Here is a 72,089-nt window from a genome sequence, read left to right on the forward strand (position 1 = left end):
AGTGTGCAAGACAAATGCACTTAAAATGAAATTCCCGGATTACAAAATTTTGAGAAATGATTTCCCAACGTGTCGGACAAAAAACACAAGCGTTGCAGTTCATTTAGGGCTTCAATTCATTAAAGATCATTTTGTAAGTTGAACAACATTGTATTTTTCTGACGTTGATGGCGCATATCTCCTAACTGGTTGGTATCTTACTGGAAATTCATTCCAAGTGGCGTAATGCAAACTGACCGGCTACACTTTGTAAATTGAAATACGCGCTTGAATTATTTTTCTTGGAAGTTATGTATGAGATATTTTATTAGTAGAATATGTCTTTTGGTTTCTTGTGCACGTAAAGGGCAGCTCTTTGAATAATTACGCGAATATGTTGTCTACCACCGGCAATTATTTAACAATTCTGGAAAACCTCGTATTACTGAAAATTTCGAACTTAATATTTCTCATAACGTTCAGAACATGCTAACAATTTGAGAAGTGAGAAATTATTTCGCAAGTTTTAATATTCACCATGAATAATAGAATAATACGAACAAGACAACCTCTTTGACGGCAGCTGAGCTCCACTGCGAGCAACATCTATGTTGTTTTAGTTCCGCAAAATTATGCATATTTGATCAGAACTTCGTGTACAATATTTGGGACACGATGTGTAATGAACAGATGTACGTCACAGTAAGAGAGGGATGGAGGGTTACACTAAATGCTCGTCGTTGCAGACCAAGGATCTGACAGCTTGGATGACTTCGCTAGGCCTGGATCTGAATAATCTGACATATTCGGACCTGTTTGACCCGGTGGACATGGGGGTGCGCTTCTCCCTCGAATTCGGCATCCCAGTCCTGCTTGCCTTGTCTTTTAAGGACGTCGCCCTCGTAACCAACAAGCGTTTGATGATGGTGAGTATCTATTTCCCACCGTTATTTCGTACAGTCATGTGCCAGGCTTAGGTGTGTTTATATATATGTATTAGTCAAATATAAGAAGCCTTCAAAGCATAAGGCTTCTTGTGAGACGACCTATAAAAAATCGGATCCCTCAATTTCCTTTCTTCGCGTTCACACCCACAGACACACACACACACACACCATATATATATATATATATATATATATATATATATATATATATATATATATATATATATATATATAAATTATCCATCATCGTATCCTCGGCGAGTCTCCCCCCGAGAAGCGCCGAAACCAGCACGGCTCGCGGTTTCCTGCTGTTTGGTGTCACGGAGTCACATACTTATTGAGGACAAACTAAACGGCACATTTGCTAACGCGTGCTCGGTTGCATGATCAGAAGTTCGAATCCTCTGGTTTTTTTTTATGTGATGGTGGCAAGCTCAAATCAACCGCCTCCAGTACGCTATATCTCCAGGCTTGGAGTGGCGCCTGACACCGGCAAATAATGCCGAGAGCCAGTGTTACTATACTAATCCAGTTACAACCAATTTAGGAAGACCCACTAAGCCTCAACAAAAGACACTCCCTCACCAGAACAGGAATTGGCCTCTCTGATGCAGTATTTGGCCACTTCTTCCAAAATTACTAATTCCATCAACCAGTGGAACTCAGTCCCCATCAGCTGCCGAACACTTCACCAATGCGGCGGTCAGACCTGTAACGCAGAACAGGTTGCTAAGAATCTCTTGACAAGGACAGGCAGCCAATGGAAACTGACCCTGGCACCATTTAACACCTGAACTCTCTCGAATGAAGCTAGCTTAGCAGGACCCTTTGAGGAACTATCAGGCATTGTTTGGGATATCCCTGGCCTTTGTGAAGTTAGAAGAACTGGAGAGGCCTGTACAGTGCTCACTAATGGCCGTGTGCTCTAGTATAGAGTACTTCAAGATAAGAAGCAGTATGGAGTAGGATTCCTAATATGTAAGGACATAGGTTGCAAGAGTGACAAATTCTACAGCAATAATGAGAGGGTAGCAGTGGTCGTAATAAAGCTTAATAGGAGGTATAGATTAAACGTAGTACGAGCCTACGCTCCAATCTTTAGTCATGATGACCATGAAATAGATCAGTTTTATGAAGATGTTGAATTAGCAATGAGAAAAGTGCAAACTCAGTATATTGTAGTGATGTGCGACTTCAATGAGAAAGTGGGGAAAATGCAGGCTGGTGAACAAGCAATTGGCAACTATGGCGTAGATTATAGAAACACGAGAGACGTTGGTAGAATTCACTGAAAGGAGTAAGCTGCGAATAATGAACACCTTGTTCAGGACGCGTAGCATCAGAAAGTGGATCTGAAAAGCCCTAATGGTGAGACAAGAAATGAAATTGACTTCACACTTTCTGCCGACCCCAGCATAGCGCAGGATGTAGAAGTGTCAGGTAGCGTAAAATGCAGTGATAATTGTTAGGGAGGTCTAGGATTTACCTCAACTTGAAGAGAGAAAGAGTTAAATTGGCGAAGAAGGAACATGGTAGCCTAGACGCAGTAAGGGTAAAAGCAGACAAATTGAGGCTGGTACTTCCAAACAAATGTGCAGGTTTAGAACAGGGAAGTGAATACATAGAGGTAATGAATGAAACCGTAACGAGGCTGGTTTTAGAAGCAGCAACTGAAGTGGGAAGTAGCGCACCAAGGCAGCCAATAAGTAACGACGGACCTTATAAAGAAATGACCAAGAATGAAGTTGTCCAACTCAAGAGATCAGATAGAATTCGAGTAACTGTCGAAACTGATCAAGAGGAAGAAAATAAGGGTTATTTGAAATTATAACGTAAAAAAGACTGAGGAAGCAGTAAAATATAGACGAAGCATGAAATCAGTGAGAAGAAAACTTGGCCTAGGACAAGCCAAGATGTATGCACTGGAAGAAAATTAAGCAGGGTAATATCAGGAATTTCGAAGATATAGTAAAAGCAGTGGTATCATCCTATACAGACCTGTACAGTACCCAGAGCAGCCACGATACCTCCATTCGAAGTAGTTATGAACAGTTTGCACAAGCTCCTTTTATAGCTAGCGATGAAGTTAGAAGGGCCTTGCATAACATGAAACGGGGAAAACCAGCAGGAGAAGATGGAGTAACAGTCGATTTAATCAAAGATGGAGGAGACATCATGCTTGAAAAGCTGGCGGCCCATTACACGAACTGTCCGATGACCTCAAAAGTCCCAGAGAACAGGAAGAATGCCATAATTATACTAATTCATAAGAGGGAAACGTTAAAGTATCGGACAATGATAGGCTATTAGCTTACTTCCAGTATTGCATGAAATGTTCACCAAGATATCTTCCAATAGAATAAGGCGAACCCTGATATGCAGTGAACCAAGGGAACAGACTGCCTTCTGGAAGAGATACTCTACAATGGATCACTTTCCATGTCATCATTAAGGTAATCGAGAAATCCTCAGAGTACAATCGTCTTCTCCATTTAGCTTTCATAGAACACGAAAAGGCATTTAAAACTCACACATAAATATTCACTTGCGTTGTTGTCGGTTGATCGATCTTCCAAGCACCCTTATGCTAAAGCGGGTGCAGCGGAACTTGAAATTTGCAAACTCAAACCTTAGAAACACGGCGTATCTTACATGTAAAAAGCCAATTTTTTTAAATGATTGTTCTCTTTAAGATCATTCTCAAATATTTTATATCGATGAACATGAAAAACATTCAAGACAGAGCAGCCCGCTTCAGCTTTTGTAGTTGTTGAAGGAACTATTGTTGTAGTGTGATCGAAAAGTACATTCATTAGGAACCACTTAAGGTTACTCGAAAAAAAATGCGGTTAAAAGAGATTATACGAAATATTTTATAAAGTGGGAGTTCAAGCGACAGTTACATGAACATGTCCAATAATATGTCGGCACTTACTAATGAAGTGTGCAATATGGTGAAATACCATCACCGGGCAAGCCTGTACGCAGACGTTTTTTATTTTACTTAACGCTGAGTGAAATCAATCTCCAATAGGTCAAGTGTACAGTGTAAATAAGCATGCATCTTTTTTTCAAGTTTGTACCACCTTATTACAATGTGTTCGGGCAACGTAAGCAGACGTTTAATTAAAGAATAAATAATTTCATTTGTTCATTGTTGCGCATGGATATATATCAAAACAGTGCTGGTCTAGGAATTTCTGCTAAATGAATCGACTAAGTATTCTTAATTAAAAATTAAATTTTGGGGTTTTACGTGCCAAAACCACTTTCTGATTATGAGGCACGCCGTAGTGGGGGACTCCGGAAATTTCGACCACCAGGGGTTCTTTAACGTGCACCTAAATCTAAGTACACGGGTGTTTTCGCATTTCGCCCCCATCGAAATGCGGCCGCCGTGGCCGGGATTCGATCCCGCGACCTCGTGCTCAGCAGCCTAACACCATAGCCACTGAGCAACCACGGCGGGTACTAAGTATTCTGTGGATTCACTTCCGAATTTGCAATGTGCGTTAACGTGACAAAAGAACTAGTCAGTTACGGCGCCTTTGTGAATTGTTCACCTCCATATTTTGATTTCCTTGCTGTTTTGGTAATTTTAAGCACTTCAGAAAAATTATGTTAGCGTGCTTGAACTTCTCTCCGATGTAATTGAAATATCTCATCATCTTCATCATCATCAAAGTATTTTTAAGTCCACTGCAGGACGAAGGCATCTGCCTCCGTCTCCGGTTACCACTGTGCTCCGCCAACCGATTCCAACTTGCACCTGTGAATTTCTTAATTTAATCACCCGACCTTGTGTCCTTCCGTCCACGACTGCATTTCTCTTCTCTTTGCACCCACCCTGTAACTTTCATGGTTCACCGGTTATCGAAACTACGCATTACAATAGTTAAAAAAAATAGCTCAGGTTTAAATCGTGTAAACCTAGTTATCACAATCGAAACGTTTGTTTCGCTTCGTTTTGCAAACACTATGCACACATTGTTTCATTAAAGTTAGGCCACAGTTTTTCGCACTCGTTACACACGCTGCCGAACGGTTTTACCGTGAAGTCGCGGGGAAACTTGGCCGTCGTAGTTGAGGTTGGTGCCAGCCGAAGGGCGTGGTTCGTTAAACGTTCGTTGTAGGGGCCGTTGCTTGTAACCACGGCTTCGTCTGCTTTTCCTTGTTGTTCGTGTTTCTGGACGACGACGGTGGTTGCAGCAGCTTCGATCTTGGCCCAGTTCCGAACTTGGTAAGCTTCTGCATAATATTGCTAATCTGGCCTCACTTTCCTCAGGTTTTTCAGCAGGAAACTTTGCCTTTGCTTGAGATTTCGCAGCCTGCCGCCTAGCTATGTCTACTGGATGATTAGATTATGCCTGTCGTTGGCGCTGAAGCGCACGCACAGACGCCATAGCCGTCGCGTCATCCAGGGCGAGACTGAGTGACCAAGCGCCAGTGAAGCAGACGTGGAAGGCGCGCTTATAGTCCGACGTTATCGGCGCACGGGTGAGCGTCACTCGACACAGGGCGCGGTAGAGAGCGTTGGGCGCGAACCGTTACGTTGGCTGCGCCAGAGGGTCGAAGCATGGGTCGAACTTTAGACGCTGTTGTTATTGCCAACGTGAGGTAACGTGTGCGTGCACTCACGCTACATCGGACTGTATTTAGCCCTTTAACTTTGGCCTAGTCACGCGGTACCACAGCGGCAAGGCTGCGACCGAGCTCACCTGCGACGCCTCTCCACAGCCGATCCCGTGGTGTGATGTCACACTTACCACCATTGCGCTTCGACGGCTCAAGGTCATCGCGACGCGAATGACATTGCGACACCTGGCGTAGTAGAGCTGTCGCTCTAAAAAAGAAGTGAGTGTCATGCACAGAACGGAGTGTTAAAAAGTTGCATTGCTTTTCTATGCACTTGGTGGGAAAAGAGATGTCCCTGCGGATCACGTTACCCAGACAGGCAGTGTGTAGCAGCCTCATTCAACTCGAGCTGTGAATGGTGATGTCGATAAAGCTCAGAATACAAGTTGATACTTGAATAAAACCTTTATTTGGCAAGAACGCTGAATAAAGAATCATGTGATGAAATAAGAATAGTAAAGACGATTAAAGGAATGGCTGGAATGCGGAAATAGTTATTTTTGCGAACCAGCGAAGCTAGAAAATTAAATCACGGCGATCCAACAAACATGTTCGAACTATGTGTCGTGAAGCTCTTTTAGTGATACGGGTAAATAAATGCTTCACAACTAATGGGAATGCGTACAAGTTTGTTTATTTGGATGCATAGTACCGTATGATCACACGAAATGTTTATGTTTATCCACCGCAAATATCCTGACCCGTTTATCATGAAACATTTGTGCATATGCACTACATCGATGCAGAAATGCAATCTTCAAGTTACGCAGATGCAAAGTGTGAGAAGCATACGCAGCGATATTCCCAGGACGAATGTTATGCAAGATGCTTGTTGAGGGAAGAATGGCGATGACAGGTGTACAGTAGCTAGCTGGGCGAGTCGGTACATCTTCATAACTATTACTAGTTTGTCTATTCTTTACTGTTACTTTACTGTTGCTGTTTCTCTATTCTTCGTCCGTGTTTTTTAGTGCGCGTTGTGTGTAATAGTTATGAAGATGACAGGTGTATGCATTGAAACGTAGGACACGTATCAAGCAACATTAAATAATTCTGTACCTCTTTCGTCATAATGGGACATGATAATTTTGGAGGATTGGGCAAGTAAGGCCACAAACCTGGTTACGCACCATGAGTGACTACATAAAGAAACAGGTTATTAGAGTATCCATTCATATTAGTTCACCATTTCATTAACAGTCCGGTCTGCTTTAGAGATACATGTAAGCCAACAAAATAGGATGAGGGCTAACCTAGGCAATTTTTTTTCTTACGAGTAGCAGAGATGGGCATAGTTGGTTAGCTTACAGGAGTTATTCAAGCTACTAAGCGGGTAATTTCGTGTAAGCTTTTTATATATCAAAAGTATATCCGCTGACAGACGCAGCAGCCAGATAGGCACGCCAAACCCAATAATATCGGCAAAGAACGCTTCACTTGCAAAATTGCTTGATTATTCTTTCGGGGGAATCGGTCATAACACGCAAGGGAAATGTTTATTATAAAAAGCAATGGGCGCCTTTGTTGCACATTTAAAATGTAAGCTCATAAATGCGCAGTTTTTTTAATGAATTGCAGTTTCGCTGCAGTGCTAAATAATAACAGCAATGGCAAGCACGCGAGGCCTGTGCTGCAGCTCAGCGTAGATAGGCAACTGGGGGCTACCACGCATATCAGACGCTGACGTTGACAGTGATCGCGTATATATCGAAGCTGCATCGTTAGAGCTCTGGCCGCATCACTCGCGCGCGCATATACACATGTTTGAATGCGGGCAGACGTACTACGTTCGATGAGCGCGCTTACCGAGTGGATGCCTGTGCCGAAGGCAAGCATGCAGTGAAAAGCAAGCGGCCTTGGCGGGGCGGGCGCCCGGTTTTTTTCAGCCCTCTTCATTCAACGGCTCCTTCTGACTTCCCGCACCCTTCCGCGCGCGACCCATCCCACCTCCCCTCCTTTCCGTCCTACCCTTCTCCGTCCATCCGCCTTTCCGCTCCAACTGGCAAACAATGATGATGATGACGATGATGATGATGATGGTTAATTGGCATCCCCTTTCAATCGGGGCGGTGACGAATAGTCACCTAGCCTGATTGATTTAATCAGGTATGCTATAGGCGGACATGTTTTTAGGTAGCATTTTTGTATATATCTTCTTAATCTCTTTTCTTTCCCTTCGAAATATAGCTTGTACCGCTATCCATGGCTGTAAGAAATCTGGTCGTATCAACCGCTTCCCTGCTTTTTTTCCTCCAATACTCATACGTCTCACCTGCATATCTCGATTGCTGACCGGTCGACGCTTCCGTTCACTTTAAACTCAAGCGCTTATGGTAGGTGTACGTTACCTACTGTTCTCACTGGGTGAAACTCTTCGCATTCCATGAGGATGTGCTTTTTGGTCTCCGGATTTTCGTTGCCGCATACGCATGCGTAATCTATTTCGGAATGTTTTCTCCGGTATGTTCTTGTCGTTAGGCAACCAGCTCGGGCCTCATATAGCCCGAGCCGGTTGTGTTATCGTGCAGATTTTCCCTTCTAATTTTTTTCTCATTCTTATAGATCTCCATGGCCGGTTTGTTTCCATTCTTAGCATTCAATAAACTATCTCGGTTTTTCTCACTTTATTTCTGATTACTCCTGCTTATCTGTTTACATTTCAATTACATAGTACTTGGTTGCCAACTGTCTTGACCTCTTCCTCCATTTGTGTGTCCACACAAGGCGGCAAATTATCGGCCTCTCGCTATGGTGGAAATAAATTTGCGCGATGATTATTGCGTAACATATATACACAGGATAGATTTTCGCTGGGGATCGGCACACGAAGCTTTCATGGATACAAAAAACATAAAAAGGAGCGATATTCGTGCAAATACGATACGTAATACTAAATGCGCAAATACATTGTACAATAAGTGACACGCCAACTGCAAGTCTCATAAGTAGTGATAGTGTTGGATTCGGTGTAGCAATCGGACAGCTTCAGTTGGAGCCGATGTTATATAGACTTCGATGTATAACTCATTAGCTCCAGCCGCAACACTGGCGCGAGGTTCTTTAACAAGTTTCATTTATGAGAAATGTCTACTCCACAAATATTATCATTTTCTTAAAGAATGCACGGTACATTTCGAAAAGAGCAGCGACCTATAATTCAATGAATTGAAGGAGACGAGTAAAGTCTGGTTTACACCCTAATGATCAAACATATATAAGTAAGCTTCTTCTCGAGTGCAAGCAAATTTGTGTGATGAGGAAGGTGGGACGACTCTCCCTGCCATTGGAGATCCCAAGAAGAGGCCTTCATCCTGCAGTGGACATAAAAATAGGCTGTTCCTGCTGCTGTTGCTGCTGCTGATGATGATGGCGCTACGTACATACACAGCACAGATTTTCGCTGGATATCAGCAGAGAACACTCCCATATTAAGAAAAGCAATTGCAGGACACTTAAGCTTCGCCTTTAAGAGCGGAACGTGATAGCGTTCAACGAAACCTTACCGCTTTTCATGCTTCCCCGCCACAACTGAAGCCACAGTCGAAAGAACTGCCGGGGCCACAGCCAATGGCACAGCTGAAGCCACAGTTGAAGCCAATGCCAGAGCCACAGCCACAGCTGGAGCTACAACTGGAACCACCACCGATGCCACAGCCGGAGCCGCAACCGATGCCGCAGCCGATGTTACAGCCGGTGCCACAGCCCGAGCCACTGTCAAATCAAAGGATGCAGCGCACTGCGGTAGAGTCCACAGCGCCGACTCCCGATAAGTTGTCTAAAGAAGACCAGCAAATAGCCTTCGTGTATTAAAGTGAAAGCTTTACTGGCCACGAACTGGCGATTTCGCAGTGGCGGTGCTCCGAGTAGGCACATGACGTCACAACGTGCGCCTAGGCGCGGATGTTTCTCTCTCTATCGCTCCCTAGTCACTACTGCGCATGCGCCACTAGTAGCACCGAGCCAAAGGTGTTCTGCCGCTGCGCAGCGCTGCGCCTTTCCGCCGCCGCCGTTTGGTACGACGTCACACCGCGTTCCTTGTCATTGCGCTCGCCTCCGCTCGCTTCGCCAGCTGCCTCGCATGCCTGATAACATGTTGGAGGATTGAAAAAAAGAGCTCGCGTGCGCCGCATGCACAGTTGAGGCGGCAGTATGGACGGCAGCAATTCTGATAAGCAGGAGGAGGCCTGGAATCGACATCGGAACGAGATGAAGAGGAAACGAATCGCCCAGGAAACAGGCGAAAAGCGCGCCGAACGACTGGCTAAACGCCGCAGCATAGCTAGACAACCAGACTAACCTGGATTTACAATCAAGATTAACCAAGGCTAAGCATGCTATGCCTTAGTTTTCGCTACGTATATTCTGGCATAGTCGATCGAGCTAAGCCACTGCCAATTTTTTTCTCTTTCTCTCGGTCCCTAGTCACTACTGCGCATGCGCCACTAGTAGGACCGAACCACAGGTGTTCCGCCGCTGCGCAGCGCCGTGCCTTACCGCCGTCGCCGTTTCGCATGACGCACACCGCGTTCCTCTTCGTTGCGCTCGCCTCCGCTCGATTGGCCAGCTGCGTCGCTTGCCTGATAACATGTCGGAGGATTAAAAAGGAGAGCTCGCGTGCGCCGCAACCACAGTTGAGTCGGTAATATGGACGGCGACAATTTTTATAAGCAGGAGGAAGCCTGGAATCGACATCGGAACGAGATGATGAGGAAACGAATTGCCCAGGAAGCAAAAGAACAGCGAGCCGAACGACTGGCTAAACGCCGCAACATACCTAGACAACCAGACTAACCTGGACTTGCAATCAAGATTAACCAAGGCTAACCATGCTATGCCTTAGCTTTCGCTTTGATATCCTGGCAAAGCCAAGCTAAGCCACTGCCATTTTTTTTCAAGTTGCATACTCCGTCAGCGTGAAGTGCAGTGCAAGTAAGGACTGGTGCTCTTAATCCAGTGCTTGCAACTATCGAGTAAGCCTCATAGCGCTTCCGCATAGCTCTTACGCAGTGGTGCAACGACCACTGGCCCTTTGGTTGCCCAGATATGATCAACGCGGAACACCACCTATGAAAATCCACTTTGGTGTCACATTGCTTCACTGCACACAGTCATCACTTCCTTGCTTTTTTCTATTACCCTTTCCCACACCCCCAGTGTAGGGTAATAAGGCGGACGCTTCTCTGGTTGACCTCCCTGCCTTTTCTCTCTTTGGTATGTCTGTCTCTCCCTCCGGCATCTGCAGCTTATGTAACCGTAACGTTTACCAGGAAATGCTCGCTGCGAGCGCTACGCACGAAGGCGAGATTTCTGGTAGAAACGCGGCCTCTTCCGTTGGTCAATCTCCTGTTATTGTTTCGCACTTTTAATATTTCAATCTGAGAGAAGCTAGCAGAAAGAATATGCGCTGTTGGTGTTTTTTCCCATTACATTTGTTTGTGGGCTGCGTTCTCAGAATTCTGAAGAATAACTTCTAAAGAATAAAATACAAGGTATGAGCAACTTTGGTAGTAGAGAAGTGGTTGGGTTTGCGTGGTTCCAAATTGGGTTTGGACGCCGATGCGGTGTGCCGATGCGGTACGCCGACGCTAACGCCGGAATTTCTGCGACACGGGGTCCTTAACGCTGTCGGAATAAAACTCAGTGCCCTTCCACTCTCTGAACGAGGATGACAGCGAAGCTGGGCATGTGGGCCCCTGGATGGCGCTTGAGGTTTGTACAGCACTGCACAATCTTCAGGATTTCTTTTTCTGCACGCGGACACGATATTCGCGAAAGTAGCCCTTAACAGCTGCGCTGTAAAAAAGCTTTATAAACTTGCCGAAAGAAGCACTAACTCTACAGCATTACAAAAATTGGAGGACGCTGAAGCTTTGCCTTTAAGAGTGGAACATGATATCATTCGAAGATCCCTGACTGCCTCTCACGTATCCCGGCAGCTGCAGCTTATGTAACCGTAATGTTTACCGGGAAACGCTGGCGGCGAACGCTATAAACGCTGCCGCTTGCGTGGGCCGCGATATATGGATGGTTGCTATGAGCGTCCCCCAAGAGGAATCTCATAGCATCCGCCTTCAGTGCCTCCCAGTACGCGGGAGACGCCGCCCTTGCAGCATTTCTGTCTCCCTATGCCAAAGTTGTTGCATTAAAGCATCGCAGTTCAAAGGAAGACCCCAAATCGGTACCGGCGTTAGGGTCATATGCATGGAAATGGGGAAGCCCGAGCCTAAGTTTATGTCAATACAACGCCATCGCATCATGTTCGACTAGCGAGGAATCCGGAAGGTGTGCTCACGGTGTGGGACGGAAGGACACCTAGGAAAGGCATGCGAGAGACCACTTTCCGAGAGGCGTGAAGTCTTCGGCCACGAGACCTAAGTGCACGTCCCTTTGTCGCCATTGCGCTGGGAACTACGCCACAGCGCACTGCTTCTTGCCCAGATCCTATGCCGTGGCAGCCCCGAACACTAACACCCCTGTCAGCAACGAAGATGACGGCGACCAACAAGCGCATGATGAGCTCCCCAGTGAATAACCCAAAGACGACCGGGACCCCGATGTACAGGCTTCGTCTGAAGAACCCCTCCGCAAAGAACTTTCCAAACCCCCGTCTTCCTAGGAGGCTTCAGACAGCTCGGAAGATGAGCAGTTCCTACCACTCCCTTCTTCTGAGAAGAGCACTGCTGAAATCAGCGCAACCGAGGCAAGGTCAAGCGACACGGGCCTCTCCTCCAGTGCTCATAATCGACGAGCCAGCGGACTTCGCGCTCACGAAGACTACTTGCCAGGCGGCGTGTTCACCGACAGGCCGCGTCATCCGGTAGGCCGTAGCCACCGAACCCAGTCGCGGCTGACGCCGACACCTGGCATCACGCCAGAGACGGCACTTGCCCATGACAGCAGATTCTGTATGCCCCGAAAACCGGACTCAAGTCCTGTTTTCGTCAAGTCAAGCTGCCGACCTTCTCTTTATTCCAGAAGGAATGAATACTGATGCGCAGGAGATAAAGAGAGCAGGTGAAGCATAAATGGACTCGAGCATTTCAAATAAAGTGAGCGAATATGAAGTCCCCAAAAAGTTGCTCGCATTGGTTTATGCCTTGGGCGGAACCCTTGATCTAGGCCTGCGAACATGTGCATGTTTTTGGCTTGCATCATGGCGATGGTGCATTTCCTCTTTGAATGTTATTGAGTTCCGGTTCGTTCACAGAGAGAGGTGCTGCACTTTGCGCGAGCGTGGGTGGTCGACGTGCTTTTCTTGCAAGAATGTAATTTCCTGGCATGGGGGGGCCTTAATGTGTCAAAATCTAAGACCCATTTTGCTGTTGATGCTATTTTTTTTTCTCTGACAAGCGCTGCGTCTTGTGGCATGGAAGCAGTTTTTAAACCCTCGTTTTAGAAAGGGAGCGCTCTGTACGTGCGGCATAGACGACGGCGTGTTAGCAGTCGATTTTCTGATGAACACGAGACGGGTTAGGGCACTATACTCGCTGACAACTCTCTGTGGCAATCATGGAGGAAGAAAAAAGACAGAAAAGAGCGTTACATCACGCAGCCAGCCTTCGCAAGCGAACACTACGTGAAGCCGCAGTGGTGGCCCAACGCGTTGTCTCTTGCGCTATCACAGAGAAAATTCGAGATTTTCCGAGAAGTTTGGTTACCGGCGGTAGTTTTTATACGGTGCGCGCTCGGCCGGCAGCTTAGCTCCACAGATGGATGCCTCCATGGCTGCTGAGATGGTCTGCCTGTATCTCTCGTCACATTTTTCTCTGGATGTTTGCTCCGCTTCGGTCGTTTTCGACAAGGCATGTGTTCCACAACTTGGGCGAGTTGTGAAAGGTTCACAATTCAACGTACGTCAGCGCATTTAGGCTACAGGTATACTTCGGCCGAAGTAAACAGACCGCTGTGAGCGATAAGGAGTGATCTGTATTCGTCACATGTTTGACCGGGGCCTTGGCCGTGTGTACTTTACACTGTTATGCCAGCCTCATTGATTTGCATTGTCACTGGATCAGTGGTATCTTAGGCATCATGGTTTCCGTGCATGCGATTCATCCTATTGCGGGAACGAAGCCATCTTTGCAGGCCAAATGCGGTGGAGTTTATTGCCTCAAATGACGCTGACTCCTGCAAGAAATTGTCAGTTGCATTTGCTAAGAAGTACGTGATATCCTGTTTTCTGGTGAAGCATGATGCGTTGTCAATTTATCTGCTCCCGAGAAAAGCAGCAGCAATTGCTTGTTCCAGCTTTTGGAATTTGAAAGCCATATACGGTCCGGTCATGCGGTCTCCGCTATGTTCTTAAGCACTCACCCTGCTTCGAACGCTGCGTACTGTGAGCACGAACAAGTGGTAGGTCATCGAACGCGTACGATCTTATTACAAAATTTATTGGGTTTCACGTGCCAAAACCACAATCTCATTATGAGGCGCTCCGTAGTGGCGGAATCCGAAATAATTTGGGTCAGCCGCAGTTCTTGAAAGTGCACCTAAATCTATGTACACGGGTGCTTTCGCATTCCGTCCCCATCGAAATACTGCCGCCGTGATTCAGTCTCGAGATCTCGTGCTTAGCAGATCAACACCATAGCCACTAAGCAACCATGGCGGGTAAAACATAACGTGTATTGGCGAACGAAAGAGAAAGGTGCACTCCAACTCGTAAACTAAACTTTGCTTTATCCCTCACACAAGAACTGCCACTTTACAAAAGCTTTAGCCTCCCTTTATAAGTGAAGGATAGGCCTGCTTAGATTCTGAAACGACAACAGTTATTTTTAAGCAATTTACTTCAACAAGCACTGCAACGCACACCTACCGCAAGAGCACTCAGCAGTGTAGCAAAGCCGGGCACCTTTCGGAGAGGCCTGCAACATTTGCCTTCAAATTCCAATACGCTTGAGAGGCTTTTGCTCTGATGCGGCTCGCCGAACGGACACGGATAGTGCAACACAGCGATTAGACGCCACAATTCAGAAACTTGAGCGTGGCATTAAGCGAAAGTGCCGCGTTGGTAGCCATGTTTTATTGCGAAAGCAATACTGCTCGCACTTTCGGCCCATCGGTGGTCGTGGCGCCTCTTTACACAGCTGCGCGTCACGTGAACATGTGACGTCACGCCAGACCGAAAGACGGGGCCCCAGCTCGCGTCATCGATGGTGGAGGCGAAGCCTTGCGCGCCGCTGCTGCGGCGCTACCGAGAGAGGGCTCCTTGCAGTGGTCGGCGCGCTGCCTTGCGCTATGTCGGATGATGTATAGCCATAAGTTTAACAAAGGGCAACCATGTCCACACCATCAGCCGAACCAAGGCGCAGCGAAGGGTATTGCTTTCGCAATCTTCCAGGCTTAACCAAGCTAAGCCTTCAGCCAATTTTTTGTTTCTTCGAAGACTTTGAAATGGTTGCGAATGTGTATCGAAAAAAAAAACATCTACCTTGAGTACTAAAACATACCGCGCGCTCTGACGTTTTTACCACGTGTTAAACGCAACATCGGCTTCAGTCGCGTTGCGGCATGCTCCCTCCTATATTTCCTTCATCCGTGGTGGCAATGAAGGCAAAGGCAAGGCAAAGCGCGCACAAGTGAGAGCGCTTCTGAAGATAGTCCCGTGTTTTCATCCACGTTAGTTTGTGCTGGGGAAGGGAAAACAAACTGCTTATTAGCAACAGTTAAATAAAACAAAACACACCACTGAATGTAAAACTTTGCTTATTTTGTGGCTTTTCCCTTCCGCGTCTGGGCAAGCGCAAAACCGTCGCACGTGAATGTGCGTCAATTCAGCGTTTGTTCAAAGCAACCAAAGGCACGGTCAAACGCTGGTGGAATACATAGCGCAGTAACGCTTTTGCAACAGCCCCGGGCCCGTAGCTTTCTTTTCATTGCCACAGAATGTGGTCCTATGCGCCCGCACACCAGTCCAATTCAACCGAGATTTTCGGATCGCTTGACTGATACATCTTCAAGCCCTACCCGACATTCATATTCGGGGATTTCAACTGTTGGCTAAGCGAGGGTCGTGACTTTCGCAGAACCGGACGGTCCCGTTACTATCGAGGAATACGAGCTTTCAGGCGGCTTGCCAAACAGTTTCGTCTCCGATGCGTGGGTGCAGTCGCACAATGGCGTATTCGGGCCAACTTGGGAAAGAGGCCGGTCAGCAAGCAGGCTAGATAATTATTTTCCCCCTTGAACTTACCTGCTATTTCAACAGCTGCGAAATTCTTGTCTTTTCAACGGATACACCCCGCATTTCGTATCATCGCGCTTTGCTCGTGCGTCTGGATCTCGACGAGGCAGCCATGAAAAGCAATTTAAGGTGAATGGACGTCAGCCTACTTAAAGTTCCCGAGAGCATCGCTGCGACACTCGTTGTATTAGTAGCTTTGTGCGAGTGCGGCGCGAAGTGCTGTTCATCGGACGACTTGAAGGCGGTGTGGCGCGCACTACTCACTCGAATAGGATGCGATTGAAAAATGCGAATAACTCGCGAAATAGGTGAAGTACTTAGGCGGATGTGAATCGTCCGCAATGCTGACACACTTACGTTTGCAATGCAAGATTATCTCGACTTGCTGAAAGCAAAGCACGAAACTTTACTCATCGTCTAGAGCTGCCGGTCAGGCTGGCAGCCAGGTTAATCCTCTGCCCGACCCAGCCGTGCTCTCGTGCGTACAAGCGGGCTCTACAGAGGAAAATGGCTCTACCCGAATCCCTCAATTTACGCTTCCGGATGGCGCTCGTAGTCACCGCTCGTCAGACATTTGCACACTCTTTGAACAACATGTCAGCGAGGTGTTTACTGCCGAAGAAAGCAGATGGTGCAGGAATGGTTACAGGGACAGATTGAGGGAATTCTGTTGGGCCCTGCCCCAAGTATGAGATAAGGTCGTACAGCACCTGTTCGAGCCAGCGACACTCCTAGAGCTTCCAGCAGTAGTAAATGACATGTATGCCGCCTCTGCGCCCGGCCCAAACGGCATCTCAATCCAGTTTTACGTGCGATTTTTCGATGCTGTCAAAGACGCGCTTTTGTCCATGGTTAAGTTTATATGAGACGGCATTCGGCCATATTCTTTCCGCGATAGCCGGATCGTCGTCCTCACCATGTCAGGTGCCCACGCCCCCGACCCACGATCTTGGCAGCCGATTACGCTGTTAAGAGGACGCTTTAGCTCGGGCCCAACTCCGACCCGGCCTATTCAAGTACATGTAAAACGCAGAAACGTTTTTCTGAGATAACCCCTGCAGAAATTTTAATGAAATTTGTTGCATTTGAAAGAGAAAGTGAAATCCTAGTGATTGTTGCAAGCGGAACTTCCATTTAGAGCCTGACTTTTGTTAAAAATGTTTTCAGAATTTCGGAAGTTTAAAAAAAAAATAGAGGCACGAAGTTTACAAAACAAAAACTCTGCATTAAGAACAGATATCGCGTTTCTGCAAATGGCATCCACTAGATCATTGAAAGCGGACGTATTAGATTTGTCATTTTATATCTTACGTGAATTTGTTACGTTGCGTACAAGGGTTACTATTACTGAATTATATATTACTAATTATATTTCTAATTATATATTACTTATTACTATTTCTTTATATTCATTTGTAACATATCAAATTTATCCGCTTTAGATTTACAATTTGATGCAATGATGCACGACTTCAGGCAACATCTCAGCACCCAAGACGTGATGATCCTACTCCACGAACAGGTCGTCAAGCCGGCAACAAGGCACGCGCCGCGCGGGATACTCGACCTCGACCTGAAGGGAGCGTTTGACAACGTGTCCCACGCGAGCGTGTTGCAGAATCTGAACAAGACCAGGTGTGGCCGAAAGACATTCGGCTACATAAAAGATTTTCTGTCAAACCAAACGGCGACCATCAGGATAGGGGAGGAGAAGTCGGACCCTGTCGAGCTCGGCGATAGGGGCACACCTCAGGGATCGGTCTTGTTGCCGCTGCTCTTCGATCTGGCCCTCCTGTCCCTGCCCGATCTGCTCAAGCAAATCGAAGGCATGGACCACGCCGACGATATTACGGTGTGGACGGCCCGAGCCGGATCCGATTCCTGGATCGAGGAAGTCCTGCTACGGGCGGCAACGACCATGCACGGGTACGCGAAGTCGTGCGGACTGAGCTGCGCTCCCCAGAAATCAGAGCTGCTCATGATCCAATCGGGAAAATCCAAGAAGGAGCTGCCACCGAAAGTGATTATCACCATCGCCGGAACGACCATCAAGCCAACACAGCAGATTAGGATTCTCGGCCTACTACATCAGAGCGACGGGAAGGCACACGCCGCCATCACGAAGATAAAGACTACAACCGAACAGATACTTGGTATGATTCGGAGGGTATCTAACAGAAACCGAGGCCTTAAAGAGGACGATGCCATGTGCCTGGTACGCGGGTTCGTCGTGTCGGGGGTTACCTGCTCCGCCCCGTATCTCCAGCTGACTAAGGCAAATAGGGACACCCTAAACACGATGCTTCGTAAGGCAATGAAGCAAGCACTGGGCGTGCCTATATACTCATCCACGCAAAGACTGCTAGAAATGGAGCTCATCGAAGTCCACCTCTCTAATCAGAGAATCCGACTCAGTCACACGGAACACGGACGAGCCATCCTACACAAAATAGGATGGCAGATCGAGCCATTACCCATGAAGACGGCCCTTCCGGAAGACTGGAAGACGAGCATTCAGACCAAACCCCTTCCCCAGAACATGACGCCGGGGTGGACGACGAGAGGCGTACCGCACGAGCCAAAGTCATAGCCCGGAAGCTGGAAGAGAACCCCAGGGCCATCTACGCGGATGCCTCGCATTGAAAACACACTTACCGTGCAGCGGTGGTGGTTACGTCAAAACACACGCTGATCGTCAGCGCATCCCTGAAGGCAACAGACCCCGCAGTGGCCGAAGAAGCGGCCGTGGCCCTCGCACTCGCACAGCCGAGCGTGGACACCGTAGTCACCGACTCAAAGACAGCCTACAGAAGCTTCGACAGGGGGGGTAATCTCCTCCGCGGCCCGAGCCATTCTATCCAAGCGCAAGCCTCCGGGAAGAGCCATAGAGCTCGTGTGGGTTCCGGCTCACTCGCAGGTAGCAGGCAACGCCATCACCGACTGCCATGCCCGAGAAATGTGAATCCGGGCCGAGTACGAGCCGCAAGAGCTACCGCACCCTGTTACCAGCTTTCGAGACATTACCCGGATGCACCGAGAGGAAAGGTGCAGACTGCCAGAACCGCACCCCCAACTCACCAGGCAACAACAGACGATCCTGCGTCGAGCGCAGGCGGGATCGCTTGCGCATCCCGTACTGATGAACCGTATGTACCCTGCGGAATACCATATGCCCTGTCCTTTTTGCAGAAGAGAAAAGGGCACCCTGGCGCACGTCCTGGCAGAGTGCACAGAACTTAAGACCCCCCTTTTCCCCTTCCCACCAACACCCCCAATCCCCAACCCCTTGAGCGATGGGACACCTTGTTATCCAGCCCCGCCCTACCGATTCAGCTTGCACTGATGGACAGGGGCCAGGAGCTGCAGGACACATATGGTTCCCGTAACTAGGGAACCACCACATCTGGTGCCTGCATGCACCGTCAATTTATTTCGGCCCCAGTAAATGTTGCTTCATCATCATCACATAACTGTGACATAAGTTTTCTTTGCTGAGTCACAGAGTTGTGAACTTCATAGTTTCGTTACCTGTAAATTTGCGATATTGCCAATCATTAATTAAATAATTGACGACCTAAATCGAAAATTCTAAACCAGCAGTCAGTAGATTTTTTTTTGCTTTTCAATGCAACAAGCCTTGTGAAATTTGGTGCAGTGGTTGACGAGAAAAACGAAATCTCCTTTTACATGTATTTAGATAGGGCACCAGAGCGTAAGCTTCTTGTTGAACTGTCCACAAGATAGCCTCATAAATGCTAGCGAAGAGTATAAGTGGTGCTTTTCCAGACATAATCTGTCAGACTCAGATGTTTAGCGTACCACCAGACGGATCAGTATTTTCATCCCTAGCATTAACAAGGGATTTTTATGCCTCCGTTTCTAGGACACAAATGCCAGGCTGTTTCATTTCGCTGGACCAAGCGAGAACTTTCGATCGTGTTGAGTATCGGTACCTCTTCGGCGTACGGGAAGCATCTGATTTTCCTGCCGAATTCGCAGACAAGAGCGGCGTCTTGTACTCAGGTTTATCGGCCAAGTTGTTCGTCAACGGTTGCCCAAGCGATCTTTTCCCGGTCACACGCGGCCTCGGGCAAGGGTGTTCATTGAGCACTCCCCTATTGTTCTTTGTGTAGACCGCTTGCTGTACCGCATTTCACTTTGTCCAGCGGTACGTGGCTTTCCCTTGCCAGGCGAAGGAGAGAATAAAGTGTCTGCATATGCAGACGACATCTCCCTCTTTTTAAGAAACGAAGACAGCTACTATGCCTTCTTAGGTTTGGTTAACAATTACTCTATATTATCCGGAGCCCTTCTGAATAAAGACAAAAGTTAGGCAATGACCTCTGGGAAATTTACATCCGCCCTTGACGGAGAAGTTGAGTGGGTAGCAGGAATCAAATTCGTGGGAGTAGTTCTCAAGTCTGGCAAAGTGGCACTGGAGGTGTGGTCAGGCCTGCTTAAGAAGGTAGAAAAGAAGCTGTCACTGGAATCAAAGTTCTCGTGGACGCTATTCTAGCTGAGCTACATAATAAAATCAAGCGTTTGCATGGCTTTTTATTGTGTACAACGCATAGCACGCGCACCATGCAAGGCTTCACAAGGGCTAGTTTCCCTCTGTGGTCCTTTCCTCTGAGAAAACAAAATATTAATGGCACGTACGCTCCTTCGGTTTCCAACGAGCCTAGGCGGACTTAGCATCCCGTGCTAAGTTCTCTCCAATGAGTTCTGTCCTCGCATTGCGAGTATTGTATCATCTCACGAGCAATCCTAAATATCCAGGCACAATAATGTCCTCTTTATTAGAAATAAGATGAGTACCTACGACGGAACTGCCAACGCCATTTTATGAATATGCATTCAGCAGCCTTCAGTCAATTAGATCAACTTTAGCAGATGTACATGTTGTTGACACACCGGCAACGGAGGGATTTGAATTAATAGCAATAGAACGCTCGACAAAGGAAGAGCTGCAGCGTTGCAGGAGCATCCGCTGAAGCAGGCTAACCACATCAGCCGTTCCTGTGGAGATCCGCGACTTCGGGTGGAGACGAGTTTGGAGCGTTTTGCCTACGTGGAACCACACAGCAGCGTGGGGAATACTATCAAATAACTGCTGGCCTCAATGCAGACAGAAAGAAACGCTACGGCATGGCCTCTTTGATTGCACTGTTGCAAGAACATTAAGGTTCTTACTCTGGCGCATGCTCGATGTATGCATCGGTCCGACAACAGAACCTCGAATTCTTTTTGAATTTGTCTTCTGGTGCGTGGGAGCATTCGTTTTTTGTCGACGAAGAGGTACTGCGGCTTACAGGGAGGCCAAAGAGAGCGACGTACCCGTTACTACGCAGCTTACGCAAACACATGTATGGACAGGCTTGGCTGAACCTGCTCAACCTAAATGAAGACCAGTTCCTGCGCAAATGGTCGACACGCTTCTTAAAGCTTCGCAATGGGCGAATCACTGCGCAGGTGTAGCCCTACTGACACCTTAATTCTCGCAAGTAACAGCACCTGCCAGACTTGTATGTAACCTCAATGTTTCTTGTTTCATCATAATGTGTCCGAGCTTTTGATGTAATGTGACATTGTTGGCGATGTCGTTTTCTGTACAAGTCAAATATACACGTATTTTTCTAATTAGATTTGTTGAAATAAATTTCTCTTCAACGCTGACACCGGATTTTCTGCGACACGGGGTCCTTAACGCTATGACGTTAAAACCTAGCTCTGTCCGCTGCGCGGACTCCAAGAATAGTTAATGTGTATGTGATCGAACGCTTACGGAATTTGTTGGGGTTGCCATCGAGGTTTCATCGTTTCTGCGCAGAGCCTCGCCTAAACACCTTGGTCATGAAAGAACTATTTATTGGCGTGTTTCATTCTACTTATACCTTCCTTTTGTTTTCAAAGCGAAGCTTCCTTTCCTTCTTCTCCCGACTTTCCGGGCGCTACTGCGATGGTCTCGCCGTGCGTGCCGCTAGGTTTCTTGCTACACTATCAGATGGCGCTCGGCTCCGCGCATCGGCCTCGAATCGGAGCGGGCCGGGATGCGTAGTTCGTGCGTACGGCGCGTGCTGTGCTTGCTTTCCTATGTGACAAAAGTACAGGTGCTGGGCAGTGAAGGTCGCGTGCTGTGAGAGTGGAAACATAACAATCGCCCATAGCCTGAAGGGAGCGCTTAGAACTGGCTTCTGAACAGCTTGCTGGCCACGCTTGCACAAGGAGCACATAAGTACACGCAAGCAAAACGGCTCCAAAGCGTGCACCCAGCGCCTAAGACACCCAGGCCCGAAAGAAGCGTCGCGCAAACAGGAGCGTCTTCGCTGTGCAGCGAAGCGTAGTGCAGACCACGAATGTATCTATGCAATGTATACATACAATTTTACAATAATGAACTGACTTACGTAGAGCCTCATAATTCAATTAGAGTTTAACACTTCTGCCACGATTCGCTGTGCCGTCTGAGGCGATGAAAATTATCAACTCAGAGCTATTATGAACTGTGACGCACAACACCTCATGCAAACATGTCTCCCTGTGTACTCTGCGGACTACGCAGACAAACAGCAGAGGTGCACGCAAGGTATAACCTTGCTTGCAACATCAACTCGCCATTCTTGTATTGGACTAAATGCTCAAGAAATTACGCATTCGCTGCCAGCATCACCGCTAATTATCCTCTGTCAAAGCAAACAGCATAAGACGCTTCAGTTATATCGATTCCGACAGTGCGTGGGTTCCACATAGTAACGCGACAGCATTAGGGACCTTGTGTCGCAGAAAAGCTGGTGTCGGCGGCGGCGGCGTTCGCCGTGAGCGAAAAAACGGCGGATGGCAATTCATAAATAAAAACAACTTGCAAGATGGGCTGGGTGGGAATCGAACCAAGGTCTCCCGAGTGTAAGACAAAGACGCTACCGCTCAGTCAAGAGTTGGATGCTTCAAAGCGGGAGAAAAGCGCCTTTAGTGAAGGCGGTGTTGCCTTAGAAACGAGCCGTAGAAAGTTATACTGCGGTGTATGTCGGAAATTATGAGCATGTAAATTACAGAAGTCGCAGTTAAACGCGTAGCGAAGTACATTTCCGCTACATTTCTTTTGCGCTTGGCGCGCACGCGGAGCCATCTTGCGGCAAACACAGAAGACCCCCTCCTCACAATGTACGGCGCTGCCCCGACAGGTGGCGCGCCACTCGCCAGCTTCTCCCCTTCGTCTTCGTGTTTAGGCGACGCCGGTCCTCTTTCCGCTCACGGCGCTATTCCTAGATGCAGCGTCCGATGCAGGACGCCTCTGACGTGGTCGCTGCGCCGTAGCACGTCGGGTGGGAAAGCGTCCCCTGCGATGTGTGCCGTGCTGCTGGTGATGAGTCATGCGTCTGCGTGGTGCTCCAAAGCGAGACAGAGGACGATCCCATCGAGGCGTCAGCCCTATGATCGCGTCCGCCTTCATGGCGCGTCGCGGCCCGGCTGTCCGTGCCGATCACGACGTTTGGCTCAAGGTAGATCGTTTCTCCTTCCGAGACACCGAGTTCTTTGGTTCGTTCCGCTTGCTCAGGCGCACGTTTCGTCTTTGTGTGACTCAAGAGCATGCCGATTGAATGCGTGGGTGGTGCGAAAGTGGTGCAATAACGCTATCGCGTTCCACTCTTGAAGGCGAAGCTCAAGCGTCCTCCAATTTTTTTTTCCTCAGTTGGGTCTAGAAGCCATAACTATTACGGCATCTCCTAGCTAACTGTAGCAACGGTTTAAAAATATGACGAAGCTAGAAGTTCGCAACCAAATACGTGTTGTTGATTATTGCGCAGAACTAAATCTTTCGATTGCGATAGCGACTATAGGGACACTCCAGATGTATTTCTGTTGTTGCAGTCGCTGTGATGTTCCTTATGAAGTACAAACACGATAACATCGTCGGCGGGCCCCGTATGCTGTATGTGCGAGTGAAACTTGCGAGTGGCATACGATAATCGCGGCTGAATCTCGCTCGCGTGAACGAGGAAAGAGAGGAGGAAGCTCTCCGTCTTTTGACGCGCGCGAGGGATCGGGGCGAGCGGAGTCACGGGAGTGACGTTACATTCCCGCGGCTGCTGAGTACGACGAGGCCACGCGGACGCAGTACCTTGAAAGCGATCTGCAATGGGAAGAAAGTGCGCAGTCGCGCGGGCTTCATCTTGAAAGCGATCTGCGAAGCGGACAAAGTTCGCCGAGTGCTGGTAGCTTTGTATGCGCGGTGCTTTCGATGCCTAGGTCGCGTTTAAGCAAGAGGCAGCACGCTGGCCAATTCGCTCCCTGCTGCCGCCACGCTTCTTCACTCGGGCGTTGTTGCAGCGGGGTTGCGGGGCCACCGAATAAGATGTGTTCATGTTTACCTGGGCGCACGTGACACCGTACGTGTTAATTTAGTTAGTAGACGAATGCTTAAAAGTGAATACAGCCGACGAAACTACTGTGCTGACTCCTTGTAGCTGTCTAGCAAATTGCTATCGCAATCGTTGCTTCGCCTTTCCGGCAAAACTGCGACTTTTTTGTCAAACGGTACGAAACTCACGGGTAGATGTCTGAAAAGAACCTGTGTAAAAGTAGTCTAAATTTGACTGTAGGTTGTAAATTTTCGTTACTGTTCCTTGATATTCCTTTCTGCATGTGTGCCATCGCTCCGTGGTGTGTCGTGATGACATCAGTGCCAGATGCCCGCTTTCTTTACTCTAATAAAGTCACATTGCTTTTTTTCCTTTGTCACAGCTAGAGTTAAATCAGGCGGATTATGTTTGGTTTAGGCGCCGAAAAAAAAGGCTTGAAGGCAACACAGGAGATTGAAGCCTCATGCATGAGAACACTACAAAAGTACGGCGTTCACAGCAGCAGGCTCCAAGAGCTCTCCTCCAAAATCAACAAGTACGAGACCCACCGTAAGAAGAAAATGCTTTTATTCTTCCGATATCTTTAAAGGTTGATGTTCAGAGCTCATGTGCGGTTCTCAGCGTGTGTCGTCCACCTGGTCTGCTTTGCCTCGCCGCAGCGTAGATAGCTTGCCACGAAAAGGACTACCACATTTCCGCTGTATGAGTCGCATCTTTGTATAAAACGCACACCCTGCTTTTCATGACTTTAGAAGAAAGGATTGGTATATATGACGCAGTTGTGTATGATCCAGTTATTTTAGATGGGTTTGCATAATCAAACATGATTACGCGCGCTTGTACGCTCACCGAAAGCATTTTGTCCATTTCAGGGCACATTGCATAAACAAAGTATTTAGGAGCTGTACATTCTAGCAGAATAAAGCTTTAACCAACGCTCCGCTTAGGCACACAGAACCAACGTTTATTTCATTTCATTCGAAGTCATCGAAGGCGGCAGTGTCACTGAATTATAGTCGTGGCCTCTGAATAACTTGTACGCGACGCTGTGAGCTTCTTCAACGACGTCCGTGGCACTGCCTCTGCTGCTTGGCGCGTTCGAGCCGAACACAGGAACAAGGATCGCGTGCCTGAAAGTCTGTAGGCACGCCTGAAACGCATACAAAAGCGAAATGGCAACCGGAAGCCGGAAGCACTGCAACTACTGCTAGGCTTCATACCTTGCTGGTGAAGCAGCGCACTGACACGGGTACAGTGAAGACACATAAGAAACGACGACACTCGCTGCACTTGGAACTATTTTATTTCAGAACACGCACTTAATATTTTTCATATTTATATACCTACGGACCCTCAGGCGTCAAAGATAATCAAGAAAAGATTGAAGGCATTTTTTAAAAAAATCATTTGCAAGCGCATACTCGGGCGTCAAAGATATGGCACCTATCTATCATAGTGTGCAATTCAATAGTATTTGTTCGACGCCTAACAAACATTTTTATTACACAATTTTTTCTTCCTTTTGTGTACTTCCAAAAAAGACAACCGCACCATGGTTTAGATGTACCGATACTGATACAACCCTCTCCCGTCTTGTGAATGTGAAAGGCTACGATCATTTCCCTGGTCAGCTGATCCCTATGGTGCGATAAAACTGTAGTACCATTCTACAGCGGCCAGCACCCATGTTATGAGCAGTGCCCTTTAATGTGGGAATGAATGTTTCCCCCAAGTGGACCTTTTGTGCCCCAGAAGTCTTGTGTTTACACACCGACCCGTTTCGACGATGTATACTTTTCCACACGATATGGGCAAACAGTAGACAACAGACGACCTGCAATTGACAAGTTTTTTCCTTATGCTTAAACGTGCACTCTACGATCCATTCCGGCACATATTTTTCCGAGTAGGGTAAGTTATGCGCAATTTTGTGTGCATATGGTATTGACACAATTTTTTTGCTATCATTCTCTATTCTGTTACGCTCCTTCAGATAACGAATCAACTTATGGGCTGATGTACACAGTACATGTTTTTCATATCCTGCATTCTTTAGTCTGATAACTTGTTGGCTGAAAGTTTCTTCTATTTTTTCTGGGCAAGACTTAGTTAAGGCCGCTTGCATGCACGGGAGAGCTATGCCGCTTTTTAGGACTTTTGAGTTTCCCGAATTGTTGCTAAGGAAGGGCTTTTCTGATCTTGGATTGTATAACCAGCAAACGTGGTCCGGTGTGGTAGTTAATGCCACATGAAAAACTGTAGCTTGGCATTCTTTGGCAATTCATCAGTGAAATCCACTCTTTGGCTATTGTCCTATGTCTCCCTCACCAGCAAGGTATGATGATTAATCACCAGCTAGCCCAAAATCCACTCCTTGGCTATTGTCCTATGTCTCCTTCACCAGCAAGGTATGATGATTAATAACGAACTAGCCCAACTTTCTACATTACTGTACTGCTAGGCTGCTGGACAGGATTTCCACATGGGCTACTGACAATTATGGTAACGAAATGTATTCTTTAACGTTTGATATCGGGCGTCAGAACATAACAATGAAAATTTGTGGCGCTTATTTCTATTTATTGCCTTATTCCCGTGGGTCTAATGCCATCTTCGGAAAAAAGTACACTATAACAGCACAGTAGTAATCGCGACCTCCAATCACAGAGGTAACCATATCTCTGAGTCATTGCTGGCTGCACTACGCTAGCCGCGCTGCCTACACGGCGAGCACTCGCCGCTGGACTAAGTGACAACGGTCGCTCCATAAAAAAAAAAAAAAAAGATTATCTTTTTTTCTCAATTAAGCTACTGACCAGTCCTCGTATGTGTTAAAAAATATGTGTACACGTCGCACCAGCCACCAACTTCGACATCACGGTAGAAGAAAAAATTCACCAAGGATTACGATACTCCCTAATGCGAAATTTGAGCGCAGCTCTATACGTGCCCTGATTTCGCGATATATTGAGACAAAGAATTTGATAGGGACATGTAGCAGAGTCGGCAACCGTCGAAAATCTCAGCCACGGGTCAAGCACGTCAGCTTCTATACATGAGTTGACGATGGTTGCAGCGTAATCGCTCGGGCCTCTTGGCTTCGAGAAACTACACTCTAAAAAACTAAGGGAGTGCCGGGCACTCTCTTTGAGGGAGTAGCTGCTTGTCCCATATTTCACTCTCTTTTCGAGAGTAGATCGACCCTCTTTGAGAGAGAGTAGGTCAACTCCTCCTGACAGAGTTTTGTTACTCTACCGCAAGGGATTGCTAGTACTCTTCCGCAGAGTGATAATACTCTTCCCACAGGGAGTGCTAGTACTCTTCCGCAGAGTGCTAATACTCTCCCCACAGGGTTAATAGTACACCGCCAGACCGAATACTTCTACTCCCCCAAACAGAGTGCTTGTACTCCTTTAGAACAGAGTGCTAATACTCTTCCCAATACCCTCTTAGCCAAGTCCTGGTCACGCATGCAGGCAGGAAATCAGATCGAATTAGGGCCGCTGATATACTGTTCCCTAGGCGGCTCCTCAGAGACACTGGCCCGATTCCAAGCGGCCTTCAGAATAGGCGTGAGCAAAGTTATGCAGGATTTTAAAGTCATTTTTTCCTGGCTATTTGCTGCCTACCGTGAGGCGTGACTGCTCTGAGGCGGCCTATGCGTATGCGTCACGAACGCCACTGAGGAGAAAAAAAAAGCGAATAAACATTTAATCTGCAAATATCTTCGCAAATTTCACAATCACGAATCGCAGAATCTAATTAGAATACAATTGTCAAGGGAATCACGTGCTTATCAAGAATCACAATGCTCTATACATCATGTGAATTCGAACCCGCGTACACTCGCATTTGTACAATTCAAAACACACATCATAACCATTACACCACAGCGCCGCCACGCCCAGTCGCGTTCTTTTAGAGGTTATATATATACCAAACGTATTTGATGAATCGGCTGTGGTGGGTGGGGTTTCTCTGCAGTGTGCTGTGCTGTTGTGTACTGGAATACGTGTGCGTTTGCATCATTTCCATTCCTTGCTACGACTAACGAAGGAAGACAACGTAGGCGACAACGTGAGAACTATTCACGGCTTGTCGTCACCGCAGGAATATAACAAATGTGCCGTTCAGCTCATGATCGAGTGCTTCTCCAGTCCATGTTCTCCAAAATACGCGGATACAAAGTATTGCGCCAACCATCCACGTATGTGAATTTAATTCGCGCGTATACTGGTGAGCAACTGCGACGCCAGTACCAGGCATTTCGACGTGCCTCACGCTGCCGTGTAGGCGTTCTTTTCAAGTGCATTAGTTTAGAGTTTGGTTCAGTCCGCATTAGCAGCGGATCGTTAGCGTTTTGAAGCGCATGCATTCCAGCATTTGGAGACTGCTTATGCCGATAGCCGCGTCAAATGCATTGGCACGCATGTTTAAATGACTAATGTGTCCACTTGTTACGCGTGCACTGCTCGTATCCTGTGGCAGTGCTCGTTCTAAAAGCTTCGAAGACCATCTACACTCATGCGTGTGTTCAATTTATATATGCACAGGATGGACCTGCCGGCTAGTTGGTTGAGCATTCTAGAAGAAACAGCGCAACACAAGGACGACGCAAAAACATGCCACACCACGAAGCGCTGGTGTGGTTGATGCTTTTTTTCGTCCTTGCGTTTGCGCTGTTTCTTCTTCCACGATACACGCACACCACAGGTACGCGAAAGTTTAGGAGCATAAGTGGCTAACTCTGTTTTCCCCGTTTTCTCTCAGTGTCAATGGCACAGTGCGTTGCCCGGAATTGTGCACACTTACCCCCATAATCAGAAATGAATCATAACTTGAAGCCCATGCTTGACTTGATCTAAACGACGCAAGTCGTGAACGCACCAAAAGAAAGGCAGTGAGCGTCTTGGGGGACGTTCGCACCAGGCGTCGTTTATATCAAGTCAAGCATGAGCTTTGTATTAAGATACATTTCTGAATACGGGGGCTAGACATCTGCTTCTTCCAGAAAATGTCGAAGAAACGCCCGCCAAAACCAGGCACATTCGTAAACTTAACTAGGCAATACGAAGCTCCATAGAAAAAAAGAAGAGTGGTATTAAAAGCTTTCAGTATTTTTCTTTACTCCAAAATAGTTGCGCTCTCGTGGCTTCACTGTACAGAGATAGTGCAGCGTTAGCTAGAAAGCATGAATTTCCTAACTCCATGCCAAAATAAGCTTGTAAAATTATTTAGGTGCTAGAATCCAGGGTTTGTAGCGATCCTTGAAAATCCTTTATTTCTAAAATGCCATTTTCAAGGCATTGTAAACCCTCGAATTTTTGGAAGTACTGGAAAGTCCTTAAACTTGTACACTTGGCTAGACTTAGCAGACATTGCCAAGCGCTTTTTTTCCCTTCTGTGACACTCTTTCGCATGTCACAGAAAATTGTCTCTGGAGGTAATAGAAGGAAAGTGACATCCTTAAAGTTGAAATTACAAAGGAGCTGCAGATACCAGTTTTATGCACATGGAACCGGCGACAAATGTGCTTGGAGGAGCAGAAGCAGGAAGCTCAACAGTTGAGGCATTCGAAGAGAAGCCGTGAAGAGTAAATTGAGAGCGACAGACACAATAAAAAGAAATTAGAAATGACTATTGCTTATTTGATGGTGAAAAAAGCTGAGGCAACAGATGACATCACATACACTGTCAAACCAAACAGTATTCAAAAACTGCAAATGTTGCAGGTCCAAGTAGTTAATTGTGCTATTGCAGAAAAACTTTGAGCGCTTTCTTGAAATGCTTCCTTGTGTGCGCTTAGTGGTGGGCGGTGAAAGGCAAATTAGCAGTCTTTCAAATGTTTGAAATCACTGAAATGCGATTTGTTTTGTTTTCTTTTGTTTGCATTAAAGTTAACGGTGTTCTTGAACAAGTTATTGCCTGTCCAAACTACTACACACATTGCACGAGGTCCTTGAAGTTACTGTGTCGGGGCCTCGAAAGTTCTTGAAAACCATTGAATTTTTTTCTTCAATATTGCTACGAACCCAGTAGAACAACTGTCATGGAGTAAAAACCTTGGCTGAACAGGGGCTTATACGCAGAGCACAGGAAGACTAGAAATGCAGTAGTAGGCATGGAGGGCCCTGAAAAAAATGTGCCACATCCGCTCGTCTGCCTTATGTTTCTGCACCGACTGTCGCATTTTTAATAGAAGTGCACTTTCTGTTCTACTCCAATAAACGCAACATTACGAACTCCAGTGTGGGGCAGTCCTTCAGCCAGTGCAGAACTTTTTCTGTACATCCGAGTCGGCTCTGTCATTTTTCCAGCATTGTAGTACAAGATTTGTTAAACTGGTTTAGCAGAATATGAGCAGTATACTCTTAAATTAGCTGTTTATTTGTATGCGCAAGTTCAGGTCCTCAGTTTGGTTGCATGACAAATTGCCATACCTCAATAGATACAAGAAACAATTTTATTACAGTTTAATAAAATCCAAACAGTAATAATCACAACAATATAATGACATACATTTCTTTTGGTACGTATACAGCCCATGTCTTGGCAGTGTATAAATTCAACTATACACCGCAAGTACTGTGTCCTGACCACTATTATTCACATGTGTAAAACCATCACAGCAATTCAACAAATATCACAGTAATTAGTGACATACACTTTGTAACTGCTTTACATGAGCATAATGTATACAAATGGTCCCTGTGTACCTACACATGACTAGTGCCACCCGAGTACTATTACTCACAGGTGTAAAACCAACAAAGCAGTTCTTTAAAAAATATCACAGCGCTTAGTGACGTACATGCTGTAACTCCCTTGTAGAAACTTAATACAAACACGTGAGGACACAGAAAGCTAGCAGTGGGCATACATGGGAATACCACCGCCTCAATACTAATTCACAAGTGTAAAACCAACCAAGCAGTTCTTTAAAGAATATCACAATGCTTAGTGACATACATTTTCTAACTAGCTTATATAAGCTTTATACAAACATGAGAACATACACAAAGCTAGCGGTGCACCCGCATAGAAGTGCGGCCATCTGAACACGATTATTTGCAAGTGTAAGCTCAACAGAACAGTTCGTTATAGTGACGCACATTTTGTAACTGCCTTATACAAGCTTAGTGCAAGCACAAGAATGCAGAAAAATATAAATTAAAAACTTGCTCTATGCATACACAAACAGATCAACACAAATGGTAAACACCGCTTTGAAGACAAATGTGACTGTGGCAAAGCGCAGTGCTGTGCCGGTTGAAATTGCCACCCATAAAAGTATTGAGCAATGCTTAAACCACAGGCAATAAAGTGCTGAAAGACTGCGTCTCTAACGTAACTATTTTAATTCAAATTTCTTGAATATAGAGGGCTCGCTTGCAGATAAGGCATCTGATCCAACTGACCTGATTTTACACCTGCTACATGCATACAATGCACTCAGATATAACTGGTAATAATAATTATAAAAGGCATTTAAAAACTTGATAGTATGATGAAGATGCATGACTAGAAAAGTTCTGTCCCCCTCGTACTTGTTAAAAAGGTGTAAGTACGACACATGTTCTTTTTTTCCTCAATTTTTGCATTAATGGACAGCCGGGAACCTCGAACCGACACAAAAAAAAGATACTGCTATGTTAATAGTGTTATGAATAATTTTTTGTGAAAGCTTTTTTACAGTCAAGTTGCAGTCTCGTTTCTGGAGGTTGAGCTGTATCTTGCAAAATAACTTGAAAAGTGGTCACATGGGAGCATGACACTATATCATAATGTTAGTTTCAGTTGACTCTCTTGCCCTACAAGTCGCTGCTCACTCTGGCCAGTGATGCAACAGCAGTGTCTGTGTGATTTTCATCACACTTCTGTCCTATGGCATTCTTACCAGAGTTGGCGGCACATAGATACCCAAATTTCCATAGTGTTGCTTTCTCAGGTGGTTGCTTTTGATTTGCTCAATATCAATTGGCACTTCAGGTGCATCAAACTTCTTTTTTACCTCTTCAACAACAACATCAACAACAATCTTATGACACCTGTGTTGTCCTTCTAGTTGCCTACAAAGAACAGTCAATCTAGCAACAACACTGACAGTCTCTACTATCTTGTAATGGGGGAGAGGTGTGTCCCACCATGTGTTCCACATTGTTGTCACTATGTGGGCTGGCTGGGGAGGCAACAACTGTAATATGTTTGCATTTGCATATATTAAAGTGATGCTTGTACTGTGTTATAACACCTAACTTAGTCTTGCACTTGCTGCACAATAACACTGGCTCACAGTCGTGGTGAAAAGCTTTTGTATGTTGAGCAAATGAGTTGTATCCACTACAAAAAAAAGTCAGTGATAGCACACATGTTGCTCTACCAGGCCTGGTGTGGTTCCTTCTGACACTGCTGCTGATGCTGACGCGCTGCTGCTTGCCTCGTACACTGTTGCAGCTGCAGTAGACATGGCAGTCTCTGTATCTATTGCTGCCGTGTCATCTGTCATGGTAACTTCCAAGTGGTATCGGGCTCACTTCTGCAACAGAGATGTTGTTTGCCCCTTGAGGGCTCTCATGATCAGGGCCAATAATTTCGTAGGCATTGTCTCCTGCATCGAAGAACCAATAAGAACAGCATGAATTAATAAACATAGCTCTAAAAAGTACGGACATCAAGACTTAACCACAAGCTTTGCACATAAGTGACCGGGCTTAATGAATAATACTTGCAGGAGGAGTTACACAATTGTTTGTGTATATTACAGTAAAGCCTCATCAGAAGATATTCAAGAGGCACGGGAAACATGTCTCTCGAAACAAAAAATTTTGAGACACTGAGGAGCCAGACTAGATCACTTTATTATGCATCATCATTAAAGTATGTTTTGATATATCTGAAGGAATAAATGCTCAGGGTGGCTTAAAGGGCCCCTGAATCACTTCTCGACATTTTTTGAACATTTCAAGTAAACAGGCGTATCGAAATCAGAATGCCGTCACGATCGACGAAGCCAAATGCCAGAGTGCGTAGCACTGCCGGAGCACCACAATATGAAGAAAATGACCCCGTGCGCCTCTCTGGACCTATCCTGCACCCCCCAGTTTGTCCTGACGTCACCAGGCTGTCTCTGATGATGTCACCAGTTTCCGGTGCTGTCGATTGGTTGAACGAAAGTGTACGACTGCCGGCAAGGCCTGCAAGCAAATACACACACTCCTTCTTCCTCGTCGCGTTGCGCGCGATGCCATTGTGGGCAGCCAATGGGGGCAAAGAACAGAAACGCCAACAGAAGGGTCTCCCTATGAGGCTCTTCAACACGAGTCACCATACAGTTCCGTTGTATTAGCGCCACCCCTCGCAGGACGACGGGCCAGCGCGGCAGCAACAGAGCTCGTTGGTGTTGGCCTGTCCCGTAACATTTGGAGGTGTACTAGGCAAGGAAAAGACGATACTGTCCATATGGCGTGTACCAGATGAATGAGTAAAATGAGTGGGGACTACTTTTCGATAATCAAACACACGTAGCTCCACTATTACTGCACCGTTTCGAAAAATTCTCGTGGCTACCTGTTCACTGCCTTATTGTGTAGAACTGCAACACCGCAACTAAATTTCAACCTCGGTGGTTTAGGGGCCCTTTCAAGAAGACATTCACAGCTTTTTAGTGACTGTAGATTGTGTTAGCTTCCTTCCCAACTTCTGGAATTTAAACACTTCACTTTACAAGCCTTGTTGCTCGCAGTACCTTTGAGGTGCTCTTAGACGCTCGTCAGCTTCAACTGCCGACACTTTCTGCCCTGCACTGTCCTCGTTGCCCTCCTTTTCTGATTCATGCTAAAAGAGACATGCGCGATTGACTTGTGTAAGGATTGCGTGATCTTTACGCCCTTCGGAGCACACAAGGTGCACAAAGTGAATGTGTGTGGGTTGTGTCCCTTCGAAGTAGTGAATACTTAAAAAGTCATCCTTAGTAACAAAGGTGTCTCTTGTATACAGTATTGTTAACGTGGCAAACATCGGAAAACCAACCAAACCATTTTCAGATGTCTCTTACAACCAAGTGCATCTTGTAATGAGATTCTACTGTACTGAATATTTTTCAACTATGGATCATCTGCATGTACATATAGTCACAAAGACATGTTGTGTGGAATGGCGAATCGGGAAACAGTTCGTACTCTTACTTTTTGTCCCTAACATAAGCAGCTGATAACAATATGATAAAAAAGCAGGCAATGAGGCTAGAATGGAACATAATCCTTCAGCTCTAAACAGTTTTTTGGGCCCACATCATTCCCTCATATGACATAAGGAAACAACTTGATTGCAGTAATGGCTGCATGTGATCTGAGTTGATTGAAACAAACTATATGTAAGGTTGTCCTGTATGTAATTTTATCAGAGTGCTTTTTAGATGTACTGCTGGTGATCCTGGCTGCGCGATGCTTCTCATGCTTTTTGTCACGATTCCTTTTTTTCCACTCCACTTTTTTTTCAGATTTTCTCCCCTTTCCCTTCCCCCTTGTGTAAAATAGCACACTTGAAGTATCAAATCTGTTGAACTAACGTGTGTATCAAACCTGTTAACATGTGTGCTTCTCTGTGGTCTGTGTTGTATTTTTGCGCTGCACAATTCAATTCAAGATGAAAGATGGAACGTCCCTGCCTTTAGTTTAATTGTGTGTGTGTGTGTGTGTGTGTATATGTCTCTCTCATTGAAATATATGTACATTCAGGAGTGCCTGCATGCCCTTCTCTCCTGCTCCAGTAACGAAAAGGAGAGCCTGTTTATGTACCATAGTAAAAAATTCAAAGGTTTTCGCTGTGCCCATTACATCCCTTATCATATGGATCTGTCACAATACAGAGTAGCAGTGGTCCATAATACTAGCCCATCCCAACATAATTATAAATTAACACATACCGACATGCTGCGAAACAGCTGTTGCAAAGCCGCTGGTGAAGGCAATTTGCGCAGCACTGCAGTGGTACAGCCGAGTTCCACCTGTATAGTGACAAACCCATATGCGTGTTAGCAACTCAGTAGTTGCTGATGGTTTCATAAGCTTTACACTACACAATAAAGTAATCTAGACAACTTTGTTGGAACAAATGCACATAATTAGGACACCACTTAAACACTAACACGATTAATTGCCCCCAATCTCTCACTCACTAAGGGATAATACTACTGAAACATCGGTGGAGAGCTCAGATTAACACAGCCCATAAAGGACAAGCGTTCTTTGAGGAAAACAGCTATAGCAGCGGTTAGTTTTCTTGATCATTTTATGTGGTAGCTTTGATTTAAATGTTATGCAGTACTATAAAATACGAAGTGCCACATTTCTAGCAGCAGAAGGCGTTGTCAGGCTCATGGTACAACAGATTTTTGCACTGTTTGTCAGTGAGCCGACACATACAAAGAAAACCGAATTCACACATACATATACAGTGTCAAGTGCACTTCTCCTTCTGAAAACACAGCCACCAGTTCCAATGTTGCTGAAAGGAAAGGTTATATAAAGTGCGAGACTGCATGGAACTGCCACTTATGACTGTAAATGTATGGTCTGCTGATTGCAGAGGTAGTCACATGCTATTTCTAGTCTCCTTTAGAAGCATTACTAAAGAATAAATTAAAATCTATTCATAAGTCACGAATTTCATGCATCCACAGTTTGGCTAAATAACCTGTGAGAAAAAGACATGTTTACCTGGAATAGCAACCTTTTTTCCTGCTGCAAAACTTTCCTTCGAATTAATGAAATAACTTTACAGCGTCATAATGCGTTTCTCGCAACTACTTGCCGGCAGTGGCGAGTTAGTGTTTATATCCGACTCATTGGGCGACAATACTGCCAAACACAAATGCTTCACGAACACGAGAACACGTGCCTCGCAGAGAATAGCAACCATATATGCCTCTGTGAGACATGATCGCACCTTTGTGGTCAAAATGTACATTAGAACGACATCACCATCTCATTAAAAAAAAAAAGCCTCCGTACAAGGCAGCCGCCAACTGCATAATGTGAAATTGCAACTGATGTCCACTTACTGGTGGCCTGTGTTTGAGTCACTTTTGGCAGTTGACTGGGTGCTGAGAAATGCACGTCTTGGGTTGTCCCTGCAAAACATACAGGGTTATGTCAAATGTTGAAAATATATATATGCCGGCATTTCATCAGTCGCAAAACAAATGAGTAAACTAATAAACAACTGTAATGTAAACAGAGTACACATCATAAGATAGGCTGTCAACTGTTAATGCATTACACAAAAAACCTAATGCATAGGAAAGACTATATGTATACACACGAAGCTGACACACAATTTAATTCGCTCTAGGTTTTTCCGTGCAGTATATTCAAATTATTATGTCTCGTGGTTAGAGCAAAATTAGTGTAAATTGCGAACTAAATTATCTACCCTGGAAACTTTTCTTCAATATGCACCTGTGCGCGCTTCGAACGCGTAGCGTTGTAAAATTTACGTACATGGCATTTAACATAGTTGCTGAACACGGATTTCCTTTGCCCTGTGTCGTGTACAGTGAGCTACATATATCTGCCCCCCCCCCCCCTTTTTGTACTAGCCATACTGCGTGCCACTGCACGTATACGCACGTCAATAAACCTCACGACACAGAAATAAAAAAAGCGCCAATCACCCATGCCTGCATGTTGTAGTGGGCCTAACCTAACCAAGCATGGGCTGTTGCTTTTTGTAGTAAACACAGGCACCGTGCTCATTGCAAGTATGTATCATGTCGCTAAGCAAATATGCAATTTCATTGTACCACTATTTTTTTATCACATGGATATATCTGTTGAGAGGCAAGACAAAAAGCAGTCACTTCTCAGAACTAATCAGCTTTCTTAAAACACATTTTTAACTTTTCAATGACACTTGCTGCTATGTGTTTGTCTCCAGAGAGCATACTTGATTTGATTTTCCAATCGGAGACATTACATAAATATACCATGTTAAGATGACTGCCTGGAGCACGTGAGAATTTTCATCTTGGTGTAACATACTGTATCTTGATTTTGTTTACATTTGGTCAAATGGTACACCCAATATACCCACATACTAGTTTTCTTGTCCAAATTGCATGCCAATGTATTTTGATTTTTTGACATTGGCTCCTCTGCACTACGTGAAGTCGCGCTGCACTGGCTCTTTCACATCCTCGTGTCCTTGCAGCTGCCTTCTTGCGTTATATAAAGCAGGTGCCTGAAAAATATCGTATGCAAAAGTCAACACAAGGCCATGGTGCAAAACAACATCAAGACAGTCAAGGCCATGGCAATAAAAGAAAGTCTTAGCTCTTAGTCTTCTTAGTGAAATGCATGCAAAACATCCAAATGACTGCAACAGTCAACTGCTAAATTAACTTCAATTTTAGATTTACACAAAAAAGAAATAACGGACAGTTCATCCTCGTTCGGCACGAATGTTCGAATACTCCTGCTAATGAATAGAATATTGGTCATTTTCAGACATCATAGGTCTGTCATGAGTCTGGTGTATCGCAAACGCCACTTGTGACACATCCTAAGCACGTGCCCAGTGTGCCCCCCGCACCATCCCTGGTTGTGCCACTGCTGAAGCCATAATTTGAGGATTATAGCTGCAAACATGATGCTCAGTAGGGATGAAAATATTGTCGTTCAGTTCAATGCATATATGGATGTGCCTATAAAAAAGGGGCAACAAGGGTTGTTATGGCAAGCTTACCCACATTTCAATACTAACAAGAAAGTTCACTGCGACCTGCATCTAAGCTTACTAAAAGGCATGAACTTATTTTCATGTATGAGGTGCGCAATGGAGTTCATTTTTTACAGACCCGACTTACTGCTGCAGTTTGAAATCTAGCATTTTAGATTCTTGAAGGCATGTAAAAGTTGCAGTTAAACCGCAGTTATTAGTTTATTACACCAACCTATTGTTCTGTGTACGACAGACTGGTAACACGGAATTAAAGCAACATTTTATTTTGATATTTTATTTCTCTACTAAATATATTCAAGCGATAAACACATTTTGATCTGCCATGCAATAGCAAAATGCACACATTACGCTTGTAACCCCCAGAGGAAGGCTGATTTAGCTATTCATATGACATAACTCTGACACGCCAACTCATATTAGCAAATGCAAAGGCATGTACAAAACAATAAGCGTACGCAAAGCGCCCTTGCAATTGTAATTCCACACAGCAGCCGTTATATTCGATGCCGATGCATAACTAGCTGCTCCACAATTCACCGAGTTCGTAGACATAAGCATCCTTTCAGTTTCGCACCGTGCACGAAAACCGCAACAGGAGACAAAACCAGACCTACCTATAATCACACCATTTCAATACATGAGCAAAAACAGTTCAGTCTTAGGGATAAACACTGTGAGAGCGATTTAGTGCGCGACGGCGACGAGCGACGGCTTCGAGCGACAAAACGGGCCGTCGCTTGAACAGATTGCTCGGTTCAGGAAATCTAGAAATCGTCGCCCGAAAGTGCTATGAGCGACTAGCCAATAGCGCGAAGCCGGAACTGGATGTACATCGCTCAAATACTACCGATTATCGCGCAGAACGAGCAAATGATTCAATTTTTATATGTGCAAGGATAAGAACCTACGGCAAGACCTCCGGAAATATTTTATGCTACTTTTTATAGTAAAATACATCAACGTAAATTACTAAAGCACGCGTCACGCGTGATTGCAGCCCTCATGCCGGCAACACCGGGGAGGCGTCGCTCAATATCGTCGCTCGCACGGAGTACTTGTAGGCGACGAGCGAACGCAACAGCCATCTCCATCGCATCGCTTGTAGCTGCCGCGCGCAAGATCGCTTATATGGGGTTTATACTTTTTTCAACATAAAACATGGATTCCTCATGCGTTTTCAGTAAGTTCAAGATAACGCGCCCAACTGACCTCTTGCAGCATGCAGCTGAATGCCTGCGGCAAAGTTTCTAACTAGCACTGGTGCTGCACGTAACTTCAGTGGTCGCAGATTCCCCCTGCGCGAGACACCGTCAAGCGCGCGGTTTATTTATTTAAAAAAGCATGCTGCCAGCAAAATGACGCCTTCTGTTATGTGATTCCTTAGTTCAACAGCATTCCGTACACAGTATACTGCCAAACTGAATAAATTCAAACACACAAAACGCACGCTAATCACGCTCCGCATAGGCTCGGAATCACAGGCTGGTGAGCGAACCATTTTAAGCGTCCTCTCGCCTGGCGTCTTATTGAACATACCATAGTTCTAGCAGCGTTTGCGATCTTTAAAGCTCTTACGGACAACGGCAAAGTGATAAAATCACATGCAGTTATCGCGACGACTGGCTTTTTCGATTGACATCGAGAGACACAGCGCGTATGCCTAGTCCTTTGTCAATCGCGTCGGCTAAGCGCAGCGACGACTTCCTGGCGATAGCATGACATATACGGACAATGTGCACCTAAGTTAGAATTCACTTACCGTGGAGGATTTGCTGTTATATCCAAGGCATGACGAACGACTGTCGTGTTTTCGTGGCGACGCGAGATGGCTGACCTTGGCTGGCCTTTGCTGCTGCTGCGCTGCTCGGCGGAGGGATCACCTTTCTCCGGTGCTGTGTTGTTCCGCGATCTTGAGCGCGCGCGCGCGCGGTGGAGCCACTCCGAGTGAAAAAGTAGAGCGCTCGCTACGCGTTCCTTTGAACTGCGGCGGCCTGTTCTCTTAGAAGCAAAACGATGTGTTCTTTGCTCAGCGTGCATGAATGATACATTGCCATGTTCGGGGCCAGCCACCTACAGTTGAAGCAGAAGATTACGCTACGTTTTGTTTTCTATTGCCGCAAGAGTCTCTCTTTTCTATTGTCGCAAGAGTATCTCTTTTCTATTGTCGCAAGAGTCTTTTCACTCTCTCTCTTTGAAGGGGAGAGTGAAAAGCACATTTCACTCTCTCCTTGGTGACAGAGTGAACAATGCATTTCACTCTCCTCGACATTTTGCGAGAGTAAAACGACGCTTTGAAGAGTGAACCGGCAGCTTCATTCCGGCGATACCCTTCCTAGTTTTTAGAGTGTACTACTCAACTCGCGTCGCGCATACAGTCAGATTACAAAACAATCAGAAGGCACGGCAATCGAAGCAAGCGCCAGCGAGTCCAAACCAAGCAAACAAAACAATCGCGAGCGAGAATAGACGCGACACACGATAATACGATACAAGCGGTCCGGCTGAGGCCAGATACGAGTAAGGATCGAGCGGTCAGGTGGGCCCGCATGAAACCGGTTTCCCGCATGCACGTCAGTGAAGGGGCCGCTCTCCTTGATCTCCGCTGTTCGCGGCTCGCATCTTTCATCGCCGCTCTGGGTTCGCTCTTTCATCTTTGGCTGTTACGCTCGTTCGCTCGGTGACGCCGCCGCCGCCCCCGAAGCTCGTCGCAGAAATGGGCCATTAAGAGCTGCGCTTTAATGGAGTAGGTGTCTGAACGAGGCTGCCACGCCGGCAAATTTTTCCGTCGGGGTTTACGTCTCAATCACAGATGTCGCGGATCCATGGGGATTTAACAGCAGCTGAAGCTCCGCGCGGGGCTCCTCAAACATGCGCGGGCGTAAAATAATCTTTAGTAAATTAACCCACATGGCTACCATGAGAACGATGGTCAGTACATTGATTTGCCCACTTTTCATGCTTGTGGATCGAAACATTCTCGTTGAGCTGTAGTTCCTTCTCTTCATCATTACCATGCGAGCACTCCGCGTTTAATAAACAGAGCAAGGTGATTTTGCCTGCGCACAAGCGTAATCTGCGAAATTGAGAAGTCCCACAAGGCAACCTCTAGCCACAAGGACAAAGTGCAGGCAAATGCATGCACAGCTGTCCAAGATGTTAGTAATGTGACGGGAGCTTTGGCAGACATGACAGTCAGCGCAGTGTCGGGGAACGCAGGTACGAATTTTGTCCACTCAGTCGCTCAAAGGCATGGCTGCGATGACAAATGAGTGAAATCCCCATTACTAGCTTGACCATACTATATATATATATATATATATATATATATATATATATATATAATCTTTTGAGCGATCGTCAACGATGATTTGCTATGGTTTTGAGATCTTCGCGTACTCCTTAGCTCTTAATAGAATTTAATATAGATGCGGAATTGCTGGTGGCGATGTGGCTGCCATGGCTGTAATTGCAGGTACGTTACTTTCCCAGAGCTGCAGCCAGTGAAATCTATAATTACAATTTTAGTAAAGTTGTCGAGTTTTGGGAGAATTTTATCGCTGCGTTGGCATCACAATGTTTCTGTATCCTTGATAGCAAGTATTAAAGTGAGACAGTTGTTCTGTAAGTATGCAGCTGCTACAGGCTGTACTTGGGATTTCAGGTTTTGAATGAATTTCGCATAGTCAGCATTTCGGCGAAAAAATATCACCATGGCTTTGTTAAGAGCGCTAGTCGCCGTTCGATGGGCATCATGTGAATAATAGTAGTTTGCCATTCGATAGCTCTACAAGTAGCAGCGATGTGACCGTGCTTTGCTTCTTCTTTAGGTTTTAGATTGATATTCTGATATGTACCAGTAATTTTTCACCTATTTATTATGTCTTACAGTAAATGTAGAATATTGATTATCTGAATGATTGCACGGACTTCATTTAACGTGCAACAATATTAGGATCTTCATCACTGCAAGAACTTGTGTGACCCGCCGTGGTTGCTCAGTGGCTATGGTGTTAGGCTGCTGAGCACGAGGTCGCGGGATCGAATCCCGGCCATGGCGGCCGCATTTCGATGGGGGCGAAATGCGAAAACACCCGTGTACGTAGATTTAGGCGCACGTTAAAGAACCCCAGTCGGTCGAAATTTCCGGAGTCCTCCACTACGGCGTGCCTCATAATCAGAAAGTGCTTTTGGCACGTAAAACCCCATAATTTAATAATAACAACTTGTGTGTTACGTAATAGTCTTGCTCTCCACCCAGCGCATCCATGAGTGTAAAATTGCAACTATTAAGTCACCAACATGAGTACGCAATCATTCTCTAATATGGCGTTGTGTAACTATGGCAATATGGCCCTAAATACGTCGAGAATCCATCTTCATAATTGAGAGAATTAGTGCAGTATATCATTGAGATACCTGATGCGTGGTCGCCCATAAAGCTTCAATTCCCACAATTTCTTACGCGCGGCAAAACTATTTACAAAAAAATTAGTGGCATGGCTTTTAGGGAAAAATTCGCTGTATTTATAATGTGGTAGGAGCCGGGTTATAGCAGTAACACCATAAAACAAAAGAGAAATAACTCCCCCCCCCCCCCCCCCCCCATTGAGTCACTAATTCCGCCACTAGTCTGGGGTTCGTGATTAGAACTCAGGCGCCGCACAGAAGTTCACTGGGCGACGCCGCCGGAGCCCCGAAAACATGGTAGCTGGCCTGCGCTATACTGGGGCGTAGACTAAACTAAGTGGACCCACACCGTCGTCCATCTCTGTCACCGACAGTTGCTGTTTTTCTTCGGTGATTAAGACGGGGTCGAGAGGTTGAAGGAAACGAGAAAGTGGTTTATTCCATATATTTACAACTTCATGGATATCAGAGCACACCACATGTTGGAGCAAATTACCCGACACTGGTTACACTATATGCCAGTACACCACACACCAGAGCAGGCTTGATCTGTGCACACTACATGCCCCAACACACTGCGCTAGATATACACAAAGATATGCTTTTACATCATCGCCTTTCGTCAGTCACTAGACGAGAAAATTTGGTTACTCTGTCCCGGCCAACAAGGAGGGTTGATGTTCTCATAGCACTTCACGCAAAAATGTCGCACTTTACTTGCTAGAATCTGCCTCTGATGTCGCGCAATAGCACACGACGCAACACACAGGCAATGGTGAATATTAAGTCGACGCTGTTCCAACGTAAATCGTCGACGTTGGCGCGATTGTTACGGCTTCCATAAATTGCTGTGGGTGATTCCACTTCGATGGGAGCTTCTTTGTTGGCCCGTCAAAAATCAGCACAGGATGTGTGTGTGTGTACGTGTGTGTGTGTGTGTGTGCGTGTGTGTGTGTGTGTGTGTGTGTGTGTGTGTGTGTGTGTGTGTGTGTGTGTGTGTGTGTGTGTGTGTGTGTGTGTGTGTGTGTGTGTGTGTGTGTGTGTGTGTGTGTGTGTGTGTGCGTGTGTGTGTGTGTGTGTGTGTGTGTGTGTGTGTGTGTGTGTGTGTGTGTGTGTGTGTGTGTGTGTGTGTGTGTGTGTGTGTGTGTGTGCGCGCGCGCGCGCTCCGCTGTGTAATCTCCGCTTGCTTGAGAAGACTGAAAGCAGCAGATACTTAAGAGTATCAGGAAATGGGGACCACTCTAAGTGTGAGGTGTGTAGAAAGCTTGTAGTGTGTAGGTTAGTTTTCTGTTTTCAAAACTACTGAAATTTCATTCGCATCCAAGTTTTATGTTGTTTCATAGGTATTTATATCCTGTATCCTCGGTGAACTATGTGGGGCACTGTATTTACATATCGTTAATGTAGTAAGCGACTGTGAGTGACGAAGAATAAATGTTTCATCTGAAAAGGGTACTTACAGGTTTTGTAAAAAGTTGCTTATTCGAGTATTCTTGACTTACACTCATGTTATCCTAGACATTCCCACGGTCATAAGAAACTGCCGAAGTCACCAACTTCAAAGTAAGGTAAAATGTGGCGAATGTAATAGCACAGGGCGTGGCCAAAACCATGTTTCTGGTTTAAACACAGACATTAGAAATAATTGCATGGCCTTACAGTTTTCGGTATTTCTGTGCGCGATAGGAGAATTGAATGGTAGGAGAATCGTCGGTGAAGTAAGCAAGTCAAGCCATTCATATTTTTTAAAATAAGGAGAAATTTATGAGCGATTCGCACGGGAAATTCAAAGTGTGCGAGTAAATTAGTGCATTTACAATTAATTACGTATACAAGTATTCTGGAACGTTATGAGCGTGTTTCACGAGAAGCGCGAAGTTTAGCCAACTTCTCCGTCACAACCCCGATCAAGCGTGAATTTGAGGACAGCGCCACTGCATATCTGGGAGCCAAGTTAAGCTTGTGTGGTTCATATACAGGCTTCGTAAAATATTCCTGCAGCAACTACTCGAAAGGGCCCCGCTGCCGTTCTTATAGCTTAGTTTCTCAATGTACTAAGATAACTCTGCATAACATAGAGTTTACCTTACACAGAAATGAGGGACAGCTTAACTGCGGTACGTTCTAATATTTTCACATTTCTGGGTTATTAAGGATGTTTACAAATAATTACTGAACCCAGTATTGTTTTCCTATTTCCGTGCGTTACACGATAATTGTAGCTGGTTTTTCAAGTGTATGCTGTAAACAATAAAAGTCACCTTATGTTTATATTTGACAAAACTAATCGCCAGGGCTTCGGTAAAACACCCGCCAAGTTCTAAATTGTGGGTTAATTACGGCTTTTGCAATAAATTACTTGTGTGGATGCTCCCGAGAGCTATTAGTATGTTTTACGAGTAGAGCAAAATTTTGTTAACTGCTCTCGTGTGACTGCAGACGCCAGCGAGGTCAAATTTACTGAAGAGTGGAAGTACGTTATGGCAAATCTCTGTGCGAAGTTATTTAGTTGTGAATGAGATATAGGCCTTTGAAAAAAAAAAAAATTCTTGTTCAAGAGTTCGAAAGCGTCATACGTCCATTATGAGCTATGCTTTCGAAGGTCCCCAGATAAAAACAGTTGCACCACGTTTATATTTCGCAGAAATGGCGCCATGGGAAGTTCAATTGAAAAAAAAAAAAAAACGTTTGCGTTACGGGCTTATTTAGAAGTGTTGTAATCAATATTGAATCCTCGTTTCTAAGCCAAGCTTTCTTTGTTTTTCTCTTCAACTTTTCAACCGCTACTGATGCTTCTGCTACTGACAACCATTCCATAACAACTCCTTGTCCCAGCTGGCAACAGGTGGTGCCAGAAATTTATACTAGCGCAGATGCATGAAGGTTTATAATCAATGCATTTTACCAGTGCTCACATATGGGGCAGAGACATGGAGACTGACAAAGAAGCTTGAGAACCAGTTAAGGACCGCACAAAGAGCGATGGAACGAAGAATGTTAGGCCCAACCTTGAGAGACAGAAAGAGAATGATTTGGATCAGAAAGCAAACAGCTACAGCCGATATTCTAATTGACATTAACGGAAAACACTGAAGCTGGGCAAGCCATGTATTGCGCAGGTTAGATAACTGTTGGACCATTAGGGTTACGGAAGTGGTACCGAGAGAAGGGAAGCGCAGTGGAGGGCGGCAGAAGACTAGGTGGTGCGATGAAATTGTGAAATTCGCGTGTGCTAGTTGGAATCGGTTGGCGCAGGACAGGGGTGATTGGAGATCGCAGCGAGAGGCCTTCGTTCTGCAGTGGACATTAAATAGGCTGATGATGATGAATCTCGGCAGCAGCTAGCTTTCCCATAGATGTATGGAACCTCACATTTTTTTCCTTAAAGACCAGGTAGTTACGTGCACTATGTGTTACGCAGAACGATCTATAGCATTACATCCTGTCTGTGAAATTTGAGTCACAACAAATAAGCGGTAAGCCGGAAATATTTTTTTTTTCTATGATTTTTAAGCAAACTATGCATGTGTCAGCAGGTGGAGCGAAGCTTTAGTGAAGTGGTTAAGTAAATGACGTACGACTAACGGTGGTGCGTAAACTGTGTTTATTCTCATACTGCACACCGTGTAATATTCTTATGCATGGAAAAGAACACAACTTTATTGTCCCGTAATTTTTATAATAATGTGCTACACTATTGACAAGCTATGTTGAAGTGAAAGCACCAAATCTTGCGGATGCACAGCGTGAGATGTCTACGCAGCGATGACACCAGAACGAAGATGTTGTGCGATGCGTGTCGAGGTAAGAGTGGCTAAAGCAGTTATATGAACGAAGAACAGCAACCTACACCTCACTGCATTTAAATATACTGTACCTCTTGTATTAGAGAGCCTCATTTATATTTGCCAGAATTGTGCAAAAACGGACACTTACCTACGACCCATGCAGAATCGAGAATTCAAGTAAAATTAAGTAAATCCCCGAAGCCACTAAATGTTTAGCGCGCTTTCATAAAGAATTCTGTTTTAGAGACGCAAATGAGCCGACATTATATGTCCAGGTTGTACGTCGCACTTTATTATTTTGCATTTTTAATACAAAGAAAGGAGGTGCACGTACTCTACTAATTTTTCGATCGGCGTGCAGGGCTAGTTCAAGCCCTTTACAGGCCTAGCAGCAGCATCGGTGTTGCAACCACTGGTGTGTTGCTGTACGCACCGGGGCGTCCGTCAAGCAAGCTCCACCTTAAAAACATCTACAGCGACATAGAGGCACATAATAAGCTGTGTGACACAGCCCCTCGTGCGAGTACGCGTTCGAAAAGTACAGTGCACCTTGCAAGTGTTCGCTGCGTAAAAGTCATCGACATAGGGTACTTCCGGCTTACTCCATTAAGTGTCAGCGTAAGCTAGTGCTAGTTTGCTGACTATGAGATGTTGTAGTGAAGAGCAGAGCTGCGGGACCTTGCCCGCGCTCGAGTGAGGACAGAAAAGGGACTGATTAGCACATGTTTATTTTTATTACGACGCAATGCTCGAAGTTAAGCTGTTTAAATGACGCGTTATTTTCGCAAGTGGATCGACACGTGCCATGCTGTGCCGCAGACTTAAAAATAGTGAAACGGCGCAGCTTTCGCCAAGGTTGCGTAACGAGATATTTTTTTTACAGTTGTTTCAATACTTGGTTTGGTCGACAAATTGCAAGGAGCAAGGGATGAAATACGTGGACCCATCAAGGATTTGGGCGCCATGACAAAACCCGTGATCACTGGAGGTGCGTTCCGCCTTTTTTTGCACTTTCGTCGTAATTAGTTCTGCCGCAAGGGCTGTCTGAGTAACAAACGCATTATTAGCTCGAGGAAAAAAAAAAGCACATCCCCAAAATTTTTGCGCCAAGTTTGTGCGATGGTGAATAAGTAAAGTTTTCGATATCTAAATACTCACCTCGGTGGTTCAACCGTTTAAAGGTTCATCGGCTTAGCTTGAGGTCCCGAGTTCGATTCACGGCTCAGGCTCCAAAATAGTTTCGACTTCTTGCGATTCTTTTACTATCAACTATATCTAAGTTGCGCGGGTGGGTTTGCATTCCGATAGAAGCAGGACGCGAAACCGCTCTTGTAACTTAAATTTAGGCGCATGTCGGGCATAGAAATTATTCCGGAGGCCCCACCCTCCTCCCCTCACAGCTCGCATACTTCTTCAGAACGCTTTTCCCCTGTCATTATATATATGTATGTATTTGTTGACTGCACACTGAGCACGTAACATTATTGTGCCTGTGAACCCCTTACGGAAACAATATTCCCGCGTCTCAATTTCTTCAACGATTCGCCTCCACCCTTTCAAGATATCTGCATGTTGTTACTTCTGAATTAGGCCCCTTTATGTGCCGTGTAATAGTCCACCTTGCCAAAATCCAAGGCCACTCCTAAGAATTCACTAAGGAAAGAGCAGCTGTCTCCCTCGCGCAGAGCTGCCCGATTAGAGGTACAAATAATATCATTTTTGACCTAAATGGGCAAGCTCAATTTCAAACGCGCGAGGACTAGGCCTGAGCATTTCTTCGTAGTCGAGTTTCTGTTGGACTGCTTGGCTGTATTCTGTCCGGACTAAACAAAACATCATTTTGATTACTTTGGTTGTGTATTTAGCAATCTTTGAGATGTAGTATATATTTGGCTAACACACAAAAGGCTTAATTGAAGGTTATGCCGTTAGATGGCCTAGTTTGTTGCTAGATCCCTGATTGAAGTTACGAGCAGAACATAAGGAAATGTGCATCCCGTTTGTGTTGCGCGGATAACATGAGTCAAGGGCCTAATTGAAGTGCACTTAGATATGTATCCGAGCTAGTTGGTAAGGCAACGTCTATGAAGGGACCACACATATGATCGGACACACAGCCCGCTCTTTATCAATTTCTACCGATCTTGCCCAATTTCTTAGGCGTTTCGTTTAGAAAGGTTGCCTGATTCCGGGTCTCTGGCATATGTCTCATTGCTGCGACGTGGCTAAATAGCCTGGTGATAGTGATGTTAGACGCGTTCGGACGGTCAATGCGGGTATCACGATTCAAGTCTAACTTATGTGCACTATGTCTCCAAAAAGTAAGTGTGCAGCGGAAAGGGTAGTCTTAAAATGTTATGTTTTACTTGTGGCATTATGGTGACCTCTACAAGAGGTGCTGAAAACGTCCACTGCCAGTTTGAAGGCAGGTCTGCACAAGACCTGCCTTGTTAAACAAATGTTAAACAATGCTGTTAAACAATGTTAAACAATGTTAACAAACATTGTTAAACAAATGTTAGAGGCTTGCTGGAGTTTGCTCTACACAGTGCTAGGTAACGATTGTCTATACTTCGTGCATTGTGTGAAAGTTGTTCTCGTACAGCTTTCCTTTGTGTGCACTTCACAGAATTTACCAGGCAAATTGCATGTTCTGCGTTACCATACTGCACATAGAACTGCGATTTGATTCAACCTTATCATAAATATTTATTTTATCACTTCACAGTTACCTTTGTGACACCCTAGTATAAGACTGGAAGCGGTGATAACGTACATCCGCAACAAGGCGAATGCTCCGATTCTGGCGAGAGTCGAGAAGCCTGTGCCTTCGTGCACCTCCTTTTTTGTTACAACACTGTTAAGTGGTGTTTAATCGCATTCTGCGGTGAGCGTGGTGTCAGTGGCCATCAGCAAGGCGCATCTTTGGCGATAATATCTTAAAAAAGTTCCACCGATTAGCGAAGAAAACAAAACAAACAAAGAACTGCTGCACCAAGATTTGCAGCGAAGGTGCAGCAAAAAAAAAAGGTATGTCTAGAAGAACAACTGATTAGATATCTAGGACATTCGCGACCTGTGGGGATGTTAGCATAGCAGAATATCTAGTAACGTATGGGAGAGCTGTGAGGAACTTGTCACAGTCATTAAGCAACTACAACCCACTAGGAACATTCATATATTTTTTGGGGGGAGAGGAAAGAAATTCTTCAGAACCGTACTAATGGGAAGATTAAGTAAGTTTCATTTTGTTCGCGTCATAAAATACTCGAGATACACCCTGCAATTGCCATTAAAGGTTTCGCTTCTTATAAGTGGGCACGGCAATCAGGAGGTGTCTCCACAATAACATTTACTCGCATCGCATTCTTACGATTAGCGTCTACGCTAAAAAGTTGCCTCTATGCAAAGTATGCGTAACTCGTATTCATAACGCGCGTGTTAGAGGTGCTTGAGTTCAACGCCATAATGGATGCCTTGCTATCTCCAATCTTGATTGAAGGAAGACGTATGAACCCGATAATTATTTCGTTAAACATAGAACTCATTGAAGTTGTAAACAGTTTATAAATCTTGGAAGAAGATCAAATTCACCCATCAGGAAAAAAAAATATTATATTTTTCCTGAGTAGGCACATATTGCAGGCAGTGCAAGCGTTGACCATCGTATTGCGATCTTTAACAGAAGGCGCACACTTTCTTAACAGGCCGAAGGTGACGTGTCAGTTGAGCAAAAACCCGGCATGCCCATGTTATTCCCATATTTTGCACGTATTTCCGCTGAAAATTTTGTTAAATCGGCGTTACATTAGGTTCGCTTGGTTGCTTTAAGGTTTCCTACGCTTTGGCATATCTCAATCTCTTCCGAAGAATGGAAAACAATTCCTAAATTTAATACTGCGACAAAGTTAATTGCAGTAAATTGAATTTTACCTGCATGTTCGCGTTGTCGTGACGACACAGGAACCTGATAGATGCGAGGTGGTCGCCTTCTGTAGTCTTCCGGACTGTTGCGCGTAACGTCGCGTGGTGTCATTTGCAGAAATGTGGGCGGCACCAATTGCAAAGTACACGAAAAATATGTACCGAGGCCGGGACATCATCACCTACCGCAAAAGCATGGTACTGTTTCTCGCGAAGGCGCTCGAGTCCGAGAACGTTGGCCCGCACGGAATGCTGTGCTATATGGGCTGGAGCGTGTTCCGCCAGCTCGTGAAATACACTGACCCCGGTCAACTGGTGCAGAAGAAAAACCCCGAAGATGTTTGTTACAGTCAAGCCAGCAGGCTAATGGGGTACGCTATCACCAGTCGGTTCTACCAGTCGGGTGAGTGGACGGGCTCGCTTTAGTGGGGAAAAGTGCGCACTATGGTTTGCGCCAAACTACAGCGCTTATACTATTTGCTTACACAAATAGTTAGTGAAGGCTTATATATATATATATATATATATATATATATATATATATATATATATATATATATATATATATATATATATATATATATATATATATATATGTATATATATATATATAGAGAGAGAGAGACAGAGCAACTGCACAGCAGGGTAATTGTAGTCGCCGGGAGGAGTCTCCGTCGGTAGCCGAAATATCAGATATGACTAAGTATAGAAGTTGACGCCGAGTTTTCAGAGATAAATTCAGCCAAAGTTACGTGCTATACTTTGGCGCAATATAAAGATGATTACTTTGCCATATATATACCGACCACGCTAATTTAGTAGCTATGGCGTGAGGCTGCTCAACGAGAGGTCCACATACTGAACGTCGACATACCGAATGTGATCTCACATACGTGGTGCCTATTAAATGGAACCTGTACGCGTCAACTGGCAGTATAAATCTTCTATAAAATTCGCCTAAGCTTCAAAGCGATTGCTTTGTTTAGTTACTTCGGACGCTTTGGATGAAAGTCGGTCATTCTCGCTGAATATTAACTGGAAGAAGAGTTGAGAATATTTTGAGCGAACAGCTGTGTGCTGGCTGCTGTTCTCTTGCTATTTGCGCTAACAGATTTATTTATTTATTTATTTATTTATTTGTTTGAGTACCCTAAGGGCCCGTTAGGCCATTACATAGGGTGGGGGGGGGACGAAAAAGTTCAAGCGTAAGTGGAATGTGTGCAATGCAAATATTATATGAAGGAATTTGGAACAATAAAAAAATTATCTAAACGTCGAGCAGAAACAAACAAAATAGAAAAAAGAAAGAAAGAAAAGAGAAACGGAGTTTATACAGTTTTTGGTAGCGTGAAAAACGCATAACAGCCTAAAATGCGATGTTAACAACCAGTACCAATCAGAACACGAGTTTAAAGATACAATCGAATGATGATTTCGGTAAACAACCTACAAAGATATATATCGGATGAAAGGAAATTAATTTCATACAATGCCAAGCACAAGAAAACACTGTTTTAGTAAATATTCAAGCAAATGTGGGTTCGGGCAGGTTGACCCACTCTAAAAAGGTTAGCAGTGCTGCATAAAATGAAGATGATTCGATAAGCGAGACAACGTATGTAGGTAGCGAGTTCCATTCGGCAATAGATATAACTAGATGCGAATTTTGATAAGCGTTAGTCCTGGCAAATATAAGTTTTACTTTATGAACATGGTCTGTGCTGGTCGAGATGTGGGGAGCGGGAAGAATATGGACTCGAGCGAATGCAATCTTGCTGTGGTAAAGGCTATGAAAGAAGGACAACCGTGATAATTTCCTGCGCATATTAAGTGAAGGGAGATTGAGTAATTCCTTTAAGGCGGATACACTTTGATATCGAGAGTATGAAGTTAAGGTGAATCGCGCAGCTTTATTTTGAACTGATTCGAGTGTGTTCGTGAGATTAGAGTGTTGGGGGTGCGCAATTATGGACGTATATTCTAAAGAGGACCGGACCAGAGAACTGTATGCGCGAAGTCTGGTATCTGTGTTCGCAAGGTGTAAGTGCCGTTTCAGGTAACCAAGTTTTTTTTGCATGCTTTTGTGGTGATGTGTTCAATGTGAGCATTCTATTTTAAATTGGAGGTAAACAGGACACCCAAGTACTTGATTGAAGATACTGAGTCAACAGCAATACCGCGTATTGTATACTGGTCAGAGGTAGGTCGAGTTATCGAAGCAAATTTTACGTGTTTAGTTTTGGCTATGTTAATTTCCATCTGCCTTGTATCACAGCAGTCAGTTAGTTTTGTTGCAGTTGGGTTTTCAGTTGAATTTTCAGTGTTGAGTTGAGTTGAATTTCAGCACTGCATACGTGCTATTGACTTGTGCTTGATTTCTGGCCAATACCCTAGATTTGGCAAAGTTATGAACGGGGTTAGTTGGTGGGAATTCATGGTTATAATTGCGCTTACTATTACATTGACGGGAGAACTTGAAGAACGAACATAAACGAACAAAATATGAACGTTCAGAGCGCAGAATTGATGTGTCAAACCCTATAATTTTTATGCCAAGGAAACAAAAAAAAAAGTAATAGCTTTCTTTAGATACTTCTTCCACTATACATGGACGTCGGTCAATCTAGGAGGAGGGTGAATAGCTGAGCAAGAAATTACAGGTGCGAAGGAAGAGGAATGCAAGGCACATGACTGGCCCACGCATGAGTGACATCATGCACCAGAGGAGGAGAACGCCATTCGTGCGAAGCGGCTGCTACTCGCTCCATTCACAGCGGAAAACTCAGCGTCGAAGGCGGTCGCTTGACAGAAAGCCATTGCAGCAAGTTTAGCAGCAATGGTACTTGAAATAGTGCGGGACGCTGCTGTGCTTCAACAAGGACGCTCTGATCGCCAGTAATACTCTGTCGTGTATCGATTCGCTTAACTTGAGGCAAAGCCCCCCCGCAATATGGAGACTTCGTGTGCTTGCTGATGTGTCCATAAGGTTTCACGATTCAGGAATAGCGTGGCAATATGAGGCAGGTTAGATAAGAAAGCTTTCGCTGACTTTAACGATCATTTACGATCGTTGCTACCACATTTTTCATTCCTTCAATTTGAGCTCGATTTACCTCACCGCATGACGGAATTCTATGGCCAGTCTGGCGGCAGACGGTTGTAGTTTTCCTGACTACCTAAATGTTGAGCCATCGCTCGCCAACATCTCTTGTTACGGTTACAATATACAGTCTAGCCCAGTTATAACGAAGCCACTTATAGCGAAATAGCGGTTATAACGAAGGGATTTCAATTTCCCATTCCCATTTTTGCATTTTCAATACATTTTGGGTCCGGTTTTAACCAAGTAAATATGAGCGCGTCGGCGAATATAACGAAGAGAGTTAATACCAACGGAAAAATAAACTGTCAATCATGACATTTTTGCGTCCTTCAGGCGATTTTTTCCGCGAAAATGAGAGCAAAATTTGGCTGACAGCGTCCTTTCGTGGCGTCGTCTGCTCTCCCGCGGAGCGAAAGGTTGCTTCACTGCATCGCATGGCACGCCGGTCTCGTGTTGTGCCCCTAAGACGGTCACCTCCGCAGCGGCCATCGCAGCTGTTGACACACTACGGATGTACCTCGGGAGTTCGGAGTTCGACCAGATCTTTCGTTCGCAGTTGGATGGTATGGAAGCCGCAATCCTGAAATCCGCACTTGCGAAACGTGTTCAGGGGACGCTGGACCACTTCTTTCAGCGGCAATAAATCGGTATGCCCATGTTCGCATTTTTTTTTCAGAGTCCGCATATTACGAGATAGCGGATATAGCGAATTGATTTCCGATTCCCGCCGGCTTCGTTATAACCGGGCTAGACTGTGTTCTTTAAATTTTTTTCGCCATCTCTTCGTAGAGACGCTACTACTGCAATAATAACACGCGAAATTGTATACGCAATCGCAGACGCTTAAGTGGACCCGTGCTTCTATCTGAAAAACAAAGCGGTTTAACGTACTGAATGTTGGAGCGAATGCGGGAGGGCTGTGTGGTTAAAGTCATAGGTCTGGCGACAACATTAGCTGCGTTGTAAGAAGCTCTCGTTTTCGCTTGTTGAGTACCTAGGTGCATTTCCAGCCGCAAGGCAACTATGTGTTGTGGTTTGACACGACGTGTAATTCGAATAAACACCTTTTAAAAGTTGAGACAAATGTAGCAGCCACAAGACGCCGTCAGAACTATCATCATGCTCCACGTGGCTTGTCGGGTTTCGAAAACGCTTGTTGTAAAAGTACTCCTTAGGTCATCGGGTTGAAGGAGAAGGGCTATGCCGATAAGAGGATAAACTTGTGATTATGCTTTCAGAATTCAATAGCATATTTTTACAAGTGCACGAATAAGTAAAGTCGCACATAAGTTAAGTGAACTCGTACAAGATTGAATGCAGATTGAAAGGTTGCGTACATGAAACGAGATTCCCATTGTACTAGGGGGCCGCAATTTCTACCTTCAGTCGCAGTGAACGAATCATAGGCTCGCAAGGAATCAATGTAACCTCAGCTTCATTTTTCTTCCTTATTTTGCGCCCAACAACCAGTGGTCAGCAAGACGACACTCATGGAGGCCAACGAAATGGCTTCCAATATTCGCAAGGCCTATCAAGCAGCATTCCGAAAGTCAAGCTGGATGACGGGGTCTGTGCGCGAAACCGCGCTTAAGAAAATCACGAATATGCGGCATCACATTGGTATCGCTGGAGCACTGCTTGATGACGCCTATGTGGAGAACTACTACGGTAAGTATGCCGCCTTTAACTGATCCGATACGCCCATATGATCGCAATAGGAAGCCCATAGGTACGGAAATTGCATCGCCATGGCGTGAAGTTGGTTGGCATGCGATGACGCCAATTACCTGACATACCGCCGTGCTAGTAATGCTAGTTTTGTGCCAAAGGGAGGTTGGTCAGTGTAGCTAAATCCACCCGACTAGTGACCGGACCTACGAGTCCTTTTGCGTATCTTCCGCATGTATTCACGCACCGTCGATCAAATGGCCATTGATTATCTGTACTTCGATAAAACGCCTTTGGGGAGTTCGAATATTTAAAGGATCGAAAATTTGCATTCAGTGCCTGGTTGCAGTGTCGACTCTTGTAAAACACACACACACACACGCACGCACACACACACATATATATATATATATATATATATATATATATATATATATATATATATATATATATATATATATATATAATGCTCGACGAAGCAGACCAGGGATGACGATCGCCATGTACAAAGGAAGACGATGAGGCACGTTGAGACTTCTTACACGAAGTTCCGCCACTCATGGAAGTGTCCAGCCTCGACACAGTTTAGAGAACGTCGGAATGGAGTGTGAAGGACTTCATCCTCGAGATGTGAACAATTTCTGTAATCGGCTACGGAGTGTGCTGGGATGACGAGATAGTTCAGCGCAGAAGTTTGTTGCAAAAAATGGTAAGTGGGTTAATGTAACCTTAAAGAAAAAACTCAAAGCCAGGAGTTCGGACTGGAGTCTAAAGCAAGACTTTGTCTCTAGTATGAAAACAGACGTCGCGGCATTTGTTGTGCAGCAAAGTTTCCTCTCAGCTAGGGTAGCTTCCGTGCTTCGGCGGATGATTGACGGCAGTGTCAAGCACGGGCAACAAATCATTCTGGAAGGGGCGCGTTAGGTGAAGTAGGTGCTAAAAATAATGGTGCGTCGAAACTCAATCAAGGAGATCCTCCATACACAATGAAAAAGGGATGTACCCGGTAGTCCGCTGAATAGTAGAATTATAAGATAATGTCAATGTGATCCAGGAAAACTTTATCGCAATCAGCGGGGTCGAAACGGAGGCACATGAAAATCATGACAGTGATCGTTCCAAGGAAGCACTCAATAAGGCCGTTGGCTTGCGGATGATACCTAGAAGTAGATTCATGCATGGTATAAGTGGACCCAACAGATTCCTCGAGAATTTACGAAATAAATGCTTTTTCAGGGTCCATCAAGAGAACGCGGGGAGCCCCGGGGCGCAACACAATGGACCGCGAGAAAGTAATTGGCCTCAGAAGCGGTATTTGATCGAAGAGGCGCAGTCTCGCCTTGCTCGTCAAATGGTCGACCAAAGTCACAGTTTAACGGTGACCCGAGGCTGTGAAAGGGAAAGTACCATATATATCAATACCAACAAATTCAAAACATGCGTCTGGGGAAAGGAGAGGTTGTGGTCGATGTCGGGCGTTTTAGGGTTGATGTCGGGCGTTTGGAGCACTGACACGAAGCAAAAGAGGAAACATACTCAGGCACTGTTTTTGATGGAGCAGGCCAGAAGCAGCGGATCTCGGTGCATGTGTAGGCTTTGTGGAAGCCTAAGTGGCCAGCCAGGACGTGATCATGAAGTGCGTCTTATACTCGAAGGTGAAGGTAGGAAAATTAATCTGCAGAAAACTAAAGTAATGTTTAACAGTCTCGGAAGAGAAAAGCAATTTAGGGTAGGTAGCGAGGCACTGGAACTGGTAAAGGAATACATCTACTTAGCACAGGTAGTGACCGCGGATTCGGATCAGGAGACTGAAATAAATTGAAGAACAAGAATGAGCTGGGGTGCGTTTTGCAGGTATTCGCAGATCATGAACAGCAGGTTGCCATCGTCCCTAAAGAGAAAAGTGTATAACCGTTGTGTCTTACCAGTACTCACGTATGGGGCAGAAACCTGGAGGCTCATAAAAAGGGTTCTGTAGAAATTGAGGACGACGCAACGAGCTATGGAAAGAAGAATGATGGGTGTAACCTTAAGAGATAAGAAAAGCGCAGGTTGAGTGAGGCAACAAACGCGATTTAATGACATCTTAGTTGAAATCAAGAAAACGAAATGGGCATGGGCAGGACATGTAATGAGCAGGGAAGATAACCGATGGTCATTAAGGGTTACGGACTGGATTCCAAGGGAAGGGAAGCGTAGCAGGGGGCGGCAGAAAGTTAGGTGAGCGGATGAGATTAAGAAGTTTGCAGGGACAACATGGCCACAATTAGTACATGACAGGGGTAGTTGAAGTATGGGAGAGGCCTTTGTCCTGCAGTGGGCGTAACCACGCTGCTGCTGCTGCTGCTGCTGCCGCTGATGATTATGATGATGATGATTATGATGATGATGAAGGTAGCGAGTTAGGACTGGGACCACCCGGTTACCTGTCGGATGGTAAACGCGTTGCTGTAGCGCACCATATTGAGGAAGCAATTGACCAAGGTGGCGTCGCAAGCGGCTGCTGGGTTGCTCGGAGAAACCACTACGGCGATCTTTGAGGCTTCGGCAGCAGGCATCTGCCCGCTGCTAACGTGCATTGCGTCACTGTGGTTGCTGAGGGTCACTACAATGTGACCTCTGCAGGAGGTGCTGGTTATCGATCTCAGTACCTCTCGAAAAAAACACACTGCTGCCAATTGTCTGTCTTGTGGCCCCATCTACTCACCACCGCAAGACAACCAAGGCGGAGACGCCTTCGTAGGAACAATAAGCGCGGACGAATTCGTGGAGCAGTTGCCAGCGGATAAAAAGCTGTCCCAAGGTTATCAGACGCGCAAATAGCTTGATTTTTCTTGTGAAACGGCTTCCCCATGAAGAACTTCTAGCCAGTCCTCGCAAACTAGACCTTGTTTTTTTTTTTGCAATCGGCAACGCTATCAGATGTTCTGTGCGACATGAATTACAGCTGACCACCTGGGATGTTCGCGCACTCTCTCGAGGATTCATGGGAAGTATTACAGGCCACGCCTCACCTGCATCGGCACTCACTGCGTGACTTGACGATTCTTAAACCCACTCAAGGTCCCACCAACTGGACCCGCTGATTGTTTTTGCCAATCGAGCCTCTTTGCCGCCCATTCCATCAGATGGGTATGGACTTATTGGGGCACTTTTTGACGCCAGCATCTGGGAATAAGTAGGTCTTAGTGGCTACCAGCTACCTTAGCCGCTATGACGGAGCGAAATCCCTTAAATATGTCGAGCTTAGGTGAGATTCTCTCTTTGTGTTGTCATCATGTTGACTTAGTCGCTTGTTTAGCAAGTTTTAAAACTGAATGAATGTTTTATAGATATGCCGCTTGCGTCTGCAACTTGTTTTCAACTATATTTTCCCACATTTTTGTTAGAATAACGAGTCTCCGTTCGGCGGGTATGAGATGATAATACGTTTTTGTCACTGTATAACTCTAAAGCCGTAACGATATGGCCGTGCTTTCTTTTGTCTTCAAGTTTTAGATTGACCTTCTACAATGAACGAGTAGTTTCTCACTTGATTGATGTAACTTAAAGTAAATGCAATATAACGATTATTTGACTGAAATTGCGTGGAGTTCATTTAGTGAAAAATAAAAGAAGTTATCTCACAATTTCAATGATACCTCACTTATGTAATAGTTCCGCGGTTCCTCCAGGGCAACTAACAGCTTAAAGTGACATATGCTAGGACGTGAGCATGAGAACTCAATCATTCTAACCATGACTGTGTTTGTTTTGCACATAATACGGCAACAAACAATGTTCGCGATTTATTGACGTAGTGAAGCAAATTATGCAGATATCTGAAGCACCATCGCTCGTGAAGCTTAAGTTCCCGGAATTCTTCACGAGCTGGAAAACCGATTAGAACTAATGAGTGCAGTGACTGTTACCAAGACTAACAGTATTTAGATTAAGTTGGCTATCTTCTGCGAACAAGAACTCCATATAAAAAAAAGAAGACGGGACCGCTGTTCCCGCGACTGGGTCTAGAGCTCTGTTTCTTTGTCGGTAGACCTGGCACACCTAAATGTACCAGTGCAACATCGACACACCCAAGTACCCGCTCTTGAATGAGGAAAATTCACTTCCACCAGAGAATAGCTTTAAGCCAGATAGGAAAGTCACAAGGTCTCATTCCTCGTGTAGATTTTCTGTGCAGCTTAGTGCTACTCTCAGATGCATGACAGTTTTTAATGTCTTTAATGTTTACCGAATTCGCATATTTCCTCTGGTTTGCCACAACGCACATTCTTTTAATTTCTACGATAAACTCGCGACAAATTTGATAACAAATCTTTAACAAATTTGTTAACAGTGTACAGTTGCTCGTCACCTTAATTCGCCAAGGCCCATGCTTTTATTTCTAACTAAATACAATATAACGTTTCTAGGCAGGCAACCTCAGCACCAATTTTGACGCGTTTTGCTGCGTTTTAAGTTTTTCAAATCTAGCGATATAGTTAATAACTATTTCGTAAAAATCTTCACAAATAATAAATGTCAAGAAATAGCACATTACGGTTATTATCTTGACGATAAATAATAATACTCGTAACCAGTAAATAGTCTCATGGCTCTACATAGTAATGCCTATAAAGCGAAAACAAATATTTTTCTGCATCGCGCTGCAGTCTACCAATATTTTGTGGGTAGGACTTTTGCAAAAATTTAGTAAACATTGCAAAGTTTTTATGTCAGCTGTAGCGTGAATTTACAGAGCTAATTTGCCCGCCTTAGATGCTCTATCAATTTCAATTGAGAAGACTATATTTTTTTTTGGAAGTAGAGAGTTTGTATACCCATGGCATGCTTTCTTATTTATAACTATAATTTTTAAGCAAATTTGTAAAGCATTCTGGATCATAAATTTACATTTGGCTTTCTAGAGGTACTGTAATTTATCTTACCCATTCAAATCCAAAAAAATTCACGCAAAGTGGACCAGCGTTTGCCTCATAAATATATCTATGTTCTACAAGTATCTAAACAGTTGGACCGGCACCAAAGCATCCTCTTCCGTTTTTGAGAGAAGAACTTCTCCCATTCCTTACAGCATTCCTTACAGGCGTGCCTGCACTGACAAATTTGCGACACTACATGATAGCAACATAAGGAATGACGAAATGAAGGTTTATTTGTGCTTTACCAGGTGTTCCTTTCAATGTTACCAAAAGTTTGAAAATCTCCTGCGGCAAATAGCACAAATATTCTCATTCAGCTGAAATTCTCAAGTACACGACCAATACTTACACAAGAAATCAAAATGTTTAATTAAGAACGTAACAAAATTTTACCAATCAAATTTATTTCTAGCTACTTCAGGCACATATTGAAGTTTCTAAATATAAGCCACATCGTCATCAAAACATATCCACATGGAAAGTGTCTGGAAACTTTACCGTTTGTTAAAGCCTGCAGTGAAGCAGTGTTGGTCGACATTTCTCGAAAAAGGTCTTTTTAGTAATTCAGGGAATAAAATAAGAATGTATTTCGTAGCCGATTTTGGCAACATATATTTCAAATGTGGTGTAATATTCAAAATTTTTCGAAGTAGGTAGGCCCTAAACGCTCACCTGCTACACTTGATATATCATTACAGTACACCACGCGCAGTAAAAAATTTGTCTAAAAGGTTCTGGCACTACTTTTGATATAGACAATTGGCAATGTCGATCGTGAAAATAATGTCCACGAATTAAAGTTCTCGAGGTCAAGGAGCAGATTAGTTCTGCATCATAAAGGCAATTTTCAAATATTGTACTAAAGCAAAAAAAAAAGAACTTTATACGTCTTCCTCGTCTTTATTACGTCTGATCTATCTCTTCACACAGCGAGCTTTCCGGACTTGCCCACTGACCGCTTCTTCATTGCTTGGCGGGAGGCAGCAGCAGCCGCCATTCACCAAATTTGGACCGACGCAACAATGGTGCTGCATGGGGAGAGCACAGCGAACGCGCATTACTTGACCAAATATAACACCATGGTGGTGCCGGTAGCAGTGCTGCTTCCCGACATGTTTTACACTGAAGGGCCTGCTGGCTTCAACTATGGTAGCATTGGCACGGTGAGCATGCGCGTTGCTACGATTGTCACCCGTTACTTCGTGAGTCCTGCAGAGAAAGAACATATGCTTTTCCATAAGTTAGCTAATACCTAGTGGGATACTGCACTTTTGCAAAGGCAGAATATTAGCTTCGGTTTGTGCATTTTCCGTATCGTTTTCGTAGTGTTTAAGTATAGTATTTGTGAAATAAATGATGCCAAATGTTTTCGAAGTTGATGTACATGAGGCCAGATCCTTTCAACGCATACAAGCCAAATTAAAAATAATATGAAAGTGCAGCTCACAATGCTTTCATCCTTTAATGTTATCTTTAGCGGAATATGCGACTTTATTACTCCGAATGGCAGTGCTCCCGTGTTAGTTTGTCCGCTGGAAGGAGCACAAGTACTGTTGTTCATGCACCCCTGGAAGAGGCCTCAGCAATCGGGTTTTTTTGGCTGATATGAAATATCAAGTAGTAACGCGTTGAACTTCTTTCGTGAGAAGTAGATAATTTCAGAGTCTGGGTGGCAATGCTCTATCTGCTCCCAAATTTAAAGCGTTACACAAACGTAATACACAGTGATTCGCTTGACACCCCCTATCCAGCACCGTCAACAGGCAAGCTGGCCCGCAGGCAATGCTGCCTCAACATTTACCGACTCATTATTTAGCCAAAAGTCCTGCCGGACAGCCACATATCTGCTGTTGTCTATACTACTGTAACAGGCAGCATGCATGGTATAACAATTGTTCACTCTTCAAGAGTGTTTATTTAACTTTGCCCTACGTACCCTTCGTTGACCTTTTTGTGCCAGATCATGAGTCACGAGATGATGCATGGCTACGACGTCACCGGATCACAGTATGACGAGAACGCCAAGCGGAGGCGCTGGTTGTCTCCTGAATCAACCGAGCACTATGTGAACAGCACGCTTTGCTTGCGGCACTTCCACAAGTATGTGAGTGAAATTTCTCGAAGCGATGGTGAGAGTGCCTTCGCGTCCCGCGTTTAGAGTGACCTCATTCGGAGTCGCAGCTTGTTTTTGAGAAAGAACAGAACATTTTAAATAAACATCGTGCTGCGACGCAACCTGCTACAAAACCTAACAAAGGCCTACCCACTGTCTGAAACGCTTGCTCTTGTTGATTAACTCGTTACGCCTTACTTAATTCTCTTCTGCCACCTCGACTGCTATTCTTTTCAACTTTCAACACACCTGAAGTATTGATAGTATCCGTTGGATCTATATTGGATGAAGTTTCCTCAGTAAATCTTCCGTCTGATTTGGCTCATTTTTGGTAGAATGGGTATGGAAAGTCAACGCGGCCACCAAAGAACTGCACAAGTGATGCGCAGCAGCAGCTTCTAGATTTAATAAAGCTTGGTTACGACTGCCAGAAGCATACAAGTGCCGGACATGTTGCGCGTTATAACGCGCGAACTATAAGCATACCCTTGATTTGTGATTCGCTAGGATGTCTCTTATTAGTTGTAATACGCATTCGCCTTTTGAGCGAACTTTAACGTATGTCTTCTCTGGCTCAGCCGTGGCCCTCGAAAAAGACACCGAGACGATCTACTGCTGAAGTTTCACCGTGTTATAGTGAACCCAAACCATCTCTAATAGGCGACATGCCAATCGCACCCTGCGGTATCCTAGGGGCTATAACATTGCGGTGCTGAGCTAAAGGTTTCTGGTGCAATTCCGGAGCAATTTCAACGGCGACAGAATGCAAGAACTCTCCTGCACTTTGATTTAGGGGCCCGCCAATCAGACCCAGGTGGTCAGGATTACTACGAATTGCCTCATTACGACGCGCCTCCTATGATGTCGAGTTTTTCGGCACGTATGAGCGAAATAAATAGCATTAATAAGTTCCAAGAGCATGCACCAGGACATGGGCCGTGCAGTGCCAACAGCCGTAGCTTCATTCTGTTTCGTTTATGAGGCTAAATAACTTAATAAAAAGGATCGCACATAAGGAGTGGTAAGTCTGCAGCACAGCTGACGCGAGGAGCGCCGCAAGCCTTTTAGGGAATGTCCGTCGCTACAGTGAAATGCGGCGCTAAACACTACGTCATGCAAGATAAGTGTCTCAAGAAGTAAAGGACGAAGAATACAACCCTTGAATGTTAAAAAAATGCTACGCGCTTAATTTTTTTTTTTACCTCGCGGCCAACTCCCTGGGAACCGGTAGTCCAAGGATATCCAATGCAAATATGGAGCCCGCTAATTAGCCTGCTGCTTAACGAATCAGGCATGTGTTTCCGGCACAGTACATTAGACGCAGTACAGTTGCCGGCACTGATTTTTTGTCGTACTGGAGCCTGTGACCCATAGTCCAATTGATTTAAAGGGCACCGCAGCTGCGTGATCTGTTCAAGCTACAGGTTGTGTTTCACGTGAGTCGACCCGTAATGCTGCTTCAAAACGTTGGCGAATAGAATCCGCCCCGCGTTGTCTCTTTATAGTAGAGCCACATACTCCTGTTTCTTAGTGGCTTTCATACATAATTATAAAGGAGAAATTTATTGTCACAAAGTAACTCACCGACGCAATTGGGGGAGGCTAGTCATTTTCATGATTCAGTTGCGCCTTGGCCGGTGAAATGCACTGAAGAGTTCAAGGGAAGAGGAAGCGGTGGCGCGGGCATCCGAAGCCGTTTTAACTTTAGGGCGAATGGAAATTCTCACTCCTTGGTGTGAGAAGTCGCACTGTGCGGGCGCCGCCATGATCCCAAGGATGACGCAATGGCCTCACCCTTCTGTCGGCACCCTGTGAGATGTTTCCATCACAAACACCTACGACGTGCGTACTTGCAAGTCCTGAAGTTTAAATAAATCAACATGTTCCCCGGGACCTGTCTTTGTCGCATCATCATGAGTGAGTGGTTGATAACTTCGCAAGCTTTCGGCGTTCGGTCTAGGGCGCGTTGTGCAGTGTAAAGAGACTTCGGATGAAGGACGTTTTTGGTGTTATACGGAGACGTCATTATGCTTTGGCCGTAGACTGTGATGCTTAAGTCATTTACATGTATACTTGTGCCCAGTCTGATATTATAATGTAGTTTTCTCGGTATGGTGCGTTTTTTGCAGCACGTCTGAGGTAATGGGTCCACACTTGTCACATATTGGCGAGCTTGCCAGGCGTGAGTGCCTTTCGAGAAGGTTCTGAAAAGCGCACATTAAGTCGTCACTGTGTTTATCGCGTGGCGAATCAATGCTTTAAAATTCATAAGTAATTTTCAGCTAACGGGCCACTACTCTTTATCATGAAAAGTGATAAGCAGTACAAAATTCGTGGTGAAATAGAAAGCAGAGGAATAGCTTCTCCTTGTTTTTTTTTACATTGTTTGATTGACGTCGTCACTACATCATGGCGGGAAGTTTGTAAAGTTTAATGTCACTACGCCACGTGGTGGTACCTACGCAGAATAAAGCGAGATGTGCAGAAAACCTCGATACATTCCCGAAACCTACGAGAAAGTTAGTTAATTGGAGTTTAATGGCGCATAAGCGACTAAGGCCATGCTGCGCCTACGAGAAAGGGTAATGACTTCAAACACTGTTGCGGGATGCTTTGCGAGCAGTATCTAGAGCACGTCATCTTCAATGCCTTTTAAGAGCTGCTCAGTCTTCTCAGAATCGGCCATTGCAACACCAACAGGCTTGCACAGGTCGACTACATTTCCATATATAACTGTCGAATGCTGTACCACTCCGCAGCGCACGTAGGCGCGACAGTTACTCGACGTGAAGCTTACGAATGGCGGAGAGCCCAAATACTTCGTGAAGTTTGCTTAACGGCCACCATCGTCGTACGATCATATTGGTGGTCGGGGTGCCACAAGCTGGCGATGTTGCCCAAATAAAATGCCACTTATTGAGTGACACGGCATCGTCCTGATGATATGGAGCGCTCGCCCTTTCGTAGGAGGCGAGTCATTCCTCTACGTCCTCGTCTTCTGCTTTACCGCCAGAAAGGGCAGGGTTGCTTTGACAGAACCGGACAGAACAGATCGCGGAATGCAGCGATGCAGTGGGGTGTGGTGTGGTGTGTTTTTTAATGCGTAAGCATTTCTATGCTTATCCAAGAAGAAATGCCACCTATCCGTCCGTCACGTCAGGCGATCGCTTTCGAGATAGAGCCCGCAGCAGTGAGCAAAAGCACCTTTGTGCTCCTTCTCGCTTTAGCGCTAACCAAGCAGCACGAACACATCGCTAACGTAGCTCTCACCAGACGCCGCGCTCTGCCCCTTTTGCAGATCGCATTCAATATAGGCGCCCGTGCGTTTATAGTCAACAGGAAATAAGCGCCGAGAACACAGCGCGCGAAACTCAGCGGTCGGCTATCTCCGTCCGCATCGCTTTCGATATACCATCCGCTTCGCTGTGCCATGCGCAGACACCGCCGGAGTATCATTGATGGCGCATGTTGGTTCGACGCGGATGGATTAAGGCGCTAAAGAGCGACAGCGGCTTTTAATGATTGGAGCTTCACCAGCGCACTTGGCGCTGGCTGCTGCAATACTTTGCTTGCGTCATCAATGCACCTTGCGCCGCCGTCCGCTGCAGTTAGTGCCGCTGCAGCAGTGTCGTCTTTAGTGGATGAATTAAATTTCATAACAGAAATAAGGAAACCGGGCTACATGAAGATGAGCAAGCGGCACAATGCTAACTCATTCTTGGACAACCCCCGAAGGAGTTCCTGCGTGATTTTTTTTCTTTCTTTTTTGGCCGGATAGAAGGGACTGCAGTGTTTTGTTGCGAAGTTCCAGGGTTACGGTTGTTTCCAGCACCTACAGCAGTTGTTAGGAGGGTTAATTGAGATCGTATAATGCCAGCCGTAAACTTGGCACCAGCAATGAGATCTCAGCGGGATGGTCACATGTCTCCAAGCCTCGCGATGGCGACCTCCCTTCTAAACGGGCCAAACTTTTTCCTGATACTAGATATAGCATGCAAAATCAAATGGATTTATTATTTTATGACAGGTATGAATTCGGCTGGAAAATCTGATGATGCGTTTTAAAGCACCCCTTTAAGCACACTCTGTCCCGTGCAAATATTTTGCTTTATGCCCTATTACCAACGTGCTAAATACCAATTGTGCCACAAGATAAGGCACCCATACACTGTGACACCAGCGGTCGCAATAGTAATTTTGAGAGACTGCAATGAAATTAACTCCACAAGAACACCTTTCCCCCAACCGATTCGTCCGGCGCTCTTAACAAAAGGAGAGCGCGGGTTTTGTATTTCCTTCCCACGTGGCGAGCCGGCTGTCAAATATCGTTGAGAAGAGAGAGAGCAGGTTTCGAGGAGCGAGTCTAAATGCGTGTGCTTCTGGAGAAACCGGTCAGGAGAATGATAGCGACTGCCAAGCAACACGTGTCGTACAAAAAGAAGCAGTGACACGAAGGGGTAATAATGGCAAGTACAGTTGACGCACTGCTGGAACGGGGAAGCAAGGGTCATGAAGCATAAGATAGAGGTTACCCATTTAGGAACGTTTCCAAGGAAGTGCAAATCGCAGTGTGTATGGTGCCGGAGGCTGAAAGGCACGGATGTGTAATTGACAAGACAGCGCTATGATTAACTAGGGAGATGACTTAGAATTTAGCTAAAGCAATGAGCTTTGCAGCCTTTGACATCAAGCGGGTGTGCATCGAGCCGGCGGCAATATCGCTTTGTGGCTGACAGAATGCGTTTAACGAGCACGTTGCTGGACCTATTCCACGTCGATTCACGGCACTGTCCGTATTTATTTATTTATTTATTTATTTATTTATTTATTTATTTATTTATTTATTTTTATTTATTTTTTTATTTATTTATTCATTTTTTTATTTAAAGTACCTGCAGCGCCCGGAAGCATTATTGGAGGGGAGAATACACAGTGTTACACAAGCTCGATAAAATACAGGACTGATCAACTGACCACAGTAGCTTTGTTTGCGGGCCTCAGGCAATCACGTAGGTATAATACCTATTATTGTAACGACAAACCGGGAAAGCCTGCAATTAATACGCAAGCAGTTGAAAGATAAGGACATGAAGGATAAGTATAGAGGCCGCGAACATAAATAAATATGTATCTTGCGAATATGTATGCATAAATATGTTCTTTTGCATAAATATGCAGGGTGGTTGCAACTAGAATAAATGGCTAAAAATTCAAGCACAGCTCAATATCCAAATTTCAAGCATGTGTGCCCCGATAGAAACGCGTCTAGGATATTTCTAGCAGCCACCTTTTATGGAAAATTTTGTATGGCATGGGTCCAAAAGGTGACTCGGTCAAGAAGAGGTGGCGTCACAGGCATACTAATCAAGCGAGGCGTGTAAAACTGAGAGCGAAAGAGGAATATTTATGAATTTGCACCTCATGTAAAAGAAAAGTTTAAAGACACAAGATTTGGAGTAGCTTACCTATGGACAGGTAGTCATAAGAGAGATCAAAGTAGAGAATCTATTGATTGTATTATAGGCGAGAATATTGAGCTCGAGAAATCAGCCAAATGATATTTGTGGGAGGTGCGTATGCGCATATGGACGATTTATATAGATAGACTCACTAAATCTCGTTCTCTTTTGCTGCATCTTTGCGATGAAGAGAACAATAGAAGTAGTTAACAGGGAGAATAATTGAGGAGCGTGCCGAATCGTAGGTGCCCCGTAATATACTTAGCCAAGCATGAAAATTCAGTAGCAGAAATTGAGTAGAAGCTGATAAGAATAGCATTGCGCTATATCGCCCAAGATCAAAGTCACATTTTGTGCGTATTTATCCCAAAAACGGTTCGACGTCCTAACAGGAGCTCAAGAAGTGTGCCGCATAAAATGGCAAGGTGCGCGTAATTACTGGAGCAAATTGACAGCGAAACAAAGCCCTATGAACACAGCGAAGACGACAGACACTGCGAAAGTATCGAGCGATATGTGGCTTGGTGTGCCAAATCTCTCTCGTGACTTTTCCTGAGGTCAGCTGACTTCTGGAAAAATACTTCCTCCCCCGATGCTGGCCGTGAGGCCACATTTAGGTGGGTAGCGAAATGCAGAAAAAGAAAGGAAAGAAGAAGCACATGTACGGTGCTACGAGTGCATGTTAAGGTCCCACAGGTAGTCAAGATTAACCACAAATCTCCCACTGTGCCGTACCTCATTAGGATATCGTGGTTCTCGCACGCAAAGCCCCAAAAATAAATCTCTTTTTTTTCTCCCCCCCCCCATGCTAGACTACCTATTTTACCACAACGAGTTTTCACTGTAACTGGCACGCAATGCACGATGGTGTTCTTGGGAACTTTAGAAGGAGAACTTGCTTGGGCTGGAAGGGCACATGCATGCCTTTATGCGCCTAAAATCGATCAGGACCCAAACACAAGAGCCACGGCTCTGACGTTACAAAGAACAACGTTATTGTTAATGATATGTTACTTTTATGCACTAACTCGAAACCATAACACCTAGTTCTGCTGTTCCTTTCTTTAGAAAACATGAATGCGATAGCGCGTGCTTTTCGCTACAACTAGGCGGTTATACTCACTGACAGTATTCTGTGGCAAGGAAGGGAAAACTACGAAGGTTGACCTTCTGCGCACGTGTTACCGCACTAAATTCCGACAGCATTTGGCAGCGCTTTTGGCGCTTTGGTGCAGAAACTCATCGGCGTAGCTTCCACTCTCGACATAGATCCCATTTATCAAAACTTGGAGGAGGAAAGAAGAAGAAGAAACTAAATCGCGCTTAATACTCAGCTGAGGATTTTGTTTTAATTTGCTTTTGTAAGCCAGCTTTATAGGTTTTCCCTTCCTCAGCGTTAACGTTCGCGGATTAGAATCTGGCACTTTTTTTTTTTCGGAAGCGCGCTTTCTTGAGCCCACTTTTCCTCCGTAGCTTTCCCTTCGTACACACTAAAGGTGATCCACATGTATATAGCTGAAACAAGCACCAGATTTCATTAGTAATTTCAAGAACGCATGCAAAAGAAGAAAAACCAGCAATGGTTAGTGCGCACGTGTGGACGGTCACCAGGTGATCACCATCATTATTTTGATGACACGACTTGATTCAATCCGCACCTGCTAGTCAGTACATTTGTCTCATCAGCCGTGCACGCTAATGCGGCGTAAACACACAGGCTGATGATCGCCGGGACGACTGTGCATCTCGCAGGTCCTCCAGTCGAGGCAAGAAGTCCTAAACGATACGCTGGACTCGGAGAATATCGCCGACTTTGGCGGAACACCGATCGCCTACTCCGCGTTCACGTCGCTGCCTCCCTCAAAGAGAGACGCCACGTTGCCAGGCGTTGCCATGACAGCGAAGCAGCTATTTTTCGTCGGCCATTGCACCCCATGGTGCGAGACAAACACAACGGCCTCGCCGCCTTGGCTATCCGGCCGATTCCGCTACCCACCTGGCCGATCTCGGTGCATCGTGCCACTTATGAACATGCCCGAGTTCTCGGACGCATTCCGCTGCAAGCAGGGGACGTACATGAACCCGCCAAACAAGTGCAGCTTCTGGATTTGAAAGTGGCACAATTTACACGTTCATTGCGTCATTCTCTGTGTGTCATTGTGGGAAAATTTGAGGTTTTGTCGGCAGTCTGATAGATAAGCTTACCTTCCCTGCTGTGGTGCGCGTGCATGAGTGCATTCACTTGCGTGTGTGTTTCTTGCCACATTGCTGCTGGAAGGAAGCAAATGTTGTTTGAATAACTAGCTTTGTGGTGGTGACAGCGGTAATAGACAACTGCTTCAACGTCAACACCATGCCACTTTTAGAGCTATCTTGCATCGATATGTCAGTATCACTTTCACTTTCGCAAAAAAAAACGAATAAATAAAACACGCAGAAAAACACCGTCTCGGCCTTTGGTATATATAAAGGCTGCCCGCGAAGTCGAACTGACGGATTCTAAATGTTTGCGCGTTCTCATATACCAGGGAAGCGCTGCTGCAAACTCGTGCATACATACACGCGAAATGAATATCTGATAACCGAAACATAAAGGAAAACGTAATACCGCGTATATCCCACAGCGTAGCAGCAACTCATGTGAAGACAATTTGCGTGCATCAGGAGAAACTTCGCCGAGTCAACGAGTCCTTTAAATTAGGCAGTGCTGAGCTGAATACCAGAAGCCGGGCGGTACGACCAAGCACTAACCGAATGAAAGAAATTATTTTCGTTTCGGGACAATGAGAAAACGCGAGAAGAAAGAAAATCGAAAGAGCAGCGACAGGAATGGAAGTAAAAAGAGAATGGTGACAACAAATTCTGAAGTGCCAGGCTAAGCAAATGGTGGCGCTTAATTTGAACAATCAACCATGATATTTTATTTGAGCGCTTGCATGATATTTCTTCTTCAGATGCGTGACGCAGCTAGAGGTACTCGTAACCAAAGTCATTATAGTGCGCGGCTTATTGAGCGAATATACAAGTCGAACTAAGCAGTCCCCCCCCCCCCCCCCCCCCTTTTTTTTTTTTTTTGATCGCGTGCTCTACGACAAAAAGGCGAGCGTAAGGCCGGTTTTATCGTACGTGCAACGCTTACGACCCGTTCATACGATGCTGTCAAAACTCGAACAGTTTTCTAGCGACGAGCAGTCTGCGTGACCGCAAGGTTTCGGCTGGTGCGATCGGGCCGCAATCTTGTGAATCCTCTCTAAATGCGACGTTCGAAAGCCTTGCGGCAGAGTAGAGGGGACACGAGATGTAAAACAATTATATTCCGAGGTTGTTTCAATCTCTTGATGTCAAATATGCGTACCCACCGACGCAAGCATCTAGAGGTGACCCGCAGCATTTAGTTGAACAGCCCAGTCAAGCACTCTGCTCGCTTATATGCCACTTTTGATTCATTGGAAATCGAATAACATCGCGTCCTTGACAGTTTTTTTTTTATTATTCTGATTTGCTGACAAGAGGCGAGGAGCACGCTTATGTAAAGAGAGTTGCAGTGAGTTCGAGCCATCCTGGTGAAAAGTAGATAACCGGGTGAGCAAGGTAGTGCTAGCCTGCGATTGGTCCTCTACCCATTGATTAGTTTGCGGTGGTTGGTCAAATATTTTTGCCTGTTTGCAACGGAATTGTAAAAATGTCGCTAATAGGCATCTCTTGTGAATAAGAGTTGGCAAAGCGACATCGTCATCATCATCATGAACCTATTTCATCTCCACTGCAAAACGAAGGCCTCTCGCTACAATCTCCAATTACTCCTGCTCTGCGCCAACTGATTCCAATTTGCGCCTGCAAATTTCATCTTCTTATCACCCCACCTAGTTCTCAGCTGTCCTCGACCGCGCTTCCCTTCTCTTGGCACGGATTCTGCAAGTCTAATGGTCCACCGATTATCTATCCTACGCATTACATGGCCAGCCCAGCTACATTTCTTTTCTCTTAATCTCAATTCGAATATCAGCTATCCCCGTTTTTTCTCTGATCAGCGCCACTATCTCCTAGTCACTGTTAGTTAGTCCTGTTAGTCACGTTGCGCCTAACATTTGTCGTTCCATCGCTCTTTGCGCAGTCGCATACGTTTACGATATCGTATCGATACGTATACAATACTTAGCGTGTCCAAATACGTGTCACACGTATACAATACGTGTCCAAATGGCTCGGCAACGCTACGCTTGCAATCAAATATTCTTACATGCAGCGAAATCCACTCATCCCGGCCGCTCTGAAGTGCATGTACCAGAGTAATCGGTGAGTATTTGTCGTTTATACCTTGGGGAACGGGGCATCTTCAAATATTTCGAATAACAAATTCGGTTTTCTTCGGCTTATGGTTCCAGTTTTTGTGCGCATACGTCACTTTGACATGGTGAGTCATTTATGTTTCGTGACGCTGTGAGACGGACAGGTGAAGGGGCCACAGCCTTAGAACTTTTCGCCCCTAGCGAGGGGCTAGTATTGAACAAGGCGCAAAATTCAAAATTTTTTTTTTCGTTCTATCTATGTATGTAAGGGGGCACATAATCATTGTGTGCATATCGTATCAGATAGAGAGTTGTCGCGCTTATCGTAACGTAGCGTGACAGGCAATTGAAGTGGGCTCTGTCCAGAAAAATGATTATCCAACCGTACAGGACTGCCGACGAAATAGAAATGTGTATTCTCGTAATACCGGTAATGATCGGCAAAATCGGTGTTGCGGGCCTTAGTGATAGTGCACTATAAAATTTTGGGACCATTTAATCCATCTTAAGAAGGCGCGGTGTGTTCTGGAGCCATTACACACGGTGGGAAGTTTATGAAGACGACGAGA

The 72,089-nt window shown here is 45.3% G+C and overlaps 1 long non-coding RNA gene across 1 annotated transcript; it reads right to left on the reverse strand.

Moving 5' to 3' along the window:
* Positions 1-30,450: 30,450 nt before the first annotated feature.
* On the reverse strand, positions 30,451-36,602 carry LOC129386308 (uncharacterized). Its single transcript, XR_008613743.2, has 3 exons — positions 36,169-36,602; positions 35,032-35,112; positions 30,451-32,715 (listed from the first exon to the last, which is right to left on the reverse strand). It is a non-coding gene; the product is annotated as an uncharacterized lncRNA (long non-coding RNA).
* Positions 36,603-72,089: the final 35,487 nt, after the last annotated feature.

Source organism: Dermacentor andersoni, chromosome 3 (assembly GCF_023375885.2).
Source record: "Dermacentor andersoni chromosome 3, qqDerAnde1_hic_scaffold, whole genome shotgun sequence".
NCBI lineage: Eukaryota > Metazoa > Arthropoda > Arachnida > Ixodida > Ixodidae > Dermacentor > Dermacentor andersoni.